Source organism: Gossypium arboreum, chromosome 13 (genome assembly GCF_025698485.1).
Source record: "Gossypium arboreum isolate Shixiya-1 chromosome 13, ASM2569848v2, whole genome shotgun sequence".
Taxonomy (NCBI): domain Eukaryota; kingdom Viridiplantae; phylum Streptophyta; class Magnoliopsida; order Malvales; family Malvaceae; genus Gossypium; species Gossypium arboreum.
This window is the reverse complement of record NC_069082.1, coordinates 81599093-81671181: the sequence shown is the minus strand read 5'-3', so window position 1 is coordinate 81671181 and position 72089 is coordinate 81599093. Positions and strand designations below refer to the sequence as shown.

Below are 72089 nucleotides of genomic sequence, written 5' to 3'. Positions count from 1 at the left end.
GTCTCTACCTGTATGGACAAAAATAGGCCATTTGAAAAGCTAATTTTCCACCCTACAATCATGCATACAAATCAACCTATTTGGTACCATTTCAAGTCATTTATAAGCAACCAAAACCATCCAAATCATACACATAACATCCCATCTATCATCAACCATTTTAACTAATCAATTCCACATACAAAATAAACCAAATCATTATGCCAAAATCATCACAACTTGCATATATTTCCTATTCACTAATTCATCATATCATCATCTCAAACCAAACCAATTCATAAAGCATTATACACATCACATATAACACTTACTAAACACATAATTCAAGCCAACTTAAATGGCTATACATACCATAATTACCAACCAATTCTCATGGCAAATATCATGACTCAAAAACATACCAAAATAACACTAGCCTATACATGCCATATACCATATATACAAAGCTTCAAAAGTACCAACAAGATGACTTGATAGTGTGATGATGGTTCCCGATGATCCCTGATGTCCGAGCTAGCTTCGATACTCTATAAAACAAAGACAAATAACACACAGAGTAAGCTTCATAGCTTAGCTAGTTCATACCAAAAATATTCAATAGTTCATAATATATAAAACATCATTTAATTCTAATCCATAACCATTTAACATGTATATACCAATTCATCAAGCTTCATACACATAGTATCAACTACCATATAGGTATCGTACATACCTGTACTTTGCTGTATTTATTTATTTCATTCTCACCTCTTTGTTCAACATATTAATTCATTCGAAAGTCTTTCAATACTTTAAGAACTCACGCACTTAGTGTATTAGTGATTAGCTGAAGCTAAAATGATCTCGCACACTTAGTGCCATCACCTTAAACCAAAGCTATCTCAGTATTGCACACTTAATGCCTCATATAACTGAAGCTATTCCAATTCACACACTAAATGCTATTTATAGCCGAAGCTATTTTCAAACGCACGCTAAGTGCCAAACATCGTAGATTTATCGTTATACGCAATTGTGTCCACATATATACAATTTATGCATTATTAAAGCATTAAAAACATAATTGTAACATTTATCACTACGAACTTACCTTGTACTCAGAATGGATGAATCGGATCGATTACTCGATAACCTTTAATTTTCCTCGATCTAAATCCAAATTCTTTCTTTCTTGATCTATATGCATTCAAAATTAACCCATTTAAACACCAATTCATTCAATTTAATCCACAAACACATATTTTGTCATTTTTTCACTTTATCCCCTAAAGTTACACATTTATTCCTTTTAGTCCCTATTTCACAAAACACACAATTTACACAAAATTTAATTTCACCCAAGCCTAACTGAACTTCCTAGGGACTCCTAGCAGCCCAAAAATTTCATTTATTTCACAATTTAACCCCTCAATTTACACTTTTCTCAAATTAATCCCTAATTGACATTTTTGTCAAAAACCTTTACAAAACATGTATATCAAGCACCAGGCTTTCATAATTCATCATCAAACATAATAAAGCTCAATCATTCATCATTAAAAACTTTGAAAATCATCAACACTTTTAAAAATTGAGACATGGGCTAGCTAGAATACAAAGCAACGATCACAAAAAAAATCATCAAAAACCGATCAAAAATCATACCTTAATCAAGGATTAAAGGTGCCGAATAAACAAGCCCAAAATGCTCTTCTTTTTCTTTTATATAATATTTTGATGAAGGCATGAATTAATGAGCATTTTGTTTTATTTTTAACTAATATTAACTTAATAATCAAATACCAATTCTACCATTAATTAAAACATTATAAAATCACTTAATATATACCCATTTATGTCAAATTCCACTATCAATGTGACAGCCCTAAATTGACCCTAGTCGAAAAGCGGTTTCGGGACCGCTAAACCGAGTCACCAAAGTATTTGAATATGATATTTATTGTCTAAAATATGTGAATATGAATGTGTGAAAGTTTTAAGCTTCGATTTAGTCGATTGCATGTGAATTTAGTTAATAGGACTTATGTGCGACACTTTTGAAATGTGATAGGTTAATCTATAAGGACCTATTAATGCATGTTGTATAAATGATGGGTTTGCATGTCAAATTACCCAAGTTTTAGATAGTGGCCGGCCATGCAATGGGTTAAAACATATTATAAACATTTTGTGTTAATGTGTTGTGTTAAAAATAATAAAATAAAAGGTTAGTAATAAAGTAATGAAAAGGGAGGGGTGATGAAAACAAAGTTGTTTCATCCATGCTCCTCCATTGCCGTGACTTGAGGAAGGAAGAAGAAGAGGATTCTCTTGCTTCATGTTCGGTTGGTTGATGTTTAGGAAGAGGTATGTTTGATGATTATTCCATAAAACTCATGCATACTTTTAGTTGTTAGTTTGAATTCTACCTATGTGACAGCCCTAATTTGACTCTAGTCGAGAAGTGGTTTCGGGACCACAAAATCGAGTCACAAGAATAATTAAATGTTATATTTTATGCCTGCTATAAGTGAAAGTGTATGTGTGAAAATTTCATGCTTTGATTTTGTCTTTTAAATGTGAAATTAATTAGAAAGGACTTATGTGTGAAACTTTGGAAATGTGATAGGTTAAATGGTAGTGAGCAAATAATGCATGGTGGAAAAAATGTAGACTTGCATGTCAAATTCCCACTTTAGAGGAAGTGGCGGCCATGATGGTATGGGATACAAAATATATGCATTTTGTATTAATATTATAATGACTACATGGTTTTATAATAGGAAATAAGTATTAGAAAAAAAAAAGGAAAGCCATACATCCTTGCCTTGTTCTTGCCGAATGTTTGAGAAAGAAAGAAGAAATATGCTTTGAGGATTTGGAATATAGCAAGCTAAAAATTTAAGGTAAATTTCATGTAGTTTTTGTTAATTTTAATAGATGTGTGATCCTTGTTTAATTAGTCTTAAAGCCCATATTGAAATTTTGATTTCGGTTGAGGTATGTGCATTCGGTCATAGAGAAAATTGAATCAAATTTGGTTGTTTGTCTTAATTAAGGAGAGAAATTTATGAATCTATAATTATAAGTGACTAAGTGGTAAAATATTGGGTTGGAGGGACTTGTATGTGAAGAGATGTTATTCGGTTGAGAGTATCTTTGACAAATTTAGTTCTTGTTATTTTGCATGAACTTAGATTAATTTGTAAGGACTTGAAAATACTAAGGAATATTCAGATGAAGTGAAATAGATAAAATGTTGAGTAATTACATGTTAAGGATGTTAAGGCTTAATTGTTAATGTCCGAATTTTATAAAGGGGGCTGTTATGCGAATTAATTTTAAGTTGTGTTATTTTATATATATATATATATATATAATCTATAGGGTAATGTTAAGTGGATCAATTGATCGATTAAATAGTTGCTTTACTTTAATTTAAGCTCAGGACCCAAAGAACCGAGATTTGGATCGGGAAAGGCGAAGTTAGCCGAGTAGTCGACACTATTGTACGAAGTTGTCGAGGTAAGTTCTTAAGTAATTTAAATTCAATTCGGTATGCTTAGAATTTGAATAAACATAGTAAGGTAAAACGCTTGATTATATAGATGTATAAATATAATGTGATGGATATATGTTTGGAGAAATGATTAGATAGAATGTGGCTAAATTATTCATCCGAAATAGACATTAGAAATATAATATCTGCATGTGTGTTTGAATAAATAAATTGAACCGAATGTAGTTATACTTTTGAATTGAAATAGACATTGAGACAAGGTGCAAGGTATTTTTAAATGAAAGGATTGATGAAATTGATGTGTATCAAAGTAGTTGTGTTACGACTCATACTATGTGTAATCTTAGCAATGAGCTAAGTAGTGAATGATTGTAACATCGGGCTAAAAGCCTAGCAGGCATATTGCGGTGATATGATTCGAGTTATAATTACGGCGGGCTACATCTGGTATGATTTTTAGCGACTAAGAATTGATGTGTTATTGAACAAGTTAAAAATGAGTGTAAAGCCATGTATGAGTTAAATTGTTATTAATTCGTAATAAGGTACGCATGTGAATAGTTATGAGAATTTTTGTATGTAATTTATGATTGAATGATGGCTATGATTTAAATGATATTGATTTGGTATATCCAATTGAAGGTAAGTTATATTGAATTGGTGAAACATATAAGCCTATATTGAGTTGATATATTTGTTTATGTGGGGAATTGAATAGAAATTTTATATTCGGTCATATGAAGTGTTTCATTTAATTAAAGGATTGAATTTCATATAAGGATATATCGTATAAATATATGTATATATATATGGTGAATTGTATATACTTGGCCACATATGTAAGTAATTATATGATGGTATAATTGACCTTGAGTACTCGGTCAAGTTAACTCAATGGGATTAAAGTACATCGTTAATGTTTAATTTGGCTACTATGAAATGAAAGTAAGATCGAGATATGTTTGTATGGCCGAATGGTAAGTATAAATTGAAAGTAATATAGTTAGCATGTATATAGCTGAATGGCAGGTATGAACCAGTTTGATATTTACTCAATGTAAAGATTATTATGTGAACTAGTTAAGTATATTGGGTCTTGTGAATAGTACTGAATGAGTCTTAATTGTATGCATATGTGATAATGTGTATTAGGTTATATGTGACAGCCCAAAATTGACCCTAGTCGGAATGTGGTTTCGGGACCACAAAACCGAGGCATAAAAATAATTTAAAATTTATTTTGATGCCTATAATATGTGTATGCTCATGTATGACATTTTTTGATGATTGATTTAGTGTTATAAAGGTGAATTTCACTAGAAAGGGCTTAGTAGTGAACTTTGAAAGTACGATAGGAAATGTGTGATGACTAATTAAAGCATGCATGCAAAACAATGGACTTGCATGTCAAATTCCCTTTTATAGGTGGTGGCGGCCATGACCAAGAAATATGGGCTAAACATGTCATGAAACATGTTTTGTTGGGCATTAGGGAGAAATAATAAACAAATAAGCATGGGTAAGAAAAGAATGAAAAAAAAAATGTGTGTGTAAGTGTGGTATCTCCCCATTGCCGTGAGTTGTAAAGGAAGAAAGAAAAAATTTGTTCATCCTTTCTTTGAGCCAAAACTAAGGGGAAGAAGAGATTTTTGCTTCATTTTATTTGTTTAGAAGAGATCTAGAAGGAGATTTGGCTAAACTTGCACCAAGATTAAGGTATGTATGAGGTTGTGTCATGAGATTCATGCATGTTTTAGTTGCCAACTTGATGTTCATGTTAGCCATGGTTCAAATCCTTGTTATGCCATGGAAGTGGTATTTGGTCAAAGTTGATATTGTGATAAAGCCATTGCATGCTAAGTGTGAAGCTTGATGATGATGCATGCAATGATGGATTGTCTACTCTTGAAATTTCTTTGTAGCCATCTTGAGTAAGACTTTGAGTTTTCTTTTTGTTTAACCATGATTGAAGTTGAAAGGGGCATGATTGTGATGTATTCGGCCATGATGCATTCATGAGCATGGTTCATGCTTCTTGCATGTTAGTTAGAATTTGTGTTTTGGATGGCTATGGACACCTTGAAATTCGGCCTTGCACATATATGTATATATATGTTTGCACATGATGTTTTGGTTATGAAGTAAGTGATGAATATGTTTGTTTAAAGAAGAAAATGTTGAAGAATGTTTGTGAAATTGCAAGTACATTCGGCCTAGAATACCTATGATGTGGAAATCTTGGAATTTATTGTTGATTTGGTGCAAGTATGACTAAGTATAATCGGCCATATGAGTGCTTGATGATGTATTATAAGTATGGAGCCACAATATGTAAAGCATTAACTAGTAAAATGCATGCTGTTTTTGTGTGGTGTTAAGTGTATAATTGGCCTCAAATTGGACATGTATGTTCGGCCTTAAGTAGCCGATTGATGGCCTTAGCTTTTCCTTGATGCTTGAATGGATTGTATTGAATTGCTTGATGTAGTATAAAATGTGCATGACCATTGTGTACTCAAGCTAAAGGGTGGCCATATGACCATTTAAACTCCTTGTCATATTCGCCATAAGCTAGCATAATGAGGTATTAATAAATTAAATTTGTCGAATTAGCTCAAGAGCTTAGAGGGCCACAATTGGACAAGGGAAGGAAAAAGTGATCGAATAGCCGTAAAAGCCGTTCGACAACATCCGAGGTAAGTCCTCAAGAAGTGACCCTACTTGAATTATGTGAAATGAAATATGGATGTGTAATGATTATCGATTTATGTGTGTATGAGTATTTGAATGATACCGGGCTAAGTCCCAAGGCGATTATGCTAGTGATTACCTTTGTGTTTGAGCCTTAGTAACGAAAATGAAATATGAATGTCTAATGATTATTGATGTATGTGTGCATGAGCAATTGAATGATATCCGGCTAAGTCCCAAGACGTTATTGCTGGAAATTATATCCGGTTAAGACCAAGGCAATTGTGCTAGCGGCTACATCCGGCTAAGACCCGAAGGCATTCGTGCTAGTCGTTCTATCCGGGCTAAGACCCGAAGGCATTCGTGCACGTGGTTATATCCGGTTGTATTCCGAAGAAGCTTGGGCTGGAGGTGAGTGTTGGTTGCTGTAATGAATTCAATTGGTACGCTCGAAAAGCCCAAAGAATAAGGTATGTTTATCGTGCATTGGAAAGTCGACATGTTTGAGCAACATTCGCTCGATCGACTAACAATTTCAGCTATTGAATTGGTTGGTACCTTGTGAAAGTATATAATGATGAAGTGTGAAGTAAGAATGATTATGTGAATGTGTATTAATGAAATGATGCATTTGGCCATGTGAATGTATTGCTTTAATTAAAGCTGATTTTATTCCTTGAGACTTACTAAGCATAAAAATGCTTACCCCGTTGCTTTGGCTCTCTGTTTTATAGATTGTGCTCGATAGCAATCGGATTTGGGATCATTAAAGTCGAAGTCATCCACACTATCAAAGCCTCCATTTTGGTATAAATTTTGGTTGAACTTTGAAATGGCATGTATAGGACTACCCTTGCTGGTTTAAATATGTTGTGATGTATATGTATACGGCCATGCGAAAATGGCTCGTAAAAGTGAAGTACGAACTTAGACTATTTGCGGTTTGTATATATATATATATATATGGTGTCATGATGTGATTATGGATTGGAAATGGGAATGTTGGTCACATGATCAGCCATTGGTATGGTTAAAATGATCATATGTGAACCTATGTATGGCAAGACTAGTTGGTTCATGGAGACTACAAACTAGGTAAGACCTACCTTAAAAACAGATGCTGCCAGCTGCAGTGACGTGAATGTGAAAAATCACCAAAATTTGTAGGAATGGTGTTAAATAGTGAATAAGCTATGTGAATGAACCTTGATGAGTCTATTTTCATATGGAAGAAACGAAACGGTCATAGGAGTTACTTGTTAAGAGATATTAAAGCTATTGTGAGACAGGGCCAGAACGGTTTCTGGGTCCCCTGTCGCAACTTTAAAAATTTACTATAAATTATCCAGAAAGAATTAGGAGTCGTTCCTTATATGTACAGATTCCATATTGAGTCTAGTTTCATTAGAAACAAACGACACCAGTATTAAAGCCCTGTACAGAGAGATATTCAAGTTGTAACGCGCGAAGGTCAGAGCAGTCGATCCCTGTAACATGGGTGACTTTAACTAATAAACTGTACCAATTGGCCCAACCAAAAATTCTAGAAATAAGTCCATGGATGGATATATGAGTCTAAATTCAGGGAAAATTTACGAAACCAGTTTCCGAGTTTTGAAACTCGAGATATGATTTTTAAGACGACGGTGACGCAGTTTTCCAGCCTGACTGGAAATGTCAAATTGGTGGGCAAAATATGTGGACTTGGCTTGTTAACCCCTCGTGTCCGACACCGGCGATGGTCTCGGGTTCGGGGTGTTACAATTTTATTGGTATCAGAGCCACGGTTTAGTCGATTCTAGGACTACCGTGATGTGTTTGGGGTCTAGCTATACATGCCATTAAATGATGAATCGATAGTGTGGTGATTTCTGACAATTTGACTTTGTGTTTGTTTATAGTAATGGATCCCGATCCCAACCGAGCGATAGCTGATGATGTGGAGAGTGTGGCGCTGCTCCGTGCAAGGGACAGCGCCGCGGACTCTCAACCTATGGCCAGCAATCCGAATGATGAGGCTAAGCAAGCCTTTTATAGTGTGATGAATGAATGGTTTAACCAATACATTCGAACTAACACGGCTATTCCACAACCTCCATTCCCGACAAATGCAACCCCCGCACCTACAATACCTCCGTAGAATCGACCAAATAAGGTCAAGTAAGCCCCCAGTCGATAGGATTCGAAAACATGGGGCCACTGAATTTAAAGCTATGGATGATGATGATGCCGAGCGAGCTGAATTTTGGTTGGACAACACTATCCGGGTGCTCGATGAGCTATCTTGTACACCCGATGAGTGCTTAAAGTGTACCATCTCCTTGCTACGTGAGTCCGCCTACTATTGGTGGAGTACTCTGACTTCTGTGGTGCCTAGAGAGCAAGTGACTTGGGAATTCTTTCAAACCGAGTTCCGAAAAAAGTATATCATCGAGATTCATCGACCAAAAGCGAAGGAATTTCTTGATCTTAAGCAAGGTTCTATGTCGCCACCGATCACGAACGAAAATTTGTGAGGCTTAGCAGACGCAGCGAGAATGCATTTCGTCCGAAGCTATTATGTGTAAACGCTCGAGGATGGGCTGAATGATGATATAAGGATGTTCGTTGGCATTCTCGAGATACGAGAGTTCGTAGTACTTGTTGAGCGAGCTTGTAAAGTCAAGAGCTTAGAAAGGAGAAACAAAAAGCTGATGTGGGAACTAGAGAATTCCGGAAGAGGTCCTCGGGAAAGTCTCTTCAACAAGCATCGAAGAGATTTCGAGATGATGTGAGCCGGTCTAGAGGCGCTAAGGGCTTTTCTAGACGAGGACGCGATCGACCCTGTGACCACACGAGTCACTTCGATCGCTGATGGTGGAAATGATCGCCGAGAGAGGGCGAGTGTCGCATTGTGGCAAATGGCATTCGGGAGTGTTGGTTCCGTGATCGCTCCTGCTATAAGTGCGGATCGGCCGACCACTTTATGAAGGATTGCCCGAGGATGCTTGAACAAAATGTAAGTCAAAGTGGAAACCCGGTGCTACCATCGCCGAGGTAGGCCACCTAGAAATGTGGGCAATATTAGTGGCGGTCGAAGGATCTAGAGATGCTACCATCGGATCCGAGGCTCGGGCTCTGCTAGGACTTATGCCATCGCGCACGCGAGGATGCCGCCTCTCCGGATGTCATTCCGGTACTTTCACTCTTTTCAATACTAATGTGATTGCTTTGATTGACCCTGGTTCTACTCATTCTTATATATGTGAAACCTTAGCATCCAAAGAAGACTTTGCCTATTGAGTCTCTCGAGTTTGTAATTCGGTGTCAAACCCTTGGGTCATTACGTGCTTGTCAACAAAGTGTGCAAGAAAAGTCCCCTAGTGTTCCGAGGTTCTTGTTTTCCGGTGGACTTGATGCTTTTGCCGTTCGATGAATTCGACGTTATTCTTGGTTTGGATTGGTTGACCATGCACGATGCGGTTGTAAATTGCAAAAGCAAGACTATCGATTTGAGGTGCGCGAATAACGAGATAATTCGGGTTGAGTCTACGGACTTAAAGGGGTTGCCAGCTGTAATATCAGCAATGTTGGCCCGGAAATATGTAAGAAAAGGGTGCGAAGCGTACCTTGCGTATGTGCTCGATGACAAGGAATCAGAAAAGAAACCCGAATCTGTGCCCGTGGTTTGTGAATACCCGGATGTTTTCCACGAAGAATTGCGGGTTTACCACTGTTCGGAAATAGAATTTGGCATCGAATTGGTACTGGTACCACTCCAATTTCGATAGCTCCGTATCGTATGGCACCAACGGAATTAAAGGAGTTGAAAGCTCAGTTGCAAGAATTGGTGGATAGAGGTTTTGCTCGCCCGAGTTGTTCGCCTTGGGGTGCGCCAGTGTTGTTTGTGAAAAAGAAGGATGGAACCATGAGGCTGTGCATCGACTATCGTCAGCTTAATAAAGCAACGATAAAGAACAAATACCCGTTACCACGTATCGATGACTTGTTCGATCAACTGAAGGGAGCCTCAGTGTTCTCGAAAATAGATTTGAGATCGGGCTATTATCAATTGCGAATCCGAGATTCGGACGTACCCAAGACTGCCTTCAGAACGAGATATGGTCACTATGAGTTCCTAGTGATGCCGTTTGGGCTTACTAATACCCTGCGGTATTTATGGATTTAATGAATCGGATCTTGGACCATATTTGGATCGATTAGTAGTCGTGTTCATTGATGACATCTTGGTCTATTCAAGAAATGAGACCCAACATCTTTGAACACCGAGGTTAGTGCTACAAATTTTACGGGATAAGCAATTATATGCTAAGTTCAGCAAGTGTGAGTTCGGTTAAGAGAGGTTAGCTTCTTGGGTCATGTGGTATCTGCATCGGTATTCGAGTCGACCGAATAAAATTTCAGCCATACTTAATTGGAAGCCTCAGAAATATTATCGAGGTTCGAGCTTTTGGGGCTTGCCGATTATTACCGACGATTTGTAAAGGTTTCTCAATGATAGCCACGCCGATGACGAAGCTTACTCCAAAAGGATGTTAAGTTCGAATGGACGGAGAAATGTCGAAAAGTTTCGATCAACTAAAACTTATTTGATCGAAGCCCCAATTCTAGTGCAACCCGAATCCGCAAAGAGTTTGTCATCTATAGTGACGCCTCCCTACTTGGGTTAGGTTGTGTATTGATGCAAGAAGGTCGAGTTGTGGCCTATCGTCAAGGCAATTAAAGCCACACGAGAAAAATTATCCGACCCATGATCTCGAATTAGTCGCCATCGTATTCGCCTTAAAGATTTGGCGACATTACTTATTTGGTGAGAAGTGCCATGTATTCGGATCACAAAGTCTCAAATATTTGATGACCCAAAGAGACTTAAATCTGCGACAAAGACGTTGGCTCGAATCTGTTAAAGGATTATGAGCTGGTCATTGACTATCACCCGGAAAGGCGAATGTGGTTGCGGATGCCTTGAGTCGAATCGTTATTCACTCTACGACGATGAATGTGCACTTGTCATTCGATCCGACGGTGTGTTAGTGGCTGAATTGAAAGCCAAACCATTATTGACACATCAAATTCGAGAAGCTCGGAAAGTCGACGACGAGTTGGCTACAAAGCGGGTGAGTGTGTTCGAACAAGGACTCGGAGTTTCAAATCGATGATGACGATTGTTTGAGGTTCAAAAGTCGTCTGTGTTCCAAAGAATTGAACTCATTTCGATAATTCGAATGAAGCCCATTGTAGCCGAATGGCAATCCACCCGGGAGTACGAAGATGTACAACGATTTGAAACGTCGATTTTGGTGGCATGGTATGAAACGAGACATCTCCGACTTTGTTTGAGATGTTTAATATGTCAACAAGTGAAAGCGGAACATCAAGTGCCTTGAGATTACTTGACCAATCACGATACCCGAGTGGAAATGGGATCGAGTCACAATGGACTTTGTATCCGGACCGCCATTGTCGTGAGTAAGAAGGATACGGTTTGGGTCGTGGTAGATAGATTGACTAAGTCGGCTCACTTTGTCCCCGCACGCACGGATTTTCAATGGACAAATTAGCCGAATTGTACGCGTTCTCGATTGTGAGATTGCACGGGTGCCTATTTCCATCGTGTCGGATAGAGATCCGAGATTTACCTCGCGATTTTGGAAAAAGTTGCAAGAAGCTTTGGGTACCAAGTTGCATTTCAGCACCGCCTTTCACCCCAAACCGATGGTCAATCCGAGCGGATAATTCGGATACTTGAGGATATGTTGAGATGTTGCGTCCTCGAGTTTAGTGGTTCATGGGAAGCGGTATTTGCCGTTGATTGAATTCGCTTACAACAACGACTTTCAATCAAGTATTAAGATGGCACCCTACGAGGCTTTGTCTTGTCGTAAATGCCGTACACCATTGTTTTTGACCGAGCTCGGTGAAAGCAAGATTTTCGGTGGATTTGATTAGAGATCTTTGAGCGAGAAAGTGAAAGTAATCCGTGAAAGTCGAAGATAGCCTCCGATCGTCGAAGTCGACGCGGATCTGAAGCGTAAGGACATCGAGTATCGGTGGGAGATAAAGTGTTTCTCAAGGTATCGCCTTGGAAAAAGATACTCAGATTCGGTAGTAAGGGCAAGTTGAGCCCGAGGTTCATTGGGCCATATGAGATATCCGAAGCGAGTCGGTCCAGTGGCATATCGTTTGATTTTGCCCCGAACTCGAAAAGGTTCACGATGTCTTTCATGTTTCGATGCTTCGACGCTATAGATCTGATCCATCGCACGTGATTAGTCCATCAGAAGTTGAAATTCAAGCCAATATGAGTTATGAGGAAGAACCAATTCGTATCCTATCACGGGAAGTGAAAGAGTTGCGAAACAAGCGGGTTCAGCTAGTGAAAGTGTTATGGCTCAAGCACGGGATAGAAGAAGCTACTTGGGAAACCGAGAACTCTATGAAAGAGCGATACCCAACCCTATTTACCGGTATGATTTTCGGGGACGAAAATTTCTTAAGTGGGGGAGAGTTGTGACAGCCCAAAATTGACCCTAGTCGGAATGTGGTTTCGGGACCACAAAACCGAGGCATAAAAATAATTTAAAATTTATTTTGATGCCTATAATATGTGTATGCTCATGTATGACATTTTTTGATGATTGATTTAGTGTTATAAAGGTGAATTTCACTAGAAAGGGCTTAGTAGTGAACTTTGAAAGTACGATAGGGAAATGTGTGATGACTAATTAAAGCATGCATGCAAAACAATGGACTTGCATGTCAAATTCCCCTTTTTATAGGTGGTGGCCGGCCATGACCAAGAAATATGGGCTAAACATGTCATGAAACATGTTTTGTTGGGCATTAGGAGAAATAATAAACAAATAAGCATGGGTAAGAAAAGAATGAAAAAAAATGTGTGTGTGAGTGTGGTATCTCCCCATTGCCGTGAGTTGTAAAGGAAGAAAGAAAAAATTTGTTCATCCTTTCTTTGAGCCAAAACTAAGGGGAAGAAGAGATTTTTGCTTCATTTTATTTGTTTAGAAGAGATCTAGAAGGAGATTTGGCTAAACTTGCACCAAGATTAAGGTATGTATGAGGTTGTGTCATGAGATTCATGCATGTTTTAGTTGCCAACTTGATGTTCATGTTAGCCATGGTTCAAATCCTTGTTATGCCATGGAAGTGGTATTTGGTCAAAGTTGATATTGTGATAAAGCCATTGCATGCTAAGTGTGAAGCTTGATGATGATGCATGCAATGATGGATTGTCTACTCTTGAAATTTCTTTGTAGCCATCTTGAGTAAGACTTTGAGTTTTCTTTTGTTTAACCATGATTGAAGTTGAAAGGGCATGATTGTGATGTATTCGGCCATGATGCATTCATGAGCATGGTTCATGCTTCTTGCATGTTAGTTAGAATTTGTGTTTTGGATGGCTATGGACACCTTGAAATTGCCATGCACATATATGTATATATATGTTTGCACATGATGTTTTGGTTATGAAGTAAGTGATGAATATGTTTGTTTAAAGAAGAAAATGTTGAAGAATGTTTGTGAAATTGCAAGTACATTGGCCTAGAATACCTATGATGTGGAAATCTTGGAATTTATTGTTGATTTGGTGCAAGTATGACTAAGTATAATCGGCCATATGAGTGCTTGATGATGTATTATAAGTATGGAGCCACAATATGTAAAGCATTAACTAGTAAAATGCATGCTGTTTTGTGTGGTGTTAAGTGTATAATTGGCCTCAAATTGGACATGTATGTTCGGCCTTAAGTAGCCGATTGATGGCCTTAGCTTTTCCTTGATGCTTGAATGGATTGTATTGAATTGCTTGATGTAGTATAAAATGTGCATGACCATTGTGTACTCAAGCTAAAGGGTGGCCATATGACCATTTAAACTCCTTGTCATATTCGCCATAAGCTAGCATAATGAGGTATTAATAAATTAAATTTGTTTGAATTAGCTCAAGAGCTTAGAGGGCCACAATTGGACAAGGGGAAGGAAAAAGTGATCGAATAGCCGTAAAAGCCGTTCGACAACATCCGAGGTAAGTCCTCAAGAAGTGACCCTACTTGAATTATGTGAAATGAAATATGGATGTGTAATGATTATCGATTTATGTGTGTATGAGTATTTGAATGATACCGGGCTAAGTCCCGAAGGCGATTATGCTAGTGATTACCTTTGTGTTTGAGCCTTAGTAACGAAAATGAAATATGAATGTCTAATGATTATTGATGTATGTGTGCATGAGCAATTGAATGATATCCGGGCTAAGTCCCGAAGAAGTTATTGCTGGAAATTATATCCGGTTAAGACCGAAGGCAATTGTGCTAGCGGCTACATCCGGCTAAGACCAAGGCATTCGTGCGAGTCGTTCTATCCGGGCTAAGACCAAGGCATTCGTGCACGTGGTTATATCCGGTTGTATTCGAAGAAGCTTGGGCTGGAGGTGAGTGTTGGTTGCTGTAATGAATTCAATTGGTACGCTCGAAAAGCCCAAAGAATAAGGTATGTTAATCGTGCATTGGAAAGTCGACATGTTTGAGCAACATTCGCCGATCGACTAACAATTTCAGCTATTGAATTGGTTGATACCCGTGAAAGTATATAATGATGAAGTGTGAAGTAAGAATGATTATGTGAATGTGTATTAATGAAATGATGCATTTGGCCATGTGAATGTATGGCTTTAATTAAAGCTGATTTTATTCCTTGAGACTTACTAAGCATAAAAATGCTTACCCGTTGCTTTGGCTCTCTGTTTTATAGATTGTGCTCGATAGCAATCGGATTCGGGATCATTAAAGTCGAAGTCATCCACACTATCAAAGCCTCCATTTTGGTATAAATTTTGGTTGAACTTTGAAATGGCATGTATAGGACTACCCTTGCTGGTTTAAATATGTTGTGATGTATATGTATACGGCCATGCGAAAATGGCTCGTAAAAGTGAAGTACTGAACTTAGACTATTTGCGGTTTGTATATATATATATATGGTGTCATGATGTGATTATGGATTGGAAATGGGAATGTTGGTCACATGATCAGCCATTGGTATGGTTAAATGATCATATGTGAACCTATGTATGGCAAGACTAGTTGGTTCATGGAGACTACAAACTAGGTAAGACCTACCTTAAAAACAGATGCTGCCAGCTGCAGTGACGTGAATGTGAAAAATCACCAAAATTTTTAGGAATGGTATTAAATAGTGAATAAGCTATGTGAATGAACCTTGATGAGTCTATTTTCATATGGAAGAAACGAAACGGTCATAGGAGTTACTTGTTAAGAGATATTAAAGCTATTGTGAGACAGGGCCAGAACGGTTTCTGGGTCCCCTGTCTCAACTTTAAAAATTTACTATAAATTATCCAGAAAGAATTAGGAGTCGTGCCTTATATGTACAGATTCCATATTGAGTCTAGTTTCATTAGAAACAAACGGCACCAGTATTAAAGCCCTGTACAGAGAGATATTCAAGTTGTAACGCACGAAGGTCAGAGCAGTCGATCCCTGTAACATGGGTGACTTTAACTAATAAACTGTACCAATTGGCCCAACCAAAAATTCTAGAAATAAGTCCATGGATGGATATATGAGTCTAAATTCAGGGAAAATTTACGAAACCAGTTTCCGAGTTTTGAAACTCGAGATATGATTTTTAAGGCGACGGTAACGCAGTTTTCCAGCCTGACTGGAAATGTCAAATTGGTGGGCAAAATATGTGGACTTGGCTTGTTAACCCCTCGTGTCCGACACAGGCGATGGTCTCGGGTTCGGAGTGTTACATTATGTAGCTAATTTATGTATGTGGAAATATATGGTATTACATGAATTTATATACTTGAATGTATGTGAACTAGATTTAATAACTATTTGGCTTTAGAAGTTAAAATATAATATGTTAATTTTGGCCACATGAACATGCGGTCTTAGTTATATATGTGCAAATTCAGTTAATGGGATGTTATATAAAAATTAAACTAAAGATGACATTGAACGTTTACTATTTCTTTGTATTCGGCCCCTAGGTAAACATTTATGTGATGATATAAATGAGATGGTATAAATGATTACATAGGTAAACATTTATGTGATGTAAAGTTGGGGATTGAACATTCGATAATAGTATATGATTGAGTAAAAGTATAACGTCATTGATAAAATCTGTTTATTTTGAAATGTTAAAATTATTAATTCAAACTACAGGCTAGTAGGCTGTGTGCTGTTATGAATTCAAATTGAAACTTAACAGGCTTAAAGCCGGTGAGTTATAAGGAATTGATGTTAAAGAGTTTTGATGCTGAAGTGTTTTATGAATATGAACAATAAGCTAAAGGGAACAGGTATGTTTTAGCAAGTTTATGTTTGTGTTATACTGTAAATTAGTTATTGAGATTATAGTGCAAATTTCATGAGATGAAAAGAAAAATTGTAACATTTGCATAATTAAGTCTTAAACGTTTATGAGCATGTGATTAATTGAATTATGGTTATATTTTATACAAGTAAATTCGGCGATGGTAGGAATGTAATTAAATAACTTGTGATGCAAGATGTTATAACTTTGAAATTGAAAGTTATTGATAATGTGCATGAATATATTCGGCCGAAATGAAAGTGTTTAATATAAAGGCATGATGTGTATTCCATATATATATATATATATATATATATACACATTAATGGAAGTTATTAAATTGTATTTGTATAATATTACGAACGCATGGAATTAAGTTGGATATTTGAATTGATAGATATTCAAAGTTATGTTAATATATAGAGTGTTGTTTTGCTTAAGACTTACTAAGCATTAAATGCTTATTCCGTTTCTTTGATTCTCTGTTTTATAGATTTTGGTTCGTCAGCTATCGGACTCGGGAGTGTCAAAGTCGAAGTCGTCCACACTATCTAAACCACTTTTGGTACTCTTTTAGTTCAGTTTGAAAATGGCATGTATAGGGCTGACCCTTGTTGTCAATTGAGTACCCATTTGTAATGTATATTCGTATAGCCATACGAAAATGGCTCGTATATTTTGAAGTAAACATCATGGTCTTATGGTATGGTTATTAAGTGACATGGAAACTATGAAATAGGTGAAATTTGCCTCAAAATAGATGCTGACAGCAGCAGTGTAGTATGTTTGAAAAATCACTAAAAATAGTAGGAATGGAATTAAATAGTGAATAAATTAGGTAATCGAACCTTGATGAATCTATTTTCATATGAAAGTAACAAAACGATCATATGAGCCATATTTTATGAGATGTTTAAGTTTTCGTGAAACAGGGCCAGATCGATTTCTGGATCCCCTGTTATGAATTTGGAAATTCACTACAAATTAACCAGAGATAATTTGAAGTCATGTCCTATATGTACAGATTCCTTTTCGAGTCTAGTTTCTTTAGAAATAAACGGCATAAGTATTGAAGCCCTGTACAGGGAGATATCTAAGTCGTAATGCATGAAGGTCAGAGTAGTCGAACCCAGTAACAGGGGAGATTTTAACTAATAAACTATACTAATTGGCCCAACCAAAAATTCTAGAAAAAAAACTTGTAGATGGATATATGAGTCTAGTTCCAGGGAAAATTTACGGAATCAGTTTTCGAGTTTTGGTACTCGAGATATGATTTTTAAAGTGACTGTGATGCAGTTAACCAGCTTGTCTGTAAATTTTAAAATGAACTGTGTAAATAAATGAAATAAGTCTGTTAACACCTCGTGTTCGACTCCGGCAATGGTCTCGAGTACGGGGCGTTACAACCTAGCCCATGGTTTAAATTTTTACTATTTGAGGGAGATGATACTCGGCCATGGAAGTTGCCCTCCTTAGTTGGTGTTTGATGTTGTGGTAATGAGGCTTGAAGATGATTGAGTTTGAGTGCTTAACAAAAAGGATTGGATGTGAGGGTGTGTGAGAATTAGAAAAGGATGGGTCTTAGCAACTTCATGAAGTATTCGACCATGGTACTAGAATGTTGTAATTGTGTTTAAACTTAGAATTATGTAGTTGTATGGTTAGTATAGGTAGGGATGACCGAATATAAGAGCATGAATAGATGAAGAGTTTTGTAATTATAAAAAAATTGGTTAATTGATATGTGGTAAATGTTAAGTGTTAAATGAAATAGGAATGATATCATGTTGGAATAGGTGTATTCGGCCTTTGATTAAGTATGTAGATGATAGTGATAGATTGATGTTGCATATTCGGCTATAGGTAAGCATATTGATGATCTATCTTGACTTAGATAATTGGCTAGAGGACAATATTAGCTAATATGTTGAATTTGATTCATGATTTCATATATATGACTCTAATGTCTGATATATATATCTGGGCTAAGTACCTTGAATTTCTCTCGATGTTCAAGATGATTAAATCAATTTATTTGTTAAATTAAGCTCAAGAGCAAAGGGGAACTAAATCCGATAAAGGGAAGGAAAAAGTAATTGAATAGCCGTTGGAGTCGTTCGACAACATCCGAGGTAAGTTTTCGAGTAATGGAACTTAGTTTATGATTTGTTTAAGTCATGACATATAAGCATAACAAATAAACGGCGATATAATGATTCTATTTGAGTTATATATTGAGGTAATTAGTTCATACTTATGACGGGCAGCCGAATGCATATAGAGATCATGTTATAAAGCAAATCGAAATCATGTTCTTTGTATGTGGCTATTGAGTCGAAAATGGTAATGGTTGATAAATGTCTTGTGTTTAAATTCTAGTATGAAAATGAAATATAGATGTGTTATGACTTATTGATATATGTGCATGATTATTCGGATGATATCCGGGCTAAGTCCCGAAGGCCTTTGTGCTAGTGACTATATCCGGGCTAAGTCCCGAAGGCCTTTGTGCTAGTGACTATATCCGGGCTATGTCCCGAAGGCATTTATGCTAGTGACTATATCCGGGCTAAGTCCCAAAGGCATTTGTGCTAGTGACTATATCCGGGCTAAGACCCGAAGGCATTTGTGCGAGTTGCTATATCCGGCTAATTCCCGAAGGTACTTGGGTTTGGAAATGAGTGATCTTGCTGTAATAATTTCAATTAACACGCTCATAAAATCCAAACGATAAGGTATGTTCCGTATATGCATCGGAAAGGTTGAATCCTTTCAAATAGTATTCGCTCAATTGATTAACGAGCTTCCGGCCTCTAGTTAGGTTTGATTCCCTGTGTATGAATATAATGGTTGAAGCGTGAAGTAAGTATGATTTTGAGAACATGCATATATGAAATTATTCATTATTCATATGAACGCTATACTTTAGTCGTAAATAATTTCATTACTCAAAACTTACTAAGCATTAAATGCTTACTCCGTTTCTTTAATTCTCTGTTTTATAGATTTTGTTCGTCAGCTATCGGACTCGGGATTGTCAAAGTCGAAGTCGTCCACACTATCTAAGCCCTTTTGGTACTCTTTTAGTTGAACTTTGATAGAGGCATGTATAGGACTGACCTTGTTGTTAATTAAGTACCTTTTGGTAATGTATATATTCGGTTGGCCATGCGAAAATGGCTTATATATTTTGAGCATAGCGTTATAATCATTTTGTATATATATGGTTATTGAGAGATGTGGAATTTCTTGGCAATGATTAGCCATTGGAATGGTTAATCACGATCATATTTGGTGCTATGAATGTCAAATGGCTAGTTGAATCATGGAAACTATGAAATAGGTGAGATTTGCCTTAAAATAGATGCTGACAGCAGCAGTGATGTGAGTTTGAAAAATCATTAAAAATAGTAGGAATGTAATTAAATAATGAATAAATTATGTAATCGAATCTTGATGAGTCTACTTTCATATGGAAGAAGCGAAAAGACCATATGAGCCGTATTTTATGAGATGTTTAAGTTTTCGTGAAACAGGGCCAGAGCGATTACTGGATCCCCTGTTATGACTTTGGAAATTCACCATAAATTAACCAGAGATAATTAGAAGTCATGCCTTATATTTACAGATTCCTTTTTGAGTCTAGTTTCATTAGAAACAAACGGAACATGTATTGGAGCCCTGTACAGGGAGATATCTAAGTCGTAATGCATGAAGGTCAGAGTAGTCGAACCCTGAAATAGGGGAGACTTTAACTAATAAACTGTACTAATTGGCATGACCAAAAATTCTAGAAAAAAATTTGTAGATGGATATATGAGTCTAGTTTCAGGAAAAATTTACAGAATCAGTTTTCGAGTTTTCGAACTCAAGATATGATTTTTGAGGTGAATGTGACGCAGTTAGCCAGCTTGACTGAAAATTTTAAAAAAATAATCTGTGTTTATAAATGAATTAAGTCCGTTAACACCTCGTGTTCGACTCCGGCAACGGTCTCGGGTATGGGGCGTTACAATTTTATTGGTATCAGAGCTACGGTTTAGTCGATTCTAGGACTACCGTAATATGTTCGGGTCTAGCTATACATGCCATTGTGTGTCTATTTGATAGTGTGGTGATTTCTGACAGTTAAAAATGTGTTTGTATATAGTAATGGATCCCGATCCAAAGCGAAGCGGTAGTGATGATCTTGAGAGTGTAGCTTTGCTCCGCACAAGGGACGGTACGGTGGACTCTCAACCTATTGCTAGTAATCGAATGATGAAGCTAGATAGGCTTTTATAGCGTGATGAATGATTGGTTCAACCAATACATTCGAACTAATCTGGCTATTCCACAACCCCATTCCCGACTAATACAACCCTGCACATGCGATACCTCCGTGAATCGACGAGATAAGGTTAAATAAGCCCCAGTTGATAGAATCCGAAAACACGGGCTCTTGAATTTAAAGCTACTGACAACGACGATGCCGAGCAAGCTGAATTTTGGTTGGACAACACTATTCAGGTACTTAATGAACTATCTTGCACACCCGATGAATGCCTAAAGTGTACTATCTCCTTGCTACGTGATTCCGCGTACTATTGGTGGAATACGTTGATTTCTGTTGTGCCCAGAGAGCAAGTAACTTGGGAGTTTTTCCAAACCGAGTTTCGAAAAAAGTATATCAGCCAGAGATTCATTGATCAAAAACGGAAAGAATTTCTTGAACTTAAACAAGGTTCCATGTCGGTTACTGACTATGAACGAAAGTTTGTAAGGCTTAGCCGGTACGCGCGAGAATGCATTTCTTCAGAAGCTGTGATGTGTAAACGTTTTGAAGATGGACGGAACAATGATATAAAGCTGTATGTTGGCATTTTAGAAATCAGAGAATTTGTGGTACTTGTCGAGCGAGCTTGCAAAGCCGAAGAGCGCAATAAGGAGAAAAGAAAAGCTGATAAGGGGGCAAAGGAGTTTCGTAAGAGATCTTCGGGAAAGCCCTTTCAACAGTCATCGAAGAAATTTAGAGATGATTTAGGCCGATCTAGAGACACTTCGGGCTTTTCTAGGCGAGATCGTGATCGACCCCGTGAGTAGTACGAGTCACTTGATCGCCAGATGTTGGAAATGATCGTCGAGACGAGCAGAGTGCCGATTGTGGTAAATGGCATTCGGAGAGTTGTAGATTCCATGACCGCTCTGTTACAAGTGCGGATCAGTTGACCACTTTATTAAAGATTGCCCGAGATTATGCGAGCAGAATGTAAATCAGAGTGGGAAACCGGGTGCTACTACTGCTCGAGGTAGACTATCTCGAAATACGAGAAATCCTAGTGGCGGTCAGAGAGGATCTAGAGATGCTACAACCAGATCTGAGGCTCGTGCTCCTACTAGAGCTTATCTTTATGCGTGCGCGCGAGGATGCTTCTTCGCCTGATGTTATTACCGGTACTTTCACTCTCTTTGATACTAATGTGATTGCTTTGATTGACCCTGGGTCTACTCATTCTTATGTATGTGCGACTTTAGCATCCAGTAAGACTTTACCTGTTGAGTCTACTGAGTTCGTTATTAGAGTGTCGAATCCTTTGGGTCGTTATGTACTTGTTGACAAAGTGTGTAAGAAATGTCCCCTAGTAATCCGAGGTTCCTGTTTTCCGGCCTATTTGATGCTTTTACCGTTTGATGAATTTGATGTTATTCTCGGTTTGGATTGGTTGAGCGTACATGATGCAGTTGTGAATTGCAAAAGTAAGACTATTGATTTGAGGTGTGCAAATGATGAGATAATCCGAGTTGAGTCTACTGTTTCGAATGGATTGCCAACAATAATATCCTCGATGTTAGCTCAAAAATATGTGAGAAAGGGGTGTGAAGCGTACCTTGCATACGTACTCGATAATAAAGAGTCAGAAAAGAGACTTGAATCGGTACCAGTGGTTTGTGAATATACGGATGTTTTTCCCGAAGAATTACCGGGGTTACCACCTGTTCGGGAGGTAGAGTTTGGCATCGAACTTGTACCTAGGACTACACCGATTTCGATAGCTCCGTATCGTATGGCACCAATGGAATTGAAAGAATTGAAAACTCAGTTGCAAGAGTTGATGGATAGAGGTTTCGCTCGACCGAGTTTCTCGCCGTGGGGTGCACCAGTATTGTTTGTGAAAAAGAAGGACGGAACCATGAGGTTGTGCATCGACTATCGTCAGCTGAATAAAGCGACAATAAAGAATAAATATCCGTTACCGCGTATTGATGATTTGTTTGATCAACTAAAGGGAGCCTCAGTGTTTTCAAAGATAGATTTGAGATCGAGTTATTATCGATTCATGAATTCGAGATTCGGATATACCCAAACCGCTTTCGAGCGAGATACGGTCACTACGAGTTTTTAGTGATGCCGTTTGGGCTCACTAATGCCCCGGCGGTATTTATGGATTTGATGAATCGGATCTTCAGACCGTATTTGGATCGGTTTTTAGTTGTGTTTATCGATGATATTTTGGTCTATTCAGAAAATGAAACCGAACATGCTGAGCACCTGAGATTAGTGTTGCAGGTTCTACGGGATAAGCAGTTATATGCTAAGTTCAGTAAATGTGAGTTCTGGTTGAGAGAAGTTAGCTTTTTGGGGCATGTGGTATCTGCATTGGGTATTCGAGTTGATCCGAGCAAAATTTCAGCCATACTTAACTGGAAGCCTCCTAGAAATATTACTGAGGTTCGGAGATTTTTGGGACTTGCCGGTTACTACAGACGATTTGTAAAGGGTTTCTCGATGATAGCCACACCAATAACGAAACTACTTCAGAAAGATGTTAAGTTTGAATGGACAGAAAAATGTCAGAAAAGTTTTGATCAATTGAAAACTTATTTGACTGAAGCTCGAATCAGGCAAGAAATTTGTTATTTACAGTGATGCATCCTCACTTGGGTTTGGTTGTGTATTGATGCAAGAAGGTCGAGTTGTAGCTTATGCGTCGAGACAATTGAAGCCACATGAGAAAAATTATCCAACCAATGATCTCGAACTGGCTGCCATTGTATTCGCCTTGAAAATATGGCGACATTACTTATTTGGTGAGAAGTGTCATGTATATTCGGATCACAAAAGTCTCAAATATTTGATGACTCAAAGAGACTTGGATCTGCGACAAAGGCGTTGGCTTGAGTTATTGAAAGATTATGAGCTCGTCATTGACTATCACCCGGGAAAGGCTAATGTGGTTGCGGATGCTTTAAGTCGTAAATCTTTGTTTCCTTACTGACGATGAATGTACACCACTGTTCTATCCGACAATGTGTTAGTAGCTGAATTAAAGGCCAAACCATTGTTGATTCATCAAATTCGTGAAGCTCAGAAAGTCGATGATGAATTGGTTGCAAAACGGGCTGAATGTGTTTTTAATATGGAATCAGAGTTTCAAATTGAAAATGACGATTGTTTGAGGTTCCGAAGCCGTTTGTGTGTTCCAAGAAATTCAAAACTTATTTCGATGATTCTGAACGAAGCTCATTGTAGCCGAATGTCAATTCACCCGGGGAGTACGAAAATGTACAACGATCTGAGACGTCAGTTTTGGTGGCATGGTATGAAACGAGACATTTTCGATTTTGTTTCGAAGTGTTTAATATGTCAACAAGTGAAAGCGGAACATCAAGTGCCTACAGGTTTACTTCAGCCGATCATGATACCTGAATGGAAATGGGATCGAGTCACGATGGATTTTGTATCTAGGTTGCGATTGTCGGCAAGTAAGAAAGATGCGATTTGGGTTGTTGTTGATAGACTGACTAAGTCGGCTCACTTTATCCCCGTACGTATGGATTTTTCATTGGATAAACTAGCTGAATTGTATGTTTCTCAGATTGTAAGATTACACGGGGTACCTAATTCTATTGTGTCGGATAGAGATCCGAGATTCACCTCGCGATTTTGGAAGAAATTGCAAGAAGCTTTGGGTACCAAGTTGCATTTTAGCACCGCTTTTCATCCTGATGATGGTCAATCCGAGCGGATAATTCGGATACTCGAGGATATGTTGAGATGTTGCATCCTTGAGTTTAGTGGTTCATGGGAGCGGTATTTACCTTTGATTGAATTCGCACAACAATAGTTTTCAATCAAGTATTAAGATGGCACCTTACGAGGCTTTTGTACGGTCGTAAATGCCGTACACCATTGTTTTGGATGAGCTCGGTGAAAGTAAAATTTTCGGAGTTGATTTGATTAAAGATCCGAGCGAAAGTAAAATAATTCGCGAAAGTCTGAAGGCGACATCGGATCGTCGAGAAGTCGTCTGTGGATTTAAAACGAAGAGATATTGAGTATCGTGGGAGACAAAGTATTTCTTAAAGTTTCACCTTGGAAAAGATACTCAGATTTGGCCGTAAGGGCAAACTGAGTCCGAGGTTCATAGGGCCGTATGAAATATCCGAACGAGTTATTCCAGTGGCATATAGATTGATTTTACCCGATCTCGAGAAGATTCTAACGTTTTCATGTTTCGATGCTTGACGTTACTGATCCGATCCTTCGCATATAATAAATCCTCCGAGGTTGAAATTCAAGCCGATATGAGTTATGAAGAAGAACCGATTCGTATCCTAGCCCGTGAAGTGAAAGAGTTGCGAAACAAAAGGGTTCTGTTAGTAAAGGTGTTATGGCTCAAACACGGGATCGAAGAAGCTACTTGGGAAACCGAGAACTCTATGAAAGAACGATACCCAAACCTATTTACCGGTAAGATTTTCGAGGACGAAAATTTCGTAAGTGGGGGAGAGTTGTGACAACCCTAAATTGACCCTAGTCGAAAAGCGGTTTCGGGACCGCTAAACCGAGTCACCAAAGTATTTGAATATGATATTTATTGTCTAAAATATGTGAATATGAATGTGTGAAAGTTTTAAGCTTCGATTTAGTCGATTGCATGTGAATTTAGTTAATAGGACTTATGTGTGACACTTTTGAAATGTGATAGGTTAATCTATAAGGACCTATTAATGCATGTTGTATAAATGATGGGTTTGCATGTCAAATTACCCAAGTTTTAGATAGTGGCCGGCCATGCAATGGGTTAAAACATATTATAAACATTTTGTGTTAATGTGTTGTGTTAAAAATAATAAAATAAAAGGTTAGTAATAAAGTAATGAAAAGGGAGGGGTGATGAAAACAAAGTTGTTTCATCCATGCTCCTCCATTGCCGTGACTTGAGGAAGGAAGAAGAAGAGGATTCTCTTGCTTCATGTTCGGTTGGTTGATGTTTAGGAAGAGGTATGTTTGATGATTATTCCATAAAACTCATGCATACTTTTAGTTGTTAGTTTGAATTCTACCTAGCCCATGGTTTAAATTTTTGCTATTTGAGGGAGATGATACTCGGCCATGGAAGTTGCCTTCCTTAGTTGGTGTTTGATGTTGTGGTAATGAGGCTTGAAGATGATTGAGTTTGAGTGCTTAACAAAAAGGATTGGATGTGAGGTGTGTGAGAATTAGAAAAGGATGGGTCTTAGCAACTTCATGAAGTATTCGCCATGGTACTAGAATGTTGTAATTGTGTTTAAACTTAGAATTATGTAGTTGTATGGTTAGTATAGGTAGGGATGACCGAATATGAGAGCATGAATAGATGAAGAGTTTTGTAATTATAAAAAATTGGTTAATTGATATGTGGTAAATGTTAAGTGTTAAATGAAATAGGAATGATATCATGTTGGAATAGGTGTATTCGGCCTTTGATTAAGTATGTAGATGATAGTGATAGATTGATGTTGCACATTCGGCTATAGGTAAGCATATTGATGATCTATCTTGACTTAGATAATCGGCTAAAGGAGAATATTAGCTAATATGTTGAATTTGATTCATGATTTCATATATATGACTCTAATGTCTGATATATATATATGGGCTAAGTACCTTGAATTTCTCTCGATGTTCAAGATGATTAAATCAATTTATTTGTTAAATTAAGCTCAAGAGCAAAGGGGAACTAAATCCGATAAAGGGAAGGAAAAAGTAATTGAATAGCCGTTGGAGTCGTTCGACAACATCCGAGGTAAGTTTTCGAGTAATGGAACTTAGTTTATGATTTGTTTAAGTCATGACATAGAAGCATAACAAATAAACGGTGATATAATGATTCTATTTGAGTTATATATTGAGGTAATTAGTTCATACATATGATGGGCAGCCGAATGCGTATAGAGATCATGTTATAAAGCAAATCGAAATCATGTTCTTTGTATGTGGCTATTGAGCCGAAAATGGTAATGGTTGATAAATGTCTTGTGTTTGAATTCTAGTATGAAAATGAAATATAGATGTGTTATGACTTATTGATATATGTGCATGATTATTCGGATGATATCCGGGCTAAGTCCCGAAGGCCTTTGTGCTAGTGACTATATCCGGGCTAAGTCCCGAAGGCCTTTGTGCTAGTGACTATATCCGGGCTATGTCCCGAATGCATTTATGCTAGTGACTATATCCGGGCTAAGTCCCGAAGGCATTTGTGCTAGTGACTATATTCGGGCTAAGACCCGAAGGCATTTGTGCGAGTTGCTATATCCGGCTAATTCCCGAAGGTACTTGGGTTTGGAAATGAGTGATCTTGCTGTAATAATTTCAATTAACACGCTCATAAAATCCAAACGATAAGGTATGTTCCGTATATGTATCGGAAAGGTTGAATCCTTTCAAATAGTATTCGCTCAATTGATTAACGAGCTTCCGGCCTCTAGTTAGGTTTGATTCCCTGTGTATGAATATAATGGTTGAAGCGTGAAGTAAGTATGATTTTGAGAACATGCATATATGAAATTATTCATTTAGTCATATGAACGCTATACTTTAGTCGTCAATAATTTCATTACTCAAAACTTACTAAGCATTAAATGCTTACTCCGTTTCTTTAATTCTCTGTTTTATAAATTTTGTTCGTCAGCTATCGGACTCGGGATTGTCAAAGTCGAAGTCGTCCACACTATCTAAGCCCTTTTGGTACTCTTTTAGTTGAACTTTGATAGAGGCATGTATAGGACTGACCTTGTTGTTAATTAAGTACCTTTTGGTAATGTATATATTCGGTTGGCCATGCGAAAATGGCTTATATATTTTGAGCATAGCGTTATAATCATTTTGTATATATATGGTTATTGAGAGGTGTGGAATTGCTTGGCAATGATTAGCCATTGGAATGGTTAATCACGATCATATTTGGTGCTATGAATGTCAAATGGCTAGTTGAATCATGGAAACTATGAAATAGGTGAGATTTGCCTTAAAATAGATGCTGACAGCAGCAGTGATGTGAGTTTGAAAAATCACTAAAAATAGTAGGAATGTAATTAAATAATGAATAAATTATGTAATTGAATCTTGATGAGTCTATTTTCATAAGGAAGAAGCGAAACGACCATATGAGCCGTATTTTATGAGATGTTTAAGTTTTCGTGAAACAGGGCCAGAGCAATTACTGGATCCCTTGTTCTTACTTTGGAAATTCACCATAAATTAACCAGAGATAATTAGAAGTCATGACTTATATTTACAGATTAATTTTTGAGTCTAGTTTCATTAGAAACAAACGGCACATGTATTGGAGTCCTGTACAGGGAGATATCTAAGTCGTAATGCATGAAGGTCAGAGTAGTCAAACCCTGAAACAGGGGAGACTTTAACTAATAAACTGTACTAATTGGCATGACCAAAAATTCTAGAAAAAAATTTGTAGATGGATATATGAGTCTAGTTTCAGGAAAAATTTACAGAATCAGTTTTCGAGTTTTTTAACTCGAGATATGATTTTTGAGGTGACTATGACGCAGTTAGCCAGCTTGACTGGAAATTTTAAAAAAATAATTTGTGTATATAAATGAATTAAGTCCGTTAACACCTCGTGTTCGACTCCGGCAACGGTCTCGGGTACGGGGCGTTACAATCAAGGGTCAAATTACAACATAAGGACCATCCATTTAATAAGCCATGACAAATAGACACCTTTATCATATAGAATGCAACTTTCGCATTTTACGCAATTTAGTCCTTTTTCTCAAATTGAGCTATTAAACGATAAAATTAACTCACTAAATTTTCACACATATAAATTCACATACTGTAAACACCAAAAACAATATTAAAATAATTTTATGATCTCAGAATTATGGTCTCAAAACCAGTTCCGATTTAGCTAAAACTGGGCTGTTACAGCAACCCTAATAACACATCATAAATATTGCTTGATTTATAGAAATAGGGTCCCGAAACCTTTTATTCTAAAACCACTTGACTTTAAGGGTTTACCACTTAGTCCTAAGTATTCATTCAAATAACATAAATTATCAAATCAAATTTTATTATAATATTTTATTGAACTCGTAAATATCAAATGGTAATATTTACAAACTCACTTTTTGGATTTGTGGCATCAAAATCACTATTTTCGACACCACTAAAAAATAGGTTGTTACATAGGCTTTGGCAAATGATTTGAGTTTTGCTTGTGGCAAATGAATTGGCATAATTGGATATGAATTTGACGTAGGTAAGTTGGTATTTTGTTGGTTTAGATGACACTTAGACAAAATTGGCCATAGTTGAACTCATATTAATTTAATCTTGTTTTGACTTGGTAATGATATGATTGGTAGGAAATATTAAGTGTTTGGCTTGTCCTTGATGTTGTTTTAAGTTATGGAAGATGGGTATTGAATCGTATCATTGATCGGTTTGGTTAATGGTACGAGACAAGTATTATTTTATGTATTTTTTACTAAAACAATATGTTACGTCACAACGTCAAACGATGGTCATCACGATGAGCTCTAGACTTCAGGCCACTACGTGACGAGAAACCCCATCGTTACAATGAAGCCAAGTCAGTATGCCACGTTGCGACAAGGAATTCATTCACGTCGTGACATCAACCTTAAAATTTGAAAATGTTGCAACTTGATCGTCGTTTGGTCTCAGGTTAACTTTAGAGCAGTCAATGTTTATATAAGACCCGAGAAAGGTTGTTCATGATATCCAATGTTTGTAATATTGTTATTTCCATGAATGCTTATTTGTAATGATTATTTTATTCTAAATTTGATGGAAGTTGCTTTGGAAAAGACTGTAGCATCCTGTAGCTTGAACTCGGTGATTTGGTTAGGCGAAATGTGTTACAGTAGTGGTTGGGGAAGTTGGCACTTCTGCAAGCACTACAAAAAAAAAAAATAGGGGACAACAAATTGATTATGCAGTTTAATTTCCTTACGTCTATGAAACCTAACTTAGTGAGATGAATCCACTATTTTTGAAACAAATATAACCACTGAACCTATTTCTAACACATCCTAGTAAAAAATCCTTACTCTTGTATCTCAAAGGCTAAAACTCTCACCATTAAATCCTCTCTTTAAGAACTTAGTTTGTAATCTCAAATGCATTTACAAAACGACGTTCCTCTATGAACTGATGAGTACTCACTCTACATAGTTCTAACTTAAACAAGCCTTAAATATATAAGAGTTAAGGGCTTTCTAAGATAAAGATAAATTACAATCAATATCCCATTAAAATAACCTCATAAAAAGACTTTAAAAATATCCTAATAGAGTCTAGAACAAATAAGAGATCATCAAGATAAGTATTCTAATCTATCCCGATTCAATTTCCATATTTCACAAGATTCGATTGCTTGATCAAATCTGATCGAATCTTAAAATATTTGTTGGACCACAAGATGGATAATCAAATAAGAGCCAACACACGTCCACAGGATCATTTAAGTCAATGCCTAACTGATTTGGTTGAAAATATTTTCAGCTCCAAATAAGGCAAGTTACTTGTCGATGTGCTAGCGGAAGTGGCCAATTTCTTTGGCACTTCGATAGCCACTTAAAAAAAAGCACTTGTCTTCACTATTTAGAGCAAGTTAACCTTTAATCCATCATGATCTGCCAAATCTCATCAAAGCAATTATCTTTAATGTAAGGATACAAAAGATGATTAACTCAACTCATATCTTTATGGATTTCATATCTTAATATAATAGGTAAGTAGACCACATAAGAATCTTTGAAAAATAATCTTGATTGATTCAATCTTTTCCCTAATGATAAACATGAGATTGGCTACACAAGATCCTCAAAAAGATGCAACCAAATCATCAAAATATTTTGGTCAAACATGCTAACAAATAAGTCTAGTTATGTGCCTGGCGTAGTGATTGAGGAAGTGGGCACTTCCCTTGGCACATAAACAACCACTTTAAAAGTTTAGGTCAGCAATCTTCCTCTTTGTTATTTTTGACCTAAAGCAATGCAACCAATTCTTCAACTAATAAATTTAACACAAATATCAACAACAAGTTCCAAGTTCCCCTCAAACTCAGTTTATTCTATCACCCTGTTTTGGACAAAAATCCAAAGGAACATTAGGCAATTGCAATTGAATAACCATCTCCATAAGTTGAAGTTTTATCAACCATAAAAAGTGATAACATGTAAGCAACATCAAGAATATACAAAACAAATAATAACAATAAGAATGGAAAAGAGAAATTCCCCTATAGTAATACCATTAGCACACTCCCCCTTAGTTGTAGCATCAAGACACTCCCCTCAATAAGATGTTTCAGTAAGTAGTGCAATGGATACTAACTCATCATCAATTTCGTATGTGGGAGATGTAAGTCGTGGAACAATAAAGTTCTTTATCATGAGATCTTAAGAGAGTAGAAACATCTTCATGTTGATTTTCAAAAGTTGTTGCATAAGTTGTCACTTCACATTTCACTTGTGCATCTATCAACCATTGATTTTTCATCGTCCATATTTGTTTTTGGTTGTATCTTGGCTAAGTTAAAACTTGTCTTCTAACATTTCCCCATCTCAAATCTTTCAGCATCTTATAACAATGTGGTCTAGTATGACTAACCATGCTACAATAGATAAAATTAGTTGATTATAAGAGTCTTCTATGGAAAAAATCTGTATAATAATTTGACGTCACTTGATATATTCAACTTTATCAAAATTATTTAAAAATACTAAGAAAAAATAACAAAAAATAAAGAAGTACTAAAATGTAACAAAAAGCATTGATAGACATAAAGTATATAATTCCAATAAAAATAAAAGAAAATAAAAAATAATAGAAATAATAAAATAATTAACTAAAATATTTTAAAGTATTCAAATTACTCCTATTACTTTCAAAAGAATCAAAAGAGAGTATATTATATTTCTAAGATTAAATTTTGATATTAGTCCCTGGACTATGTAGGTGTAGTCCATGTACTTTAATTTGATCATTTTAGTTTTTATATTTTCAAAATTTCAAATTTTAGTCTTTAGAAACTACAGCTACTAAATTCATTGAATTGAGTTATGTTATTTCCAAATCTTATGCAGCAATATGTAATGAAGTTTGCTATTGTAATATATTACTAAAAAGTAATTAATGAATTTAGCAGTTGTCATTTGTGTCAAGTCAATATTTTTAAACTTAAAATAAAATAAGGACTAAAATTATCAACTTGAAGAATAAACACTAAATCTACCCCTTTATAGTCAAGTACATAACTAATTGTAGAATTTAACCAAACCAATTTAATTGCTACCAATTAGGTTAAGACAAAAATTTAAAATTCAAAAGGTACAAGAACTAAACTTGATAAAATCAAAATACACAGATTAGTTTTACAATTGAAAAATAATATAGGGATTAATAGCAAAATTTGACCAATTTAGAAAAATAAATACATTATTAAACTGTTCATAAATGTGTAATATAAAAATAAGTGATAATAAAGACAGACAAAAATTAAAATATATAAATTAAGTAGAATATATATAGTATATATATAGTATGCATAATACTTTAAGTCTTAACACAAAAATATTACAATTTTTTTAAAAAAATACAATACATAACATCGAGCCATTAAAATTTGGAATATGTGAAGCAAGAAGTGCAGACTTATTAGAACTTAAACTCATAATTTGAAATCAAAATGCAAATAAAGTAAATAATTTCTATAGCTTTACTAATTTATTCATCTTCACATTTTATTCAATTAAATTTTATTTCACTTAATTTGATTTAAAAAATTAAATTGAATTACAATGATAAAATAAGATTCATCAACTTGACTAACTCGAAATTTTTCGCTCGATTAAATAACACACTCATCCTTAATTATAGGTGCAATCAATGTATAAATCCCCACCATTTTTTTTTCTTTATATTTAATTACAAAAAAAGGGAAACAAAAACCATATTGCAAGTTTTTTTTTTTTTATGAAATTTCTGAAATTTTAGTATTTTCCCCTTTCCCAATCAACATGTCCATTATAGTGCCACCTTAATATTCCCTTGTTTGTGAGGAATTGCAAGAAGTTAGTATATGATATTAGCTTCTCAAAGAGGGAAAATCAATATTAAAGAAAAACTAATAATAGGCAACTTGAATGTTAAGTAAAGATGACAAGAAAAAAGAAGTTTGTCATATTTATGGCAGTAAATAAAAGCTCACCACTTATTATTTTGAGTAGAAGCAACCTCCAAATCATGTATATACCTGATAACATTTTCAATTAAATCTCGGCTTTTTAAAGAAAGTAAAGAAAAGGCTTGTACATACAGAAATTAAAGTATGGCTGCATACCTCAAATTTTATTTGAATAGTCCATCTCTTAAACAGTCGTTTTTAAGCCATTCCTGCCAATCTAAACGCCCATTTATATAGTATCTGTTACTCAACTCCGTACACCCGTAAAGTATTAGATGCGAAAGTCCGGTGAGGCATTTCATTTTTTTGGATAGACATTCTAAATTGTCACAATCAACCAACACCAAGCATTGAAGTGAAGTCCAATTTCTTAATCGACTTCCTTTCAATTTCTTATCTTTAATAGTTATTTCTAGATATCTAAGCTCAATCAAGCTTTCCATGCTCACAGGCAATTGCATCAAAGGAGCACCCCTCATTCTTAATGATTGTAACCTTCGAAGCTTATAGAAAGAACTTGGAAGTTTCTTTATATTGCAACAGTTGGTCAAGTCAAGTTCTCGTAAGTGTTTTAAGGCACCAATGGAATTCGGTAAAGTTGCCAATGGTGAATCCTGTAGACAAAGTGCCCGTATGTACTTAAAATTGGAGACACAGAGACTTACAAGAGATTCATGAATAGCCTTTGATTCCTTTGAAACCTCTTGGACCATTACTGTTCGAACATTTTTCAATTTAGTAAAAACTTGAGCAACGTTTATCTGCTTGTCATCACAAAATGATAAATGTCGAACATTTTCGTCAATGGTTTTTGTTTGGCAATTCACTATTTTAAACTCTTTTTGGGACACTTCTAATGCAAGATCATGTATTAGATCGTGCATTTTGAAGGTAAACACATCGCCATAATCTTGGTTCATTTGGGTGAGGCACCTTGATATCAATTCATTCAAATATTGATCACCAACGTCCTCCCAGTCTTGCTTTTGCTTTGGGTGCTCAAGCAGTCCATTTGCCATTCAAAGATAGACGACTTGATCACTACAATAGATCTCATCCTTTTTGTACAATGACAAAAATGCAAGACATTGTTGCAAATGGGATGGCAAATGATTGTAACTCAACTTCAACACTGGTAAAATATCATTTTCACTTTATTCAAGCATCCATATTTCACTGTCTCTTATAGAGATCCAATAAGATTCATCAGTTTTCAGAAACAAATAGGCTTCCCAGTGTTCTCACTGCCAAAGGAACCCCTTTTCACTTTTGTACAATTTCTTTCCGGATTTTCATTAGATTTGGATATTGTTTCTCATCCTTATTATTAAATGCTCATTTTGTAAACAAAGTCAAGCAATCTTTAAAAGGGAGACGTTTCAATTCGTAAGGGTGAATTGAACTCATTATAAAGGCAACCTTCAAACTTCGAGTGGTCACAATGATTTTGCTTCCACACAAATAATCCATTGATCCCAATATATCTCTTGACTTCGCACGGTTTCATCATCGAGAACCAGCAAAAACTTCTTATCATTCAAAAGACTTCTCAAACAAATTTGCAAAGCTTCAACCGTTAAATTATCACATTTCTGTCCCTTATTTATGGAGTGAATGATGAGCTTGGGCAATCTAGAAAGATCAAATTCATCTGAGACACATATCCATATCTTTAATGGGAAACATCCGGTAACCCGATCATCTTTGTATACCAATTGAGTGAGAGTGGTTTTTCCTAAACCCCAAATTCCAACAATGGGAATGACAGTGATGTTTGGATCCTCACTTGGTTTCATCAAGAGATCAATAATATTCTCTTTATCCACATCTTTACCAATGACATCAGAAGAATGCACACAAGAGTGAGTTTCTCTGTGAAAAACATGCCGGTTGTCGGTACCTTGTCCTAGATTAAAGTTGTTCCACTCAATGGCAAGTTCGTTTAGCCTCTGATTGATGGATTTGATTTTATGACCCATTTTAAAAGAGAAGGAAAGAGGCAGAGAGCATGAAGCTAAAAATCGAACCTTGAAGCTGATGTTGGGATGATTGACCACCTGTTTGCGGAGAGCTTCACACTTGAAATCATCAACAACATCTTCATCATCGTAAAAGATGTCTCTGAGCTTCCACATAGAGGCGCAACTTCTCATTCTGGTGCTGTTGCCGCTCAGCATTCAGCAGCACAGCTTTAATGCTGCTCATGGTTTCCTTGAGCTTTCTCAAGTCGCTTTCGACTTTAAAGGCCAAGGCAACTTCTTCCATGGAGAGATGGGCTATTTTCTCCACAACCCTTTGTGCAATATCTAACAGAAACGTTTCTGCCATAATTGAACACTAAGAGCAAAGCAGGAAATGCAATTGTTATAGGGAAAGCAAGGCAATGAATGAAGCAGTCAAAAATGATTTCTTTTGAGCAATATATCCAAGTTGCTTTGCGCAAATCTCGGATTGTGCATCAGCGAATATATATTTTACATTGACTTGACTTCCAGTATCAACAATTCCTGAAAGTGACTCGCATGTTTGTTTTTTTTCTTACTTAAAATTGTCATTACTAGAAAACACCTGTATTTCTATTTTTATTCAATTCAACCCCAAATTCAAAAAATAACAGGCAACTAATTGCATTTGTGGCTAATGTCAATTGACTCCCACATATTTTTCTTCTAATTTTATAAACTGTAAGAAAAAGTGATAATTTTAGTTTTAATTAAATAATAAATATATTAGATAATTAGTGGAAGTATGTAATCACTTTAACGATAATGATTTAAATAAAGCATAACCTCTAACCATTAAACTTGAACCAATGTCATATTATTTGTTCAATTAAAATAAATTTAAATTAATAATATAATTTTTAAATATAAATTAAAAATTAAATAAATGAGGATTTTATATATAGTACCAATTCTCTATTTAAAGATGTAATATTTGAATTATGATATATTCGGTTATATTTTATTTTTGTTTATGTTTTATATACATTTAAATGAATTCCTTTTGGAGCAATATTTTGAGATTTTATCCCTTTCCTTGTTAATATTTTATGCCCTAAAGGTTGATAATCTTGTTTTACTAAACACATAAGGATTAAATCCTATAATACAAGATATGTTTCAGTCTCCGATGGACGTGATAATATTATATTAAAATAATTAAATATGATAAACACAGATTAGATATATAAATATTTTAAAATTTGTATAATATAAGTTAATAATATATCAAAATTCTTTTTAAAAAGTGTATCACGTGTTATCTTTGTTTTCCTTCTACTCGCTTTCTCTTTCCTTTTTTTTTTTTTTAATAGGAAAGCAGGTGAAGAAGTATGATAGGAAAATAAATAAATAAAGGAATAAAAGAAGCAGCATAGTGGGGCGTGGGGCTCAAACACCACTTTGCTTTCTTTTGAATATTATTACTTGTTTTTGTTTAATCACTTTTCTTCTTTTGCTTTTTTTCCCTTTACTCTTTTTATTATTATCATGGATTGAGAGCAAAAGAAACTAATATTATTAGAAAAATAGAAAATAATATTAATATTAATGGTTGCATCGTTAGTTATAATCCACCTTGTATTTGGTCTTGTGCAACTTGTTTTATTACTTGTCATATTTTGACTTAATTATCTGGATTATTATTATTTATATCTTTTTGAGTAGCAATCAGCTAGACTATAATTGATGATGAATTTCAAATAAGTGAGCACATTTTTAATGGAGAACTAGTATGATCTATTTATTTAAAAAATACCAAATTTGAAAAACTTAAAAGTGAGGAGAATCTCTTCCATTCCATGCCATACCAAGTACTCAATTGTGCACAATTTTAATGGCATGATGGGACCATACTAGTTTAAGATTCATATATTGAAGACTTGTTTAGTGTTTTAGGTACAAGATTTAGAGAGAACTATTTTGTTCATTACACTAATATTTTGGAGTGCAAATTGTTTGTAAACAAATTTTTTTTATCCAGTTTATACCTAAACTTTCAGGAACGAAAACTAAGTTGAAGAGTGAATCTAGTTAAATGTATAGGGGTGAGGTTATAGCATGGTGATTGCGTTAAGTCCAAATCACATCTTTAACAGTTGATTCATAATGAATTATTCTTTGAATAAGTTCATGAAGACATAAGAAAGGATTCTAAACTATAGAAACAAAAATGGAATTATGGGGAGTTTTCGACGAACTCAACATGCTTTGGTCGATGGGAGCGAGACAAGTTCTTGAAATTGATAGGTTAGTGGCAATCAAGTTAAATGGAAAAATTCTAAATGAACTGCCAGCTAATGTTTTAGTCCAGGTAATCTAGTAGCTGCTACAATAAGGATAAGAAGTACATGTTACGTGTACTTATAGAGAAGGAAATCAATCTACAGATGCAATGGTGAATTTAGCAAGAGGAAATAGTTTGGAGCTACATTGTTTCAATATTCCTTTTGATGAAGTTCTGCAAATCTTGCATAAGGATGGAGTTGGTGTAGCAGTTCCTAAAGTGGTCCTTGTTAGAAAATATGAACATCACATATATAATAAAAGTAATTATATCTTATTATTTACTATCACAAAAGATTAGCCCAAATTAAAAGTACTTTAATTTGGTTGAGGTTTATTGGACTTTATTAATTAAATAAAATATGGGCCAAATATGTGTAGATACTCTAGTAACTAATTTTTAATTGATGACCGCTGATTAGAAATTAGGGTTAATGTGCAAAAGTTATATATTAGGGTTATTGTAACGCCCCAATATTTCTATTTCTATTTTTATAATTGTTTGACACAACTGTGTATCTGCTTCAATGATTAAGTGTTCTGGGGGTGTGTATGAGGTCTTGAGTTAAAGCCTTAGCTTTAGCAAATTTTGGTTATTTTTTGGAATTAAGCCCTATCTTTGTTCAGTGGGCTTATATTTAATTTTTTGTAATTTCATATTAGAATGAGCCTGCTGGTTCAAGTGATAAGGGTGTTGGCGTGTTGGAGGTCCTGTGTTCGAATCCATGCGTGAACGTGGGTATTATTTTTGCTCAGATGCGTGTAAGAGTTTCGGTTGGGTTGGATTCCCAAAGTGGTTGAGTTGTGGTGATAGTGGGAGAAAATTAGGGGATGTGTACCATATCTTCTCTTTTTTTTTTTTTCTTAAAATTTCGGTTTCTTTTCCAATTATTTTTCTGACGTCAACTCCTTCTTCTGTTTTCCTCTGCTATTCATTTTCTTTCTTTTGATTCTTCTCTGTTTTGATTCATCGTCAACCTCATTTTGGGGTATCTTCGATTTCTCCTTAGTGTGGTAAGTAAGATTCTATTTGTATGTTGAAATACTCGTTTTTCCAATTTGACGGATGGAACCTCAATTTCTGTGTTGACAGCAGTAAATCATGAGGAGCAGGACTCTCTTCTTGCAGAGCGGTAATCAAAATCGTTGTGGTATTAGAGTAAGTGTTGGACTTTGGTATTGGTTTCGTAGTTACAATTTAGTCATGAATTAAGTCTGACTCTAAGCGTTGGTTTGTCGGTTTTTAAGTTTCTGGAGGCTTGAGAGTGGTTTCGCATCGAAATGATACCAGGTGGGTACTCGAAATACAGAAAATGAAGTTTCGACAAAAGCCAAAAAGGACACTGTCGACGCCACACGGGCTTGTGGTCGCCCGTGTGATAGGCCGTGTGAGAGGACACGACCGTGTGATCAACGAAGGCATGGCCATGCTCAGCACACGACAGTATGATGGCTCGAGTGTAACCGTGTGAGCTACACAGGCTAGGCCAAGTTAGGCATGTAGGCCCACACGGACATGACACACGGGCATGTCAATTATTGGGCTAGGTCGTGTGGCTCACACCAACAAGGCCAATCTAGGCTCATAGGCCACACGGGTATGTGGGCCCATTATACTAGGATATTTCGTAAGGTCACACCGGCCGTCCTAATCGACTGTGGGCCTACCGTAGGGTCAATAAATGCTATCTAACCCTGAAACTAAGTGATATGTTAGACTAAAATATGGTTATGAGCATGCTTATATTTGTATATCTGTTATCTGTTTATAAAAGCATGTTAAGGATGATTTATTTGTTAACTCTGGATGTATGTTATTTTATCTGATATTGGGGATAGGATGATGTATAATGGAGGAAGTGTTCTGAAAGGCATTTTGTGCCTATTATCTAGCAGCATGGCTGCATTATATCTGTTATGTGCCGCGTCGATACAACATAGTGTGTAGGGATGGTCAAAGATGGTATGTAAAGGATAAGGGTAGGATATCTGATTCTAACTCTGGTTTGTACATCTGTATCTGTATCTGTATCTGTATTTGTAATGGGCTTAAGCCCTATTCTGTATTTGTCTGGTTCTGATTTTTGGTTATGTGCATGCCTAATTCTGTAGGGTTGCACACTGAGTTTACATAAACACACTCTTTCCTGTCTATTCTATATAGGTAATCCATAGTCTTAGGCGGATCGGTGCAGCGGATGACTCGACAGTGACCACTCGCCAAAAACTGTTTTATTTTATTTATTTACAGTTTTATTTAAGTTTGGCGTTATGATTTGAGAGTTTGTATTTTCTGGACTATATGGACTTTTAGCTGTTGGTTTTGGTTTTCTTGCTCGTTTAATGCATGCTGTATCAAAAAGTTTTTATAACAACCCGATTTTGTGGCTAGTCAGAATAGTGGTCTCGGGACCACAAATCTGAAGTTGAATAAATTATTTTATTATTATTTTGATGTTCTAGCATGATTATATGAATGGAAAATTTGGTGAAGTAATTTTAACATTTGCGAGACCAATTAGGAAAAATGACTAAATCGCATAAAATACAAAAGTCCTAAATTGATAGCTAAAAGTGTCAAATAGCTAGAGAATAAAAATTGGAGATCTTTAAAGGGCAATTAGACCCTATTGGGATAGCTTGGCTGGCCATGGGAGGTAAAAATGCTGAAAAGTCAACATTAGGTATGTTGATGACATAAGGTGTAATATAATAATACCCTAAGTGCCTAGCCTTCATCATTTTCATCTATTCTTTCTTCTCAACTGAAATTTTCAGCAAGAAATGGGGTTTTAAGAGCTTGAAATTTCAGCAACTTTAAGCCTTCACAAGTAAGTGATTTTTATGGTTTTTCTTGAACATTTTTGTACTTTTGAGACCCTTAAAGTATAAGCTTTCAAATGAGGGTACTGTTTTGCAAAATGATTAAGAGTTTAGGGTTTTTCCATGAAAGGATTTGTAATGTTTTCTGAGTTTTTATGGAAGAAAATGAGTCTTGGGTGTCTTATAAACAACTTTTGTGAAAGATGTTAGCATGAAATATTTTGGGAAAGGTTCTCCAAGACTGCCATGTCCTGATCGACCACGACCATAGCTACCACTAGATATAATATTCTTTTGGAGCAAGACATATGGACTAATGAACCTCTACCACCGCCAGAGTATCCTCCTCCACTCTCGCACCGATTACTCTCCAAAACTCCAGTTCGAGGAATTCATCATACAGGAAGTTTCACTTTTCTCCCTATCTTATTTTTATATTCTAATATCTATCTTTGTACATTGAGGGTAATGTACATCTTAAGTGTGAGGAGGTATTTACTTCATTATCGGAAAAATCCCTAAATGACTGCCTTGTTCTCTTGGAAAGCTCTTATATCGTATTTAGGATAAATTTTGATTAATTTATGACATTGATTGATATATCTTGAATTAAAACATAGGCATTTATGCATTGATTGTTTAAACCTCAAGACATTAGAGAATCAAGCATGATAAGTTGATTTTTAATAATTTAAAATTTTAGGTTGTTTCCCCAAAGTTTAGGTATTATTTTGAGTTAGAATTCACAAGTTTTAAACATCAAAAAGCCATAATTTTTGTGAGATTCTTGAGCCTTTTGAGCATCTATTAATTCTTTCATGCTCACTTTTATTATTGCTTTGAGTGCACCAGTATTGAACTGTTATTCTAGAACTTGCTTTATTATGCATGTCAAGACCACACCATTTGATTTGATATGTCAAATTGATTAAGGCACTTAGGATTAACCCACTCATTCCATGAAAAGCCTACCTCTACGATTAACCCCTAGTAAACCCCCTTGAGCCTAACAAGCCATTTCTTATATTACCCTTAATATTAACCCTTAACCCATTATTGTTGAAATCCCCTAAATTAATCCCTATTTTTGTCGAGATTTGAGTTGAATAAATTGCTTAGCTATGTCTTGTTCTTAATAGTTAGTCTATGTTATTTAACTTGTTCTTAAAAAAAAAACATGTATACATATTAGTAGTGATCTTCTGTTTGTAAGCTTCAGTATTTAAATTCCATAGTTAGAGAAGGAGTTATGTTGTACGAAGTGATGATTAAATATTTTTCTAGTTAGGTAATTTTTCAACTCAATCTCGATTCTAACCCTTTCTTTCAACTTGTGACCACACCCCCTAACCAAGCCTCATTACAGCCCTTTAAAGACCTTTTGATTGATGTATCATCTTAAATTATAGTGGTGGAGATTTGATTTTCATACAAGCCTATGGTAATGACTTTTCATTATTAACTATTGAGTGCTTTATTTATTTTCCTTAAACACCTCGAGTGATTTGAGTGAATCTTTAGTGAGGATGTGAAAATCTGTGATATTCTAAATCAAAGGTAATTACTTAGATGAGGGGAGACATCTATGTTTGCATGATTAAATACTCAACTTGGAATGTTTGAAACTTTTATGTTCTTTTAGTTGAATTCTCAATGTATGATTACCTATGGATTATTTTGAGATATTATCAATAGAAATTATAAGTTGAGAAGAATATATTTTGATTATGAGTTGAGAATTTTGCTTGAGGACAAGTAAATGCTTAAGTGTGGGGGTATTTGATAAACCGTAATTTATACATATTTTTACCCCATGTTTAACACATTTTATGGATGATTTCCCATTAGAATTGGTGAATTCGACGCTCCTAATACTTTAATTTCATGTTTTATACTTAAGAGAGCATAGGAGAACGAAAGGAACGAGAAATGGACCAAAAACAAAGAAAATGGGCCAAAGTACGAAATCAACACGGCCTGGACCTCCTCACACGGGCAGACCACACGGTCGTGTCCATTTGGCAAGCTCGAGCACGGCCTGAAGTAATCACACACGGGTGTGTCACACGAGAGTGTCCCTGCCGAGCCAAGTTGAGTCCAATTCGGAAAAGGCTAATTTTGAGGGCTCTTAGGCATTCCAAAGCCTATAAATACACCCTAGAAGAGGAAGAAAGGGGGGACACATAGGGAGAGAGTAAGAAATTACTCCGAGGAAGCCGATTGATCCATCTCAGAAGCCGGATTCATCATCAAAACTGAAGATCTCTCCTCAATTTCCCTTTCAGGAATTTTGGGTTTTCTTTATGTTTTGTATTCTTTATTATTTTGAGATGTTTCTTATTTAGTTATGAACTAAAACCCCTAAATACCTAAGGGGAATGATACCTAAGATGAATCTTGTTATTATTTTTTGAATTGTATGATAAATATTTAACTTGTTCTTAATTATGTGTTCTTAATTCTTGTTTTGATATCCCAGGATACTGATTCAAGATAAGCTCTTATTCAGAGGAGGAATAGACCCTGTCTAAGAGTACATTTTCCATAATTAAGCGGAGTTGTTTGCGCGCCTAAACATAGGGTGACAAGATTTTGCCGGATTAGAGTGAAACCTAATAAGGGGATCCATAGATCGAGTTAATGCAACCCTAGGGTGTTAATTAGAGAAAGGTATCAATTATTCAATCTAGGGATTAGACGTTATTAGTCTTGAATAGGGATAATAACATAACTTAAGGATCTCTACGGAACAAGTTAAATGAATAAATAGTCCGATTCGGAGCTAGAATAACAAGTACAGTCTAGGTGGATTTTTCCTTAGGTATTGTCTTAATTCAATTGATTTTCCCAAAAGCAATTCCCCAATTCTATTCTCTGTGAGTTCTTAGTTTAGATAATTAGTTAGTTAAAACAAAACATCTTTCTTCTTAGGCTAGATAATAAAAAGACAGTCATTACTAGTACTTTTAGTTCCTTTGGGTTCAACAATCCGGTCTTGCTTAAAATATACTACTGTTCGATAGGTACACTTGCCTACATCACGATAATAGTTAGTTTCAAGAACGATTAATTATAAATATTTAAAACCTCTCACGAAATCACGCGAGCAGTTGTGTTCATAGCTCTACCGGTGCCACTTATTTATAGGAAGAGAAGGTAGAACCCTTATAGAGTTGTAAAAGTTTATTTCCACTAGAAAAATGATATCCTAGTTGAACTAGGATATAGGGGGCGACAACCCTAGTTAATGATACTAGGGTTTTGTCGTCCCACCTCCTTACATGAGGGGTTTTGGGTCTCTCTCACATCGGGTCCAATTACGAGTACTTCCTAGGCATTTTTGACCCAATACTTTGTAATATGATCCAACCTGATTCAATTTTTCTATTTTCCAAAATAAAATTTAATATTTACATATTAAATAATTTTTTCATCCCAAATTTACCCTAGTAAATTTTTTTACAATTTTACCCTTGATAAAATTTCGAGAAAATTCGTTCAATGTGTCACAACTCAACATGTTCACTATGATCGAAATATTTATTTTATTTTCAGGCTTCAAAACAATCCAAAAACATAAACTCATTCTTCCATCATTTTTTAAGTAGTCATATATAGGATTGCAAGTTTTCATGTTCATTTTCATTTTCAAATGATTTGATTTCTCTATTTCGGAGAAAACCATAATCATTCTTAAATGTTTCTCATTTCTCTTTTTCTATTCATTCCATTCATTTCTATTCAAATATGCAATTCCTTTTTGGTTTCAACGAGCTAGCGGAAGGACCAATTGGACATATGTACTTGAGGCTCAAATGATTTATAATTAAGTTTCGATTTTTCATCTATTAATTATAAACTCATTTAGTCACGAAGTTATTCTACTATAGTGTCAAGTTTGAGCTCTCCTCAACGACATACCATTATGAAAACAACTACTCAGAGCTCGTCCACTGACCTTGTCATAACTGTGTTACCCTCATAGGATATCCTTGAGGAGCTAAACAAGTAAATTACAAAATTCAAGTTTATCCAACTAAAGTGTCATATTTTTTTATTTTATTTTACTTTGAAAGAGTTTCAAATATATATGATTTTAAATTTATATGCTCTAGCATGAACTATTTATATTGTAACAAGATGTTATTTTGATATGTTTAATTTTTTATTTAATTCGAGCAATATAACTCAATTTGATTCAACTCAAATTTCATTTCACTCAACTTAGTTTGAAATTTTTTTAAATCAAGTTAGAATGATAAAATAGTGTCAACTCAACTAACTCAATTTTTTTTTACTCAATTCGTTAATTAATTACAAAAAAATGGGAAAAAAACATATTGCAATTTTTTTTATGAAATTTCATTTTGGATTACAGACAGCATTTGATGAAATTTTAGTATTTTTCCCCTATCCCAATCAACATGTCCATTATAATGCCACCTTAATATTCTCTCGTTTGTGAGGAATTGCAAGAAGTTATTATATGATATTAGCTTCTCCGAGAGGGAACATCAACATTAAAGAAAAAAAAATAGTAGCCAACTTGAATGTTATGCATAGATGACAAGAAAAAACAACTTTGTGGTGCATTAATATCATTGGATAGGCTTATAACTTATAGAAAGCCGAATTATAATAGTTAATGGAGATTTTTATGGCAGTAAATAAAAGCTCACCTCTTTTCATTTTGAGTAGAAGCAACAAATCATGTATATTTCATATACCTGTGATAACATTTTCAATTAAAACTCGGAGTTTTAAAGAAAGTAAAGAAAAGGCCCTTACTCAAAAAGAATATATATATATATATATATATATATATTATGAAATAAAAATTTGATAGAGAAATTAAAATATTGCTGCGTACCTCAAATTTTATTTAAATAGATCATCAAATGGCTTCCTTTTCTTTTGGAGCCATTCCTGCCAATCTAAACGCCCGTTTATATGGTATCTGTTATTCAACTCCATACACCCGTGAAGTATTAGATGTAAAAGTTCGGTGAGGCCCTTCATTTCCTTAGATAGACATTCTAAATTGTCGCAATCAACCAACACCAAGCATTGAAGTGAAGTCCAACTTCTTAACCGACTTCCTTTCAATTTCTTAGCTTTAATAGTTATTTCTAGATATCTAAGCTCAATCAAGCTTTCAATGCTCACAGGCAATTGCATCAAAGGAACACCTCTCATTCTTAGTGATTGTAACCTTCGAAGCTTATAGAAAGAACTCGGAAGTTTCTTTATATTGCAACAGTTTGTCAAGTCAAGTTCTCGTAAGTGTTTTAAGGCAGCAATGGAATTCGGTAAAGCAGTCAATGGTGAACCCTGTAGAAAAAGTGCCGGTATGTACTTAAAATTGGAGACACAAAGACTTACAAGAGATTCATGAATAGCCTTTGATTCCTTTGAAACCTCTAGGACCACTACTGTGCTAACATTTTTCAATTTAGTAAAAACTTGGGCCACGTTTATCTGCTTGTCATCACAAAATGATAAATGTCGAACATTTTCGTCAATGGTTTTTGTTTGGCAATCCACTATTTTACACTCTTTTTGGGACACTTCTAATGAAAGATCATGTATTAGATCGCGCATTTTGAAGGTAAACACATCGCCATAATGTTGGTTCATCTGGATGAGGCATCTTGACATCAAATCATTCAAATACTGATCACCGACGTCCTCCCAATCTTGCTTTTGCTTTGGATGCCCAAGCAATCCATTTGCCATCCAAAGATAGACAACTTGATCAGTATAATAGATCTCATCATTTTTGTACAATGACAAAAGGACAAGACATCATTGCAAATGAGATGGCAAATGATTGTAACTCAACTTCAAGACTAGTAAAATATCATTTTGACTTTGTTCAAACATCCATATTTCACTGTCTCTTATAGAGATCCAATAAGATTTATCAGTTTTCAAAAACAATAGACTTCCCAATGTTCTCACTGCCAAAGGAACCCCTTTGCACTTTTGCACAATTTCTTTCCCGATCTCATTAGATTTGGATATTGTCTCTCATCCTCATTATTAAATGCCCATTTTGTAAACAAAGTCAAAACAATCTTCAAAAGAGAGACCTTTCAATTCATAAAGAGAGACCTTTCAATTCATAAGGGTGAATTGAACTCATTATAAAGGCAACCTTCAAACTTCGAATGGTCACAATAATTTTGCTCCCACACAAATAATCCATTGATCCTAATATATCTCTTAACTCAATCCATCTTGCACGGTTTTCATTCCACACATCATCGAGAACCAGCAAAAACTTCTTATCATTCAAAAGACTTCTCAAACAAATTTGCAAGGCTTCAACCGTTAAATTATCACATTTCTCTCCCTTATTTATGGAGTGAATAATGAGCTTGAGCAATCTAGAAAGATCAAATTCATCTGAGACACAGATCCATATCTTTAATGGGAAACATCTGGTAACCCGATCATCATTGTATACCAATTGAGTGAGAGTGGTTTTTCCTAAACCCCCAATTCCAACAATGGGAATGACAGGGATGTTTGGATCCTCACTTGGTTTCATCAAGAGATCAATAATATTCTCTTTATCTACATCTCTACCAATGAAATCAGAATAATTCACACAAGAGTGAGTTTCTCTGTGAAAAACATGCCGGTTATCGGTACCTAGTTCTAGATTAAAGTTGTTCACAGTGGCAAGTTCGTTTAGCCTCTGATTGATGGATTTGATTTTATGACCCATTTTAAAAGAGAAGAAAAGAGGCAGAGAGCATGAAGCTAAAAATCGAACCTTGAAGCTGATGTTGGGATGATTGCCTGTTTGCGGAGAGCTTCACACTTGAAATCATCAACATCTTCAGCATCGTAAAAGATGTCTCTGAGCTTCCACATACAGAGGCGCAACTTCTCATTCTGGTGCTGTTGCCGCTCAGCATCCAGCAGCACAGCTTTAATGCTGCTCATGGTTTCCTTGAGCTTTCTCAAGTCGCTTTCAACATTAAAGGCCAAGGCAACTTCTTCCATGAAGAGATGGGCTATTTTCTCCACAACCCTTTGTGCAATATCTAACAGAAACGTTTCTGCCATAATTGAACTCTAAGAGCAAAGCAAGAAATGCAAATGTTCTAGGCAGTTAAGCAGTAAAAAAAAAGGAAGTATTTTGAGGGATATATCCAAGTTCTTGGATTGTGAATGAATGGATGTATTGTGCTCGTGAATTCCATATCAATAATTCATGAATGAGACGCGCACATTGTAAAAAGTAATCTTTCTTACAAAATCATATATTAATGGTTTTAACATATTTTACAAACTACAAGTCATGGAATCAAAACTCTATATCAAAAACTAGGGTATGATTCTATATATTAATTAAAATATTATATATATTAGTTTTTTTACTCTTGTAATAATAAATTATTTAATATTTTTAAATTTAATTAATAATGTGAAAATAAATTTAAACATATTATTTAATGAAATGTTTTATTTTTAAATAATATTTTTACATATGGTAAAAATAGTGTAAAAATTGTATTCTGATACTGTATATTACAAAATTTTAAAATAATTTATGAATAGTAATGATATCAATATATTAACAAAAATATGTTAATTTAATTGTTTACGAGAATAAAACTTGAAAGAAAAAATATGTTTTTTTTTTAATTTTATTTTATCATTTTTTGTGATAATAGCAATACTTACAAATTTATGATTATTTTATTTTTATAATTATTGTCCTTTTTAATTTTAAATTCATTATTTTTAAGTGTATTAAAATAATTTTAACAATATTGTTTAAAAATTATAATTCATTGTATTACGTTAGTAATAATATTCTTTTTATATCTTTTTAATTTTTTTAAAAATTTAACCTAATTATTTCGAAAGTTGAAATAACTAGAAGCACTTAAAATACTCTTATATATTTCAGGATTCCCATTTTTAACCTATTTATTCTGGAAGTAAATTTAATTGCTAACGGGATGATGGTGTGATTTATAAAATGTAAATATGTGATTATAAAATAACAGTGGGAATTCCAATTAGAATATATTTAATTAGCAAAAACTTAATTTCTCCTGTGCATATTAATTAATTAAAATTATTTATAACAGTAAATATTTTTAATTTACAATTACTTAATTTCTCCCGTGCATGCTAATTATTTATTTGATAAATAATAGTGGAAATTCCAATTATAATATATTTATTTGAGGAATAAATTATTGAAATTCAAAATATATATTTGGTTTGATGGTTTCATATTTTGGTTATTTGGAAGAAATAGAGGTGGTGGATGGAATTGCGATTGGAGAAGCGCATGTGATAATCTCAACAATTCTCCATATTTTAAAGGAAATATTCATATGTTATCATTTTGTTTATTTAAATAGAATATAAATTTATATATCTTTTTATTTATAATCTGAATAATTATTCATATGTCATCTACTACTTGCATTTTACCATAGATAATTATAATTTTTTTAAATATAATGGTAATATATTTCTATTTGCAACTTGACTTGCATGGGTTGATTATTACTGACAGTTGAAATAATTAATAATTATTTATTTGATTCACAGTTAAATAGTTCGAGTAAATTTTTGAAAATGTCAATTTTAAAAAAAATCAAATTAGCTATTTTTAAAAATTACAATATTAGGTTCATTTTACGAAAATGCTTCTAATTTTTTTACGAAAAATATAAATTTTACGAAAAAATAACGATGAGATAGCAAGACGTCAACTCCACAGCGATTAGCTGTCTAATTTTGTCTTTTTTCGTGACCATAATCGCTATTGCGGTCACAATCGTGCCCACGACCTGTGCGTAATAATGCTTAAAAATAAAAATGGGGGGTTTAAATTTATAAATATAATAAAATAAGGAAGTGTAATAAAATGAAAATAAAACAGATTCGAAAATGTAAAAAATAAATTTAAGAAAATAAAATAAATGGATAAATAAAATATTTTTAAGCTTAGCTTTAGCTTCGATGTACTCCAATCTTGAATCCATCCCTAAAATAGATTTTCCCTTCTAAGCAATAAGCTGGTTATAGCGACAAAGAATGTCCCGACCGTCAACTTTTCCTTATGTAGTCGATCCCGATGCGACCTGCAAACCAACTCTTGTCAAATTTCTAACTGCAATACACGTGTTCACAACTTAAGATTTCGACAACCTTCCGATCTGAAAAACCCAACTCGAATCAACGGCCTCAACCGCGTGGGTATTTTAAATCCGATCTCTATCTCCCTTGCAGAATCCAACTGGTTTTTTCCACCTAGACACACCAATTTGTTTGCAGGAATTCAAACACAGCACGACTGATTCGACTCCCAAACTGTGCGTCAAACAACTCCAACCCAAAAGATTTAGTTAATCATGGAAAAAATCATGCTTTTAAAATAGTGTGGAATTGTGGATGATAGAAAGGGGAAGAGCCCAAAAAAGGTTGAAAGGAAAAGAAAAGGAAACAGAATAGATGTTGCAGAATGAAAATGGCATGGGAAAGGGGAGAAAAGAAAAGAATTTATTAAATGCCAATGCAAAGTGTGTGTTTACTTGGCTGTAACCACTAGATATTTTTCCTAAATATTATCACTAAATAGTCTTAAATACTATCATTAAATAATTTAAATTTTAAAAATCAAATTTAAACTATTTATAGAGTGGTAACAATATCAAAAATTCTCTAATCTTTATCTAGTCACTTTTTGAAAAAAAACTTCAACCCTTCAATTTTTATCTAGCCATCTTTGTATCTTCAGTCTTTCAATTAAGTCATTTTCTTTGCTTTTTGTTCCAATTTAACCCTTCTTTGTAAGAGTTTGAATTCAACATACCAACTTTATTCCTAATAAGAAAAATCCAAATTTAATAGCATTTTATCCGATAATTAGCCAAAAATAAATATATTAAAAATACAAATTTATCTTGTTATCACCCTTAATATTTTTTTTTGTGTCACCTCTTATGAAAATAAAACTTACAAAACATGTCTTTATATAGACCCCAAGTCTCATTTCCCTTGTTTTCTTAAACGACGTGGGATATCGTTCTCGCATTGTCTAGAAACAAACTACAAATAGATTGTGAGTCTATATAAACCTATATGTCACATCGCTTAAGAAAACAAGGGAAATGAGACTTGAGATCTATATACAGACCTATTTTGTAAGTTATATTCTCACAAGAGGTGGCACAAAAAAAATATAAAATAAAAAACAGAACACGCTTCCAGGTAAAAGCATTTTTTTGCAAATATGTTGAAGCGTTCTTTTTTTTTTTTTTTGTAAATTAGTTGAAAACGCTTTCTATTGGAAACATTTTCGTAAAATTGGCTTAATCCTGTAATTTTTTAAAAAATGGCTTAATCGATAATTTTTCTTAAAAATCGGCATTTTAAGAAATTTAGTCTAATAGTTCAATAATATTATTTTAATATATTTATTTTTGTGAAACTATTAATATTTATGATATTGTGAATAAATTGATCATGTTTCAATTTCATCCCTTTATAATATATTTAAAACTAAATATTTCAATGACATGAGTAGTCTTGGGATTTTTACCTTCATAATATAAAAAGAATTATTTGTGAAAATGAGATATGTTATAGATTATTTACAAGAATGATATGTTTTCTACAATAAAATTAGGTGTCGTCAACCCGATAGACAGCACCACCTATAAAAATAATATTTTAATAAAAATAAATAAACAATAAATTTAAATTATAATATTTTAATTTAAAAAGGGTGATGCCAAATGTAACTTTTACCCTTTTTAAATTTGAAATGGTTGTGGTATAATTTTGAATTTCATATTTCTATTTTATGGAAATTAGAAGTTAGTTCATTATTTTAATTTATCATAATTTGATCTTTTATGTTTTCAAATATAAAAGTTAGTCAAATTATTTAATATTATTAAACTCAATAATCAAATTACTTACTTCAAGATCAATCATTTATCAAATTCATTTGCAAAGAATTAATAAAATCATTAATTCAACAATTTATATGTGGCAAATTAGAAAATTTTGATAAGTTTATGTTTTTAAGTTTTCTCATGTTTTAATTATTTTTTCAGATCATATATGTTTTCTATAATCATACAATGTGTAGCATTGCTAAGTTTGTTTTAAAGGTCTAATTATGAATATTTACCTCTTTACTTTATAAAAAACTAAGAAAATAATCCACTTATATTAATTTGTTAAAATTTAAAGAAAATAATCCATTTACTTTAATTTGTTAAAATTTAATCCTCATACATTATAAAAACTAATCCTTTAAATATTGATAAGTGTTAAAAGTAATATATTTTAACATCATTCTTAATGCGCTTTTAGGTGATTATTCAATGTTGATTGTGAATTTTATACTTCTAATTCTTTAAATTCATGTTTTAATGTTTAATATAGCACTTGGGAGTAAAAAGAGCGAAAATTGGAATATCAGAGCAAGTTGTAGTAGCCACTGGACCATTCCATATGGCTTGGCCACACAATTGTGTAACCCACACGGGCGTGTGGTAGGTTGTGTCAATTTCATGGGATTTCACACCGAACAACAAAAAATCACGATTTTTAGGTTTTTGGGGGCTTTCTAAGACGTATATATGAAAAAAAAAAGAAGAAGATAGGAGTGAGTCATCATTGAATATTCAAGAAAACAACTCGAAAAATAACACTGAAGCCGATTGTGAAGTAGATTTCAGTCAAGATTGAAGATTCATAATTGATTTCTTAGGAAGCCATCATAAGTTTCTTTGTTTCTTTCGATTATACTTTGTCTTGAATATTTTTATATTCATGCATAAACTAATTTTCTAAATACCTAGGGAGATAAACCATATGATGGATTCTGTCTCAATTATGTATGCATAATTCTTGGTTTGATAGTTTCTTGTTCTCAATTATGTATGCATAATTCTTGGTTTGATATTTCTAAATTATTGATTCATGTTTGATGTGCTTAAATCGGAGGTTGAATAGACCTGTTAAGAGTAGATCTTGCGTAATTGAGTGGAGTTGCATGCAATCCTAGAAATAGGACAACATAAATCTATCGGATTAGAGTCAAACTAATAGGGGAATCCATAACACAAGTTAATGTGATAATAGGGGTTTTAATTAGAAAGAAATTTTATTAATCAACATAGAGTCAGTTGCTTTTATGCTCAAAATAGATATTAGAATAATTTATGGATTTCTACGGATCAAGTTACTAAGTAATGAAATTGCGTGATTTAGATTGATAATGACAAATGAAATCTAGGTGAATTCTTTCTTAGGTATTGTTTCGCTTCTTGTTTATTAATTAATTATTTTCCTATTTTGTTCTTTGTCGTGTTCATTAATAATTAATTTAGTTAATTTTCATTTTTAATCAATTACTCGAATTATTCAATTAAATAATAGAAAGACGGTAATTACTAGTACTTTTAGTATTCATGAGAACAATATATTTACTCACCATAGTTCACTACAAGAAAACAGACTTTTAGAGGCGCTTTTTTTAGCCTTTAGCCGCGTTTTTAAGCGCCACTAAAACTATTTACGGCGTTTTTACAAGCGCCGCAAAAAACACCATTATAAGAAATGCCGCAAATATTTGTGGCGTTTATCCAAAAAAACGCCGCTAATTTGTTGGGGAAGCGTCGCTAAAAGTCATGGTTTCTAATAGAGTTTGTGAGCAAAGCACCGTTAAAAATTAGTGCTTTCAGCGGCGTTTGTAGAAAAAGCACCGCTAAAGGTTATGACTTTTAGCGACACTTTTCCTACAAACGCCACTATAAAATGAACCTTTAATGGCGCTTTTCTCACAAACGCTGCTAAAGAACATGACCTTTAAAAAAATTTTATTTTAATTAAAAGATATTTATTTCTATGATAAATATTATATTATGTTTAATTTTTAAAATTTGAACTTTAAACTATATACTTTAAGGATAAATAAAAATATTAATTAAATTAAATTTTCTATTAAATTTAAACTTCAAAACTAAATATAAAAATTAATGAATTTAAATTAACGAAACAAGAACATTGATCAAGTTAAAAAAAAAAAAAAGACAATGAAGAAATTAAGGGTCAAACATTAGCTCCAATAAATGTTCAAAATATAAGACAACTACATTCAAATAGAAACTAAATAACAACTAAAGCATCCAATAGAACATAATTTCACTCTTCATCACTAAATGTTTCCTCATAAACATGGCTTCATACAAAACAAAACCTCATACCATTACAATTTGCCTTTTAAGCAGAAGCCGCTGCAACCTTCTTTCTTGGTGCTGCTTCAGTACCTATACATCACCCCTAATAAAAAATAAGAACATTTTGAAAGAAAAAAAAAACCCAAAATTTCTTACAAGAACAGAAATACGCAATGGAACTAAAATCAGAAAGCAATGAGCCAAGGACATTAGCATTTTCCTACCTTCCCTGAAACCTGTCTTGAACCTGCGAGGAAATACACCGGCGATGGAGATGTTAGCCTCATCTAATTGACACCAATAGCTAGAAACACAAATAATCACACAAGTTAAAAAACCCAAAATAAGTACTTAAACACTTCAATTTGCAGCATTCAAACACTTCAATTTGCAGCATTCAAACACTTCAATTTGCAACACTTTAACACTTCAATTTGCAACACTTTAACATCTCAATTAATAACATTTATATACCTCAATTACAGCGATAAAACATCTCAATGTCCAGCAACTAAACACTTCAATTTGCAGTATTTAAACACTTCAATTTGCAACATTTAAGCACTTCAATTTACAGCATTTAAATACTTCAATTTACAACATTCAAACACTTCAATTTGCAGCACTTTAATTCTTCAATTTACAACATTTAAACACTTCAATTTACAGCATTCAAACACTTCAATTTGCAGCACTTTAACACTTCAATTTACAGCATTAAAACACTTCAATTTGCAGCACTTTAACATTTCAATTAACAACATTTAAACACTTCAATTTACAGCATTCAAACACTTCAATTTGCAGCACTTTAACACTTAAATTTACAGCATTAAAACACTTCAATTTGCAGCACTTTAACACTTCAATTTAGAGCATTAAAACACTTCAATTTGCAGCACTTTAACATTTCAATTAACAACATTTATACACCTCATTACAACGATAAAACATCTCAATTTCCAGCAACTAAACACTTCAATTTGCAGTACTTAAACACTTTAGTTTGCAACATTTAAGCACTTCAATTTACAGCATTTAAACACTTCAATTTACAGCATTCAAACACTTCAATTTGCAGCACTTTAACACTTCAATTTACAGCATTTAAACACTTCAATTTACAGTATTCAAACACTTCAATTTGCAGCACTTTAACACTTCAATTTACAACATTAAAACACTTCAATTTGCAGCACTTTAACATTTCAATTAACAACATTTAAACACTTCAATTTACAGCATTCAAACACTTCAATTTGCAGCACTTTAACACTTCAATTTACAGCATTAAAACACTTCAATTTGCAGCACTTTAACATTTCAATTAACAACATTTAAACACTTTAATTTATAGCATTCAAACACTTCAATTTGCAGCACTTTAACACTTCAATTTAGAGCATTAAAACACTTCAATTTGCAGCACTTTAACATTTCAATTAACAACATTTATACACCTCAATTACAGCGATAAAACATCTCAATTTCCAGCAACTAAACACTTCAATTTGCGGTACTTAAACACTTCAATTTGCAACATTTACTACTAATATATAATTTTAGGATTCATTAACCAAGAAAAGGAAGGAAAAATATTCTTACTGCCATGGAATATCGCCTCCAATCAGCCATTCTCCTTCTTTGTCCTGGTAGGTGAGAATATAATCATCTTCATCACATTTCTTGTCTGTTCATGACATGAAAAAGAAAAAAGCAAGCTGAATATTGAGATTTTTGGTATTCTTTTATCTTTTGAGGAATTTATGTATATAATCAATGACTTTACCTTTGGCAAACACGGTGATTAATGAGTGATTTAAAATATAAATCATGAAAATATTTTACACTAAGGAAAATAATGTTTTAGTATATATATTGTTGGAGTGATTTAAACCTTTTTGGATCTTATGCGTTTAAAGACAGAATCAAGTTGTTGCTCCAAATTTTGAAGCTCCCTAAAACTCAAATTCTAGATATCTTCTCCTTCGTAATGCCTAGAAATATAATTAATTACTTATTAAAAGAGAAAGATGCATGCCTTGAATGTATCTAAAATTTGAAGCCATTGGGGGGTACCTCAGGTTTCTTTGTAAAGTCTGCATTCTAGCTTTAAGTTTTGCATGTTCCCAGGTCCAGTTTCCCTGTAAAAGAACATATATGTTCTTTCTTGGTGCTGCTTCAGTACCTATACATCACCCCCAATAAAAAATAAGAACATTTTGAAAGAAAAAAAAAACCAAAATTTTGTATTAGATCCCAAATCCAGTGAATACTACTTCAAAATTCATGCTTTTTTATGCATAATGCACATGTAAAAGTACAACTAGAAGTAGTAGTTTAAAATTAAGTCGTAAAGTAATCCCCAGTAGTTATGAAGAAATATCACTGGCCATGGAACTAAAATGGCATTCATCACCTTCAACAGCCTGTGCCATAAATCTTTTATGGAGTGCAAGTAGGAAAACAGCCACATCATGTATCATTTATCATAGATATGTGCACACACACAAATCAGAGTGTAAGTGCTAGAAAATTTTTTAAAACCTTACATTATCAAATTAGAACTAATTAAACAAATATGGAAAAGAAAATAAATGATCGTAAAAATACGGGCCTGGCTTCATTAACTATCTCACCTTGATTCATGAGGGTGAACACATCACCTCATCATGAAAAATTATATATATTAAATAATTTACCTTGTTTTATCTGATAGAATCATAGTTCGCAATAGTGCAATGTTGATCATATCCATCAGTACTTCATCTATGTTGCAATCTGAGCCAATCCTTGTATCAACCAATTCCAACAAGTTCCCATTCTCTTTCAAAACATGAGCCTATAAAACACACAAATTTAATTGCCACATTCAAATTCATTAGATAAAAAAATGAAACTCAAACTGAAAAATGCATAAACTTTCTTTGTCATGTATATAAAGTACTTGTGTTTGGTATATGTGATATGTGTTTCACATTCTATAGTATAATCCTTCATATGTATAATAGATTTTATTAAAAGCTTTCCAATGAACCCTTGAAGAGTAGGACCGTATGAATTCCTTCATTAAGGACTATCAGTAAAAAATGCCAAAAAGTGGCCAACAGACACCAGTTCTTCAGGTTCAGCTATTAATCCAAGCCTAACATCACTTGATAGCAAGCTAAAAGGATTAAACATACACCAAGTACGTAATGAGCTAATGGTCCAAGTCTGTCACCAGGAAACTATAGTGTTATCCATAACTACAAATGAATTTCCACATGCCAACATTCTAGAAACTCACACGCATGACCTGTTTCCTTGTAAAAGATATAAAATTAATTAAATAATTAAGTGGAAAAGGGCTCTTTAGCTCGAGGAATGTCAAGCTTCTGAAACATGAAATGAGGAACGCCTTTAAACACTGAAATACAAGTTGACAGCTAAGCACATGTTGTAGCAGGATTCATCTATCAAATGTGCTAGCAATCTTCCAGCATAGGCTCGAACAGAAACATTCAAGAACTTTACATGAAAATTCAACAATGGAATTAGATTAATAAAAGACTCCTATGCAACAACAGTATCAATTGTTCCGATGCAACAGATCTTCATGCTCACATACCTCTGCAACCTTCTCTGTTTCCTCTATCAATGCAGTCCAAGCATTAAAATCCAATGAATTGGCTCTCAAAATACTCCATAAACGTTCTTCTTCAGCAGACATGGTTTTTACTTCTAACTTGCAAAGTTTTTACTTACTCGAACATACAAACAAATATACAGGGAAAAAACGTAATTTTTTTTTAAAGAATGGTGGTGAATAACTGAATGGCCAAATTAAATAATTTATAAGTAGAACTAATAAGCAGGAAAAATAAAGTTGTTTATCGCAGAGAAAACTTCAATACAAAGTAAAAGAGTGCAATCTAAAAACTGCTAAACAATGGACCTTAGAGTGTTATAATGGGATGTTAAAGTACAAGAAATAGCACAGCATCTCCTGCATCAAGAATAATTTAAAGTACGTAAGCTACCTCTTGTCTTCTGCAGCAATACTTAGCAACTCCTTCATGTTTGTAGAAACTAGCTTTTATACTCCTTCAGAATGTAGGACATCTTTTTTGAGGAATTGGAATTTTTTTTACTATTTCATGAAATTATTTATTATTAATAATAATTAGAATAATAATAATAACTCCATAACAAAAACCTCTCTGCTTTTCTTCCTTGCGGTGCTGCTGTGCCTGTTTCGTCGACCAGAGGGCAATCAAATCAACCTGCTAAAAAAACAACAAAAGGCAAAAAAAATAATCTACAAACCAATGAAAAAATACGTTACTTTTTTGTCTGGCAAGTCTTTGCTAAATGATTTGAACACTTTCTTCACCGTTGAGAACCATCCACTCCATTTCTTTCCCATCGCCGGTCAAAAAATAGAAGTTTCTAAAACATATACAAAAAATGGCAGATCGTAAAACATCGAATTTTTTAAACTAATGAAACATATTACACTCGTTAAAATGTTAGAAAGAACGATACATAGAGACAAAGCAAAAAACACTTATATGCCATTTTAAAAATTCATGTTAAATGAAAATATAGAATTCATGGCAGCTACTCTCAAGGCGCCATTTTGAAGAAGATCAGCAAGTTCATCAAACAACAAGGCTGTCCTCCATCCCCAACCCTTGGGAGCTTTTGGTAGAAGAGTGCCCCTCTGTTTGAAGCTTCCGAACACTATTACTTCTCGCTTTGATGGACAAATTAGTTGGAAAAACGAATGTACGAAAATAGAAGGCCATCATAGCCTATGAATAAGGGAACAGATTGCAAATGCTTTGATTTAAACTTAGACTTACTAAATTTTGGTGAAAATCAAAGGGATGAAGATTTAGAGAAGCAGGAAATGCAGTGAGAGAGATGCTGAGGATTACGGATCAGTATGGCGACATGGAAATGGTGGAAGGATTTCGATTTCGGGGAAAAATTAGATGTGTTTTGGGGATACCGATTTTAGGGGGAAATTTTAGGGGTTTCAATGGGTAAAATTTGGGGAAAAATTAATAAGGGATTTTGGGGTTATGGTTTAGGAGAAACAAAATAGGTTTTTAGCAGAGCAAAATGATGTAGTTTTGTTTTAAGTAAAATAATTTTTTATGCAATTTTTTATAAAAACGTCATTAAAGTTTAATTTTTTATGGCGTTTTTATTAAAAATGTCATTGTGGTTTAATTTTTTTGTAGCGTTTTATCCAAAAACACCACTATTTTTTAATTTTGATTTTTTATTTTTAAAATATTTTTTCTATTATTTTTTTCAAAATTTTGTGTTGAGATTATAATTTTTGGAATTTTTTTAATTTTGAATATTGAACTTTTAATTGAAATATGGACTAAAATATTAAATATTAAATATTTAAGTGTTTTATTTTTATTTTTAAATTTTATTTTGGAGATTTTTATAATTTTAAATTAACATATAAAATACAAAAGAAAACTTTAATGTAAATAAAATGGAATCGATGAATTAAAAAAATACAAAATGAAACAACAATACAAGCATTATTCTTTTAAGTATAGTTCGCATTAGTTGTTTGGATTTTTATATAAATGGCATTTAATTATATGTATACACCTAAATTTTGACAATGATATATTTTAATTATATATGAATTTCAGTTTAATGTGTAATTGTAGACTTGAAATTCTAATTCGGTTTAAATGTATAGTTGAAACTTTAATTTTGATTTAATCATACATATTTTAAAAATAAATACATCAATATATTTTTATATTGAATAAATATAAATATTTATGTATGCAATATATAAATATAAAATGATGTTATATCAATAATCGTGTTAATAATTTACAAGAACTAGATTAAATTAAAGTTCATGTATACAATTGCACACTAAACCATTGTTCATGTATGCTTTTGGGATTTAACCCATTTTGATATATATATTTTTAAAATAATAATTTATATTTATATTATTTAGATTTATATTATAAAAAATCTAAGATACACAAGTTAAGTAGTTCACCATATTTACCACTAGACACTAAAAATTAAATCCTAAAACCCAAACATCAAACCCGAAATCCTAAACCATAAGCCCTAAATCTTAGACCATAAACCTACACCCTAATCTCTAACTATATAGTTACCTATCCATAAACCTTAAAATAGTAACTCATACACTTTAAACCTTAAATTATATACCCTAAATCATAAACCCTAAATTATAATGATAATTAATTCAAGATTTTAAAATTAATACTATCTCTTTAATAATTATATAAGAAAATATTTATCATATAAATTAAAAACACTAATTAATTTAAACCCTAAACTCTTAATCCCTAAACCTTAAACCATAAATCATAAAACATAAACCCTAAACCCCTGACCCTTAACTCCTAACACCTAAACCTTAAAACCACCCTTAAACCATAATCCCTAAACCCATAATCCATAAACCTTAAAACAGTAACTCATAAACATTAAACCCTTAACAATATACCGTAAACCCTAAACTATAATGATAATTAATTCAGTATTTTAAAATTAATACTATCTCTTTTACAATTATATAAGAAAATATTTAACATATAAATTAAAAAATAATTAGTCATATACCAAAAATCTTTAAAATTATTTTAAATAATATTATTTTAATTTTTTTTCATTTTTTGTGGCGTTTTTTGAAAAACGCCGCTAAAGATCAAACATTAGTGGCGTTTTCTAAAAACCGCCGCTAAAGGTGTACATATAGCGGCGTTTTTAAAAAGCGTCGCTAAAGCCACTAAAGGCTCAATACAAAACGACGACGTTGTGTTAATTTTTTTGCGGCATTTTTATTAAAACAGTACCTCTTTCCTTTGCTTCTCTTGAGCCAGATGTGGGCTCGATCCCATCTAGCAAAGAAAGCAGTCACGCCAGAAAGAAGAAAGTCAAGCTTGAAAGCAGCAAAGCCAGATTCGGATTCTATAGCAGCTCCTATTGAGTTGCCTCTCCTGGGGTCAAAGAACTAACTGCCTTTCTAGAATCCAGTGAAAGCAGAACTAGCGCTTAAGGAAAACGCGTAGAAGCAGGCAAGTTGATTCCCATCTCTGAAGGTCAGTTGGAAAATTCCCATTCTCCTGGGTACGAAAGAAAGTAGGCTATTCATTCGCATCGAGCAAGCAGTCGCCACCTTCAACCTAGGTACTTACCTTGAGCCTTGATCCACTATTTCTTTATATACGAAATAGCCTTTGTTTTGTCGGGATTTCACTCCCTCTCTGACTGAGAAAAAAGCTAGAGCTTTCCTGATTTTGGACCAAAAAGAAAAAGGCACTTCTGAGGGTTCAATCGCAGCCTCTATTTCCCGAGACGGTAAAAAAGCTTATTTAAATTAAATAGATGATCCTCTCTTTCCCAGGACTTTGCGATCATATCGTCTACGTATACTTCGACTTCTTTGTGCATAAGTTGGTGGAATAAAGGGTTCAGCTCCCTTTGATATCTTGCTCCGGCATTTTGAAGTCAAAAGGCCATGACCCGGTAGGAGAAGGTGCCCTATGTAGTTATTCATGATGTCCTTTCTCTGTCCTCCTCTGCCATCAACATTTGATTGTAAGCGGAGAAGCCATCCATAAAAGACAGCATGCTGTAAACTCGTGATATAGGCACGTAAACGTAAAGAAGGGCTGAACCCCTTACTCATGTAACTCCTAGCAGCTGTAGGAGCAGGATAGGCTAAGAAGCCAGGCAAGGAAGGAAGAGGGTGCACTTGGAGAACGAATGTACATTTAACTAACTTTCTGATACATGCATGGGAACGATTGAAGTGGACTCGAACTCATCAAGTGGACCAAACTCCAAGCTACCCATTTCAAGGGAGGATCCAATTGAAATTCCCATTAAGCCTATAAGGCGTGATAGATCCAAAAATCTTAAAGAGGCGATGATGGGCCTGATTCAGCTCGTTTGGGCTGAACATGAGACGTGCAACCCTTATTGGACCCAAAATAATGTCCCAAATCCATGCAATGTTTTGCATGTAGCTGTTTGATTAGTTTAATTAATTCTACAACTTTTAATTATGTCTTATTTATTATATGCATCTTTAATTAATGTCTTGCATTATTAACCCTCATCTTTTAATTGTGACATGCACTATGTGTTCTGCATTTAATAAAGTCAAGCATTATGTAACTCTCATGTTAATTAAGTTGGCATCATAAATTATGACACGCATTATGTACTCTCATGTTAGTTAAAGTTTGCATCATTAAATTAAGTCATACATTAAGTAACTCATTTGTTCATTTAGTTTGCATCTTAAACCATGCATTTAAGCATCTTAGTTGTTAAATATGTTGAGTTTGTTTATATAAGTATGTTATTTAAATTTGACTATTACTTTTTAACGCATAAATTAAAGTGTGTTTATTTTCATTTTAAATAAGGTGATTTAAGTTGCATGTTCAGTTAATTTGTGGGCATTAGTGTTATTAAATATGTTGTTTTTATGAGTGTTTTAATTTATTTTTTAATGCTTAATTATCTATTTTTGTAGGTGGCTTTTCATATGACTAAAGAGTCTTCAAGTTAGACAATTTCAAAGCTTTTTAAATAACATTATGGAGGTTGTTTAATAGACCAAATGAGACTCTTCAAGTCTGAACATTTTTAGAGTCTTAAACCTTCATCATGATGCCATTTAAGAGGATGTTGTACAAGCTTTTACAATTTGGCTTCAAGGGAGCTGAAGGGACATCAATTAAACACATTAATGATACATTAAGTATTCATTAAGGAGAATTAGCATGCCTTTTGAACTACATCAGATTCTAATGAATAGACATGACTCATTGGCTTCCTTACAATAGTTAAAAATGAAATTAGTGCTTGTAATAATACTAGTTAATGTTCGAATAAGAAAAGTCTCACATAGGCATTTGAATAGTCACAAAAGTGCCTATAAATATCCTGAAAATAGAACTTTGGTTAGCTAATGAATGTTGATTGAATATTTCTGAGTTTTGTGTGAGAATTCTATATCTTTGTTCTTGGTTTAACTTATCTGGACTTATCAAGGTTCTCTTTGTGGCATCAAAACCTTTCTTTTTGAACTTATCACTTTCATTCTTTCCTTATTTTCTGAAATGTGATGTTCTAACATACTGTTGGTTCCTATTTTGCTAAATAGCAGGTCACAGTTTACTTCTTCTTCTTCAAAGACTTATTGTTATTTCGCTATATAGAAATTGGGTCACGATCATTTATATCGGTAGTTCTTTTCTAAGTGTTTGATTTGTGCAAGTCATCCTCTCGAAACCTTTTTTGATGTTTTTATTCAACCTATTTTCCATTATTTACAATTTCATTTTGAATTCCAACTTGAAACGATACTTAAATTAAACAATCGAGAAATTCAACATCTTGTAATTTAATTCACGAATACGAGCACGCATCACTTTCTAGAGATCTACGACACATTTAAGATCAACGGTGTTGCAATGATGTCATGCGCTTATGGTTGTTCCCATTCTCTTTGAGGAACAAGGAAAAACAATGGTTGAATTCATTTTCACGGTGTTCTATCACTACTTGGGCTTAGATGACTGAGAAGTTTTTTGTTGAAGTATGTCCCACAGGCCAAAACAGTTGAGGAATGACATCTCTTCTTTTGTTCAATTTGACCTTGAGATGATTTACAATGCATGAGAGAGATTTAAGGATCTATTGAGAAGGTGTCCTCATCATGGACTACCTTTGTGGCTCTAAGTTCAAACTTTTTACAATGGTTTGAATCCTTCGACTAGATAGATAATTGATGCAACAGCTGAAAGAACATTGAATAACAAAACACCTGAGGCATCCCAAGAATTTATTGAGGAGATGATACTGAATAATTATCAGTGACAAGTTACGAGAGTAAGACCTGCCAAGGCAGTCGGAGTTTTTTATATTAATGCAGTCTCTATGTTGGCAAGTCAGGTTGAAGCTCTTGGTAAGAAAATTGATGGTTTGAGTTTATCTAACTAGGTGAATTCGATAATGCAATGTGATGCGGCTAGAGCAAGAATGGTTAATCTGAAATGTTTGCCCTTCAAATCTAACATGAAGCCCTTCAAATCTAACATGAAGCATGAGCAAGTCGACTTTATGGGTATTAATTCTAAACCTCTTAATAACACTTACAGTAACAATTGTAATTTAGGATGGAGGAATCATCCAAATCTTTCTTGGGGTGGTCAAGGAAATCAAAGGTCACAACCCTCTCCGAGTTTTCATCAACCTTATTAGCAAGAAAAGAAGTCGAATCTAGAAAAGATGTTGACTAAATTTATTTCAGTGTCAAAAACTAGATTCCAAAACACTAAATGACTTTAAGGAATTAGAAGGAGTCCATTCAATACCTAGAGAATCAAATTAGTCAACTTGCTAAATTGGTTTTGGAGAGAAACAAGGTAATTTTCCTAGTAACATTGAAACCAACCCAAAAGAGCAAGTCTACACAATCACTGTACGAAGTGTGAAAGGGTTAGTCCAGCTTGAAAAGAAGCTGAATCTAGACACTGATGAGAAAAATGATAGAAAAAGCATAAATTGATGGTTAGAGAATACAAACCACCAATTCTATATCTGGAAAAAGTGAAGAAAGACCACATTAATGAATAATATGGTAAATTTCTTAAACTTTTGAAAAAATTACATATTAACTTACCTTTTGTTGAAGCCCTTTTGCAAATGCCCAAGTAGACAAAATTTTTAAATGAGCTATTACCAAATAAAAAGAAGTTAGGTGAACTGTCCACTGTGGAGCTTAATGAGAAGTTCTCAGTCATTCTCCAAAACAAACTACCCATCAAGCTTAAAGATCTAGGGAGTTTTACTATCCTTGTTTTATTAGTAGTTTAAATATAGAAAAATTTTTGGCTGATTTGGGTACTAGTATGAATTTAATGTCTTATAAAATGTTCAAACAACTTGGTCTCAAGGAACCAAAACCTACTAGAATGAGTATTCAATTAGCTGAAAGATCAATTAAGTATCCTAGGGGTATTATTGAGGATGTACTTGTTAAAGTCAATAAATTCATATTCCCTATTGATTTCGTTATATTGGACATAGATGAGGATGTTGACGTACCCATGATTTTAGGTTGACCGTTTTTAGCCACTACGAGAACTTTTATTGATTAGGGTAATAGTGAGTTAAATTATTTTGGAACAATTTATCTTGAATTTTTATTTATTTATTTTTGCTAATGTATTTTTTTCAAGTACATAATGTCAAGCACATGAGACAAGAGTAAGGTACCTACTCAGTCCAAGAAACAAAAGGTTACTAGGATTTCATCTTCCTCCTCTCATACCACAATCACTCACTACCGATACCTCACATTCAACCATGCACCCCATGAAGAGAGGTACCAACACTTGAAGGAAAAATCATTAGGTTTGGGTTGGTGTATTAACTAGGAAGCCCTTCAGACAGTAGGTTTATCTGCACATGTTCATACTTTATTGGATGTGACACCGTGGGAATAGTTCTTTGCGATTGTAGAGCCGACGTAGCTTATTTTCGAGTTTTTCTCCACTTTTTTCCTATAGACTGTGCTATCGTTAGGGGATGAACCATGAGCGATCTCATTTCGCCTTAAAGGCGTCACTCGGTATTTGAGTATTGCAGGATTTTGTAGTCCCTCTTGACATATATTTTGTTGACTTCTTGGCTATGCCCGAGTTCTCCATCGTCCTAAGGCACATCCATCGACCAGCCCATCTTTGCTGGTCTGACATATCTAAGGTTGCCACTCTGTACAACCTGAGCCAGTCTAACGCTAGGTGCCTACCTTCAGCCCTATGCTACATTCATGTTATTTTAGCCTGCACTTTGATTGGTCGAAAGGAGAGTATGAGCGTCGTAGGCAATTTAGATTTGTACTTCTTATAGAGTATGCATGAGCAATACCTGATTAATCTAGCCCATTTCGTGGCCCAATTTTATCGGCATTAGAGTGAGCATCTACGGAAAGGACCTATCTGTATGGGTTCATACTTCAAAACCACTGAGCAAATCGGTACGCATAGTTTGGTTGGGGACATGACACCACAAGGCTTAAGTATAATGAAACATACGATGATGGTTGCCCATCGACCAGGGGCTTTTGGTGATTAGTATGTGTTGCTACCTATCTGACTCAGCAGAATAAGGATGATGAGCATCTGGATGATGACTCCCACCACTACCATGACCCATTCCCAGTCCTCCAGCCAGTCACTCTACTATTGTGCCTAAGCATACTATTACACTTAAGTATATCTAATGCCTTCAGCAATAGCAAACAAAGCGAATCTATCGTATTAAGGCATATTTACAACAAATGCATCAACATTTCCGTATTTCTTCCACTGTTTTATTTATTTTGATTTTGATTTTGACTTTTATTTTCAGTTGTACTTTTATTTTTATTGTTAGTTGTTTTTATTTTCTTTTTGGGACTTATATGTTTTATTTTATTATACACTTTACTCTTACTATTTTTTCGTTGTTTTTCTACTTTTTATATCTTTTTCTTATTTATTTTTATCTATCTTCTAATTAGTGTGCTTGGAAATATATACTCTATTTAGAATCTCCTACAATTCCAAATTTCACTATTCCGGCGAATTCATCCAAATTCAGGGTAGCTTTAGTTCTCTCCCTCCCTTATGATATTTTGCTTATTGGTTTATATTTATTTGTACATTAAGGGCAATGTACATCTTAAGTGTGCGGAGGATTTTATATGTTTATTTGATATAGCCCTTGAATTGTTGTTTGTATTTAAGTAATTTGTTCAAATCTATCATTAAAGTTAATTTTCTTTACTGTGGAGTTTTTATTGATTTTATTTGGGTTTAATTTGTACATTTTTATGCCTTGTGTTTTTTATATTTTAAGACACGAAAGAGTCAAGCATGATAAGTTATTTTTTCTAAATTATTATTTTAGGTTGTCTCCGTGAACTAAAGCATTATCTTGAATTTTAAATTTACAAGTTTGACATCAAAAACCATAAATTTTTTTGTTAGCTTTTGAGGCTATAAAGCATTTTTTTTTCTTGCTTATTTTATTTTTAGTTATGAGTATGTCAGCCTGATCTATTATTTTATAACTTACTTTGATTATACATGTTGAGACCACATTATTGATTTGATATATTAAAATGATAGAGGCGTTTAGGATTTAACCCTCATAACCTTTAAACAACTTACTTGTTGTATTAACCCTAGTAAACCCAGTTAATCCTAACACTTTTTTTTTTCTTAAAAATCATTCATGTTAACCCAAAAACCCACATTAATGTTGTAAATTTTCTTTTTATTGACTCTATTTTTGTCGAGATTCGATTTGGTTAGTTGTCTGACTATATTTTATCATTTGCATTGTTGAATTTTACTTTGTTCTTAAAAAAATGAAAGAAAAAAGGAAAAATATGAAAAAAAAAATTTGATTAAGCTTAAATCGTTACTCTCATATTTGGTATAAAAGCTTACATCCACTCTTTATTTCTTGTTAATGTAAATTCTTGTAATTCGGCAACTACTTTTTTTTTGTTTGGTAACTTATCAATTTGACTCTCGATTGTAACCAACTTTTTTTACCTTTTTCATACCCTTAACCTAAGCCCCGTAGCAATCTTGTAAAGTCCTTTTGATTGATGTGTCATCTCATTTTTATAGTAGTAGAGGTTTGGTTTTCAAGTAAGCCTAGTAATAACAGTTCTTGCTCAACTGTTGAGTGCATATTACTTGAACCTTAAACACTTTGAGTGCTTTGAGTGACCTTAGTGAGGGTGTTAATTATTGTTGAATTTGAATTTCAGGTAATTATTGAGATGGGGGAGACAATTATGTTTTTATGCTTTAAAATTCACTCTTTGGATTGCTTGTGTTATTTGGTGTCATTTTTGTTTCAATTTCCAATGCATGATTATTTGTAGATTATCCTAAGACATTTTTGGTGAAAATAATAAATTAAAGGAAGCTAACTTGAACGTGCGTTAGAATTTTGGTCAAGGATAAGCAAACGCTTAAGTGTGGGCATAGTTGATAAATGCTAAAAGTAACATATTTTAACCTCATTCTTAATGCGTTTTTGAGTGGTTTTTTTATGTTAATTGTGAATTTTATGCTACTAATCCTTTATTCATATTTTAATGCTTAATAGAGCACTTGGTAGCAAAAGGAAAGAAAAATGAGTGAAACTAAAACATCGAAGCAAGCTGCAGGAGCCACATAGGCTTAGACCATTCTATACGGCTTGGCCACACAGTTGTATGACCCACACATACGTGTGGTAGACTATGTCGATTTCATATGATTTCACACTGAACAATGGAAAATCACAATTTTTAGGTTTTTCGGGCATTCTAAGAATATATATGACAAAAATAAGAAGATATGAGTGAGTCGTCATAGAATATTCAAAAAAACAACTCGAAAAACAACATTAAAACCAATTTTGAAGTAGACTTTCGTCAAGATTGGAGATTCTCAGTTGATTTCTTATGAAGCTATAATGAGTTTCTTTATTTGTTTTTTTTTTCGGTTACACTATGTCTTGGATGTTTTTATTTTCAAGCATGAACTAAATTTCTAAATACTTAGGGAGATGAACCCTATGATGGATTCTGTCATTTGATTTTTATTTTACTCAATAAATACTTAGTTTCTTGTTTTCAATTACGTGTGCATAATTCTTGGTTTGATATTTCTAGATTATTGATCCATGTTTGATGTGCTTAAATCGGAGGTTGAATAGACCCTGTTTAAAACTACATCTTGCGTAATTGAGTGGAGTTGCATGCAATCCTAGAAATAGGACAACATAAATCTATCAGATTAGAGTCAAATCTAATAGGGGAATCCACAGCACGAGTTAATGCGATAATAGGGGTTTTAATTAGAAAGAAATTTCAATTAATCAACCTAGAGTCAGTTGCTCTTATGCTCGAAAGAGATATTAGCATAATTTAGGGATTTCTATGAATCAAGTTACTAAGTAAATAAATTGTGTGAGTTAGATTGATAATGATAGATGAAATCTGGGTGAATTCTTTCATGGGTATTGTTTCTCTTCTTGGCTATTAATCGATTATTTTCTTGTTTTTTTTTATCATGTTTGTTAGTAATTAATTTAGTTAATTTTAGTTTTTAATCAATCACTCAAATTATTTAGTTAAATAATAGAAAGACAATAATTACTAGTACTTTCAGTCTTCGTATGAACAATATATTTTCTCACCATAGCTATACTATTAATTGATAGGTGCACTTGCCTTAGTCAAATTTGTAGTTAATTTCGTGGACTTCAAATATACGTTGAAAAAAAAAACTTATTTGAGAAACTATGCCCTTTTTTTTTTTAAATTTATCGATCTATGCTATTTTTGGAAAGAGAAAAGAAACCGTGCCCTATAGGATGCGTTTTCCTTTCAATAATAACATTTCCAATTATATCTTTTCTAACGACTACAATGGTTCCAAAAACCATAAATTTTTCTATATAAACCCCTCCAAACTTCATTCTTTTCAACTCAATACTCAATCCTCAATCCTCAGTCCTAAATTCTCAATCCTTAATTTTCAATTTTCAATTCTAAATTCTCAATCCTCAATTCTCAATTATTATTTTTAATTCTTTTTCTGAATGTTATTCTCTTCGATTTTATTTTATTCCTTATAATTTGTAAAATGACAAATCAGCTGATTTGTTTGGATGACAAGAATATCTCTAGCGTTCAATTACAAATGGTAAGAAAATATTAATATATTTTTTTTAATTTTAAATAGTAAATTACTATGTTGTTAACATTATTATTTTTTTATGTTTATATACTCAACCTGAAGATCAGATTTTGGAGACGTACATAAACAGTTTAAGTGAAAGTGCATTGGATGTCATTTATGGACACTTGCGAGATGCAAAATTTTTGTACGTGACTCATATGCTCGGGGGGACTAAATTGGATCATCCACTTATCAATGCTTTGGTCAAAATATGGAGACCAGATAAACACACATTCCTTCTTTTTTTGTGGTGACTATACAATTACACTCAAGGATGTTAGTTTACAACTCGGTCTACCGGTATATGGGGAAGTCATTACGGGGCTAGTGATTAATGTCAATTGGAGTGAAACATGCGAGCAACTACTAGGGAAGGTGTCAAACAAGTTTAGGGGTAGCTGAATCGAGATGAGATGGTTTGAGGACAACTTCAAAACTATCAAGGCTTCTGCAAGTAATGTTGAGAAAGAACAATTCACGCATGCATTCATCGTGAGGTTGATCGGGGGTCTGCTAATGCCAGATAAATCTTGAAATCTGGTACATTTAAGTTGGCTACTACTAGTAGTCAGCTTGAAAGAAACAGGATGACTTAGTTGGGGATCAATGGTGCTGGTGACATTGTATCGAGTGTTGAAACCATAAAAAGTTAAAATCGATGGTTGCATGCTCCTTCAATCATGGGCATGGTATCAACTAACATTTTTATGCCTCCGAGTAGAACTCCCTTACGAATTCCCACTCGTAATATGGTAAAATTCATTTGATAAAATCATTATCATTTTAATTTTCATTATTGTAATTTTAAAATAACATATTATTTGAATAGGTGGAACAACCCTACGAAACACAGTGATATACTGACTGAGCTCGAAGGTATTCGGCTAGCTTTAGATCAACAATCGAAGATGAGGTTAATTTATGAATTTCAAAGTTATGTAATATTGATTCCAGCATTTAAAATTAAATATTAGGCACATGCTAAAAATTTATAAATTTGTATTGTAATTTGTATGGATGCCGTATGTGAATATGAGGATTCAAGAATGCATACCGGTCGATTTTTAGCCAATTGCAACATCTGGCATGTTAAAGTGTCGTGATCATTTTTCCAATGGTCGAGATGTATGAATTTGATCGAGTGATGCGACAGTTTAGGTGTATGCAACGTATTCTACAACCACCCTAGAAGCTCGATGACCTGCACAAGATTGACTTGTAGGGGAGACCCGAGGAAGATTGATCAATATTCCACAAGAAGTATATTGAGATTTGGAAATGTAAGTACGATTACTTGGAAACATGTGAACTATTTCGTACACGGGAGTTGGTAGCATCTCTAGATTAAATGAATTGGTTCAGGCATAACGACAAGTCGTATCTACTACCAGCTTCAAAAATAAGTATGGAGGCCAAGACGAGAGCCCATCAATCCTTGGCCAGGAAAAGATGCCACGAGGGGATGAACATTTACTCTATCTCCACAAGAGGACTCAATTGTCATGCAATATCTCGGTTAGTATGGTTGATGTATTTTTTGTGCTAACCTAGTTTATTTTACACAAGCACCACAACATGCACAATCATTCCCTGCATCAACACCTTCAACTCTAGTTTATTTTACACAAACACCACAGCACGCACAATCATTCCCCTCATCAACACCTTCAGCTCCAATTTATTTTACACAAACCCCACAACATGTACAATCATTCCCTACATCAATACATTCAGCACCAATTTATTTTACACAAGAACCATAACACCCACAATCATTTCATGCATCAACACCTTCTCAATAGGTATATTTCGCATGATCGCCACTCATTGTACCATATTGCACGCTGATGCCATCTGTAACACTGACGTATTCGATATCTCTAACAATTCCCCCCTTTTATTCGTAATCGACCCATGTGACACCATACAATTATCTACCGATAATGTCGTAAACACCCCCAGTATCATTGTTCTACCGTTGTGGGTTTTCCTCACAACCCGGACTCATACAGGAGGATGTACCATGGGTGGCTAAGACACAACCGCAGTCAACCACAGAGGAAAGAGATGAATATGGCGATCAAACCCAATGTGCATGTGAAGATGAAGATGAAGTCGATGAGGAGTCACCAACCTAAATAGTGTGATGGAACCCTAGGCGTGCCCGATGGCCACTTGGTTGTGGCACACATTCAGGACGCAAATGATTATGTTATTTATAATTTTCCCAAATTGTATACTTTGTTTTACATCTCAAATGTACACTTATTTAAAATCTACAAAAAAATTTATTAAATTGGTTTTCTTTGTACCATATTATATAATGAGTTTAAAATTTACAATTATTTCTATTACTTTTTCATTTACGTTTTTCTCTATCCATTTGTTAATTACAATATTTTTTAAAATCAAAGGTTTGATAACAAGGTAAGAGAAAAGATTAAAATTTTGGCTTGCGTATTTTAATATAACATACTTCAATAATTAATATTAACTTACAATTTACAGAAAAAATTAGTGAATAAATGAATAAGTTGGTACCTTTACTGCATTAGTTATTGTTTTAATTAACTCCTCTCCTCAATGCTCCTATGAGGTATCGACATGTTGGCTTCGTATGCCCTGGATTCCTACAATAATCACATAACCTCAGTGTGTTCCCCCACTCCTGAATATTCATATTGCCTCGTATCTAAGTTGAGTTCGACCAACCTTTTAACTAACGTCGCGAGTGCTTATCTGGTACCAACTCGAAAGGAGTATACGTGGTAGGCAGCTACATGTTTTCACTTGGAACATGTGGGAATTCAGATTTCCAAACATTATATGTACGTTCAAGTTTTTAAACTTCGTCAACGTAGGTCATGCAATCT

At 34.0% G+C, this 72089-nt stretch overlaps 3 protein-coding genes, 1 long non-coding RNA gene and 1 other non-coding gene across 5 annotated transcripts; all 5 read right to left on the bottom strand.

Annotated features, from left to right (window-relative positions):
* Window positions 1-30548: 30548 nt before the first annotated feature.
* LOC128286418 (uncharacterized) lies at window positions 30549-33150 on the bottom strand. Its single transcript, XR_008276973.1, has 2 exons — window positions 33079-33150; window positions 30549-31482 (listed from the first exon to the last, which is right to left on the bottom strand). It is a non-coding gene; the product is annotated as an uncharacterized LOC128286418 (long non-coding RNA).
* Window positions 33151-33218: 68 nt separating this feature from the next.
* LOC108488111 (putative disease resistance protein RGA3) lies at window positions 33219-34073 on the bottom strand. The gene has a single exon (XM_017792418.1). The coding sequence runs from the start codon at window positions 34071-34073 to the stop codon at window positions 33219-33221; it is 855 nt and encodes a 284-aa protein (XP_017647907.1).
* Window positions 34074-44642: 10569 nt separating this feature from the next.
* Window positions 44643-47423, bottom strand: LOC108488350 (putative disease resistance protein RGA3). The gene is made up of 2 exons (XM_017792636.2): window positions 45034-47423; window positions 44643-44890 (listed from the first exon to the last, which is right to left on the bottom strand). Exon 1 carries the CDS (start codon window positions 45897-45899, stop codon window positions 45042-45044), a length of 858 nt encoding a protein of 285 aa, XP_017648125.1. The 5' UTR covers window positions 45900-47423; the 3' UTR covers window positions 44643-44890; window positions 45034-45041.
* LOC128279342 (putative disease resistance protein RGA1) lies at window positions 46264-47240 on the bottom strand. Its single transcript, XM_053024543.1, has 2 exons — window positions 46945-47240; window positions 46264-46792 (listed from the first exon to the last, which is right to left on the bottom strand). The coding sequence occupies exons 1-2, from the start codon at window positions 47238-47240 to the stop codon at window positions 46264-46266; spliced, it is 825 nt and encodes a 274-aa protein (XP_052880503.1).
* A 15615-nt stretch (window positions 47424-63038) lies between the features above and the next one.
* LOC128287193 (small nucleolar RNA R71) lies at window positions 63039-63144 on the bottom strand. Its single transcript, XR_008277889.1, has one exon. It is a non-coding gene; the product is annotated as a small nucleolar RNA R71 (small nucleolar RNA).
* Window positions 63145-72089: the final 8945 nt, after the last annotated feature.

What these genes read in the sequence shown, in the direction of transcription:
- LOC108488111 (XM_017792418.1), bottom strand. Translation starts at nt 34,073, where the DNA reads ATGGCAAATGGACTGCTTGAGCACCCAAAGCAAAAGCAAGACTGGGAG.
- LOC128279342 (XM_053024543.1), bottom strand. Translation starts at nt 47,240, where the DNA reads ATGGCAGAAACGTTTCTGTTAGATATTGCACAAAGGGTTGTGGAGAAA. An exon ending in ATCCCAACATCAGCTTCAAG is followed by an intron (nt 46,793 to 46,944) that starts GTTCGATTTTTA and finishes TGTTTTTCACAG; the next exon opens with AGAAACTCACTCTTGTGTGA.
- LOC108488350 (XM_017792636.2), bottom strand. Translation starts at nt 45,899, where the DNA reads ATGGCAAATGGATTGCTTGGGCATCCAAAGCAAAAGCAAGATTGGGAG.